The 52,797-nt window shown below is 36.4% G+C and overlaps 4 protein-coding genes across 4 annotated transcripts; all 4 read right to left on the bottom strand.

Annotated features, from left to right (window-relative positions):
• Window positions 1-9,366: 9,366 nt before the first annotated feature.
• On the bottom strand, window positions 9,367-15,059 carry LOC146147924 (uncharacterized). The gene is made up of 18 exons (XM_083387961.1): window positions 14,919-15,059; window positions 14,774-14,857; window positions 14,609-14,706; window positions 14,381-14,535; window positions 14,098-14,278; window positions 13,797-13,921; window positions 13,649-13,733; window positions 13,442-13,569; window positions 13,270-13,381; window positions 13,077-13,153; window positions 12,946-13,003; window positions 12,571-12,637; window positions 12,003-12,137; window positions 11,564-11,777; window positions 11,198-11,394; window positions 10,073-10,258; window positions 9,846-10,008; window positions 9,367-9,728 (listed from the first exon to the last, which is right to left on the bottom strand). Exons 1-18 carry the CDS (start codon window positions 15,057-15,059, stop codon window positions 9,367-9,369), a joined length of 2,568 nt encoding a protein of 855 aa, XP_083244087.1.
• An 834-nt stretch (window positions 15,060-15,893) lies between these two features.
• LOC146147923 (KICSTOR subunit 2-like) lies at window positions 15,894-20,185 on the bottom strand. The gene is made up of 8 exons (XM_083387825.1): window positions 20,018-20,185; window positions 19,483-19,647; window positions 19,206-19,403; window positions 18,292-18,404; window positions 17,993-18,158; window positions 16,986-17,219; window positions 16,601-16,764; window positions 15,894-16,063 (listed from the first exon to the last, which is right to left on the bottom strand). The coding sequence occupies exons 1-8, from the start codon at window positions 20,150-20,152 to the stop codon at window positions 15,931-15,933; spliced, it is 1,308 nt and encodes a 435-aa protein (XP_083243951.1). The 5' UTR covers window positions 20,153-20,185; the 3' UTR covers window positions 15,894-15,930.
• A 590-nt stretch (window positions 20,186-20,775) lies between these two features.
• On the bottom strand, window positions 20,776-25,020 carry LOC146147922 (H/ACA ribonucleoprotein complex subunit DKC1-like). The gene is made up of 15 exons (XM_083388662.1): window positions 24,982-25,020; window positions 24,851-24,900; window positions 24,515-24,696; window positions 23,952-24,136; window positions 23,643-23,707; window positions 23,181-23,307; window positions 22,827-22,957; window positions 22,609-22,752; window positions 22,410-22,530; window positions 22,202-22,320; window positions 21,998-22,101; window positions 21,577-21,655; window positions 21,407-21,473; window positions 21,201-21,337; window positions 20,776-21,093 (listed from the first exon to the last, which is right to left on the bottom strand). The coding sequence occupies exons 1-15, from the start codon at window positions 24,992-24,994 to the stop codon at window positions 21,019-21,021; spliced, it is 1,599 nt and encodes a 532-aa protein (XP_083244788.1). The 5' UTR covers window positions 24,995-25,020; the 3' UTR covers window positions 20,776-21,018.
• A 14,992-nt stretch (window positions 25,021-40,012) lies between these two features.
• On the bottom strand, window positions 40,013-52,519 carry LOC146147921 (calcium-binding protein 39-like). The gene is made up of 8 exons (XM_083386472.1): window positions 52,303-52,519; window positions 51,406-51,570; window positions 45,103-45,221; window positions 44,487-44,655; window positions 44,252-44,377; window positions 43,397-43,540; window positions 42,062-42,211; window positions 40,013-41,639 (listed from the first exon to the last, which is right to left on the bottom strand). The coding sequence occupies exons 1-8, from the start codon at window positions 52,411-52,413 to the stop codon at window positions 41,622-41,624; spliced, it is 1,002 nt and encodes a 333-aa protein (XP_083242598.1). The 5' UTR covers window positions 52,414-52,519; the 3' UTR covers window positions 40,013-41,621.
• Window positions 52,520-52,797: the final 278 nt, after the last annotated feature.

Genomic DNA, 52,797 nt, shown 5'->3' with positions numbered 1-52,797 from the left:
TTCACTGGGTTAATGCAGGGCATTCTACATCAGTGGTTCTCAACCGCCGGTCTGCGTCAACTTTCCCTGTCCGTCAAATATATTGCAATTTTATATCTTACTTGCAAACTGCAAGACGTTTAAGGCTGCTTCCTGCTTGTTCATTAAATTTAGAACTTCGCCAGCTCCGTAATTTACAGCATTGTGACGTAACATAGAGTCAACAAAAAGCGAAACTTATAGCTAACATTTGTAGGTATCGGCTGAAAAACATTGAAGTATATTCCAAATAAGATAAGTAAATTAGATGTCAGATCACAAAGCGGCAGAGTCGGACTCTGGACTTGAATCCAGCGTGTGCGCATGCGCACGACAAAATTTCGAAACTGATAAGGCAGAAACTGTAGCCTTGGTTGCCAGTGCAAAACTAAATATAGAAAAATGCTTGGCACGCGAGTTGTTGATATTTTGACAGTATTCATAAACTGGCACATTGAGTACAAAAGGTTGCCGATCCCTGGGCTATACTATACATATTAATAATATTACACAGTAATTCAATCAGAAGGTAATAAATATTCCACAATTCCACCTTAAAGATTTACAGTGTGCGGCCTCATCGGTTCCGAACTTGCTACTGCGCAAGCACACGTTAGACTTGTCCCGAGACCCGAGTCGGCATCCCTGGTTTGAAGCCTGCTAACACTACGCGTAATATATTGTTGCCCGTGATGCTGCGAACTTTGGACTACCCTGAACTATACCATATTGTTCTTGTTAATCATGGCCCAAATCGGCAGTTGAAAGTAGCAAATTATTCCCAAAACCAAAAACTATTAAAAATTAGTCGATAAAGCGCTCGCAAATGGTAAAATCACGAATCATTTCTTCTGTTAGGCTAAAAATGTGTAATTTTGATGTAAGGCATGAGACAGCATAAAAGCAAAATGAACAGCAGAAAAATATAATAAAGTGAAACCGATCCATAAACAATAGCAATCATAGAACAAAATTTAAGTAATAAATAAATAAATACAGCAAATTTTTAATCTTGCATTTATACTGTGATGACCAGAGACTCAGTCATTAGCCTGTCAATTTAAAGTTTTAAATTTAAACATTTTTTTGATATTTAGTTGCCGGAAGATTCTGAATTATGGCGTAAATCCTCCAATGAGGTTGCAGTTTTTTAGTTACTTAACGCGCAATACCAATGATGTTGTTCTTATTTTAATTTGATTATGTTGAACTATTATTTTACCATTGTGTTTCACATTAGTATTTTGCAAATTTCCAAAAAGTTAGGTAAATTCAGTCTGGTTATAAAACGTTTTTGTTACATCACAAGCGACCCGAAACAATGGATTTTGACAGAGCAAAGTTTTTTTACATTTTTAGTCATTTGTTTAATGTGATTTTTCGGAAACGGCAGATATCAACAGCAAAAACGAAAACATGTGTTCCATTCGTATCGACTCGAAAATGTTTTCTTCCTACAATGGGATTTTGTGGCATCAATTGTAAACCGAAGAAGCCTGGGGATTATTTCAAGGCGTTGCAGAATTGTGCTTATTTTCTGGCCACGTTCTTATTGGAAGAACTGCAGACCAATCTGGACCTTGAGCATCATTAGGTTGATGGTCACTGTAATGGTGCTTGTGGCACTGTTTGAAGGTGGATGCTTCATCGCAAAACAGTAAATGTGAGCATTTGTTAAATAACCTGTACTAAGTGTACTTAAATTGTACATTTTTAAATTTTATTTTTAGTTTTTTGTCGATTAGAATATTTCCAATTAGTTCGAAAAAATAATTTTTATTCATATTGCACACGAGATTGGTTGCATTCCTGATATTGGTGTGAAAAAACACTAACTCTGTGATCTGTAGACTGTGTATACGAGGTTACGCGTACACTTGTTGGCACAAAAAACGTTCTAGTACAGTGGTTTCCGAGCTGGGGGGCCGCGTGCTATTTGCTAAACGCATATTTGACAAATAACAAACAACATAAACAGAAAATTACCAGTACAAAGAGCAAGAACAACCGCTAGTTTAAAAACTAAATTGTAAATTTGTTTGAGTGAACCAGTTGCGTTTATGACGTCACGATTGCATCAATGACATAGCACACAAAAGTATAATAGTGTTGTCTAACATATAAGTATAGGAACGGTTATATACAATAATAGAGGACCCGATTTATTACAGTCTAAAACTTTATGTACCGTAACGATATTTATACAAAATGGATTTTTTTTCTGTAACAACATTTTTTCTTACTCGACCAATTCTGGGAAAGCGAGATAATACAAGTTGCTTTACAAACTTACCGGTCGTGGTGTCAATTTTCCAATATTACGTAACAAGCGCAAAATTAATTTTCTACTTTGGTAAAGCCGGACATTTTACCTAATTTTAAAACAATCTGTCAAAAGATGTGAACATTTTTCCGAATTGTATATGGTTATGTGTAATACAAGATTTAAAAAAATAAGGGGCATAGGTTTTCGAAACCTGAAAAGTTGGTCGCGAAAGCGAATATATTGGGAACCACTGTTTCTAGTGCATACTTCATGAATAAATTCGTTTAATTTTATTCACTACAAACACTCATGGAGTGCACATCTATATGGAGAAGGCGAGTACGACCGCAGAGAGTGCACTGAAAGGCCAAACTGTCTATAAGTTTTAAATCTGAAAATATGCTCAAACGAAACGAGGTATGGCAGTTATTGAAACAGGCCGATTTCCCTATCAAAAAAGTTTTGGAATTGCATAAATGAAAGTAGCCGGACGAATAGGCTACCCCACATTAAAATGTTCGACTTTATGAAATTGACCTTATCAACGTGGAAATCGGCTGGGTTCCAATATCTTTCAAAATGACGTAAAAGCAGAAACATTGAGTCAACATTATAAAAAAGTTAAAAAAAGGATACACAAAAAAGACAAGGTTGGATTGCTATCGGGAATGCGTATAGCCACTATGAACAAGACAGATTTGTCGGAAAACCCAATTCCGAGCTACATAAGAGTTAATAGCTTTAAATTTTACGTAACCTATCATGGAGAACAATTCACGTGCAAGTATTGCGGTGACGCTGGACACAAGCAAGCGGATTTTCCCAAAAGAAAAATTATTTTCCAGAATTAAAAAAAATAATGGCGGAAGCGTGGAAAATAGAACCAGGTCGAGCCTTATCAGAGCCTGTTCACCTGCAGCGCTCCAGGCTACGCCATGATCACTGCTAAGAATTTGCCAAATATTGAAAGAGAAACGGCCGGGAAAGGCGAGGCAAACAAGCTGGCTACCCCAAGCAACATTGAAATCACAGTAAACAACTCCGAAAACGAAAATGGTTTTCACCGGGCCCTCCTAACATTGAAAATTAGAGAAAAATTATCATATATATTTCGAATCTTAAAAAGAGAGGCCTATAGGTAGTTCCGAATCGCTACCAAACAGCAAAAATCACAAAGCTTGTGCGAAAAACCTATCTCGCTCATATGCCCAGAACGCCACACCGAAAGTTGTGCAAAGTCTTAGAAAAAAAGAGTTGTATATAATGCAGCTAGAGTGCTGTGCTAGAGGCAACCTAGCAATAAACTCAAAACAAAGCGCAAAAATTTGTCCCCCTGCCAACAATACGAAAAATAATATCAGACTTAAAAAAAAATCCAAATGGTCCATTCAACTAAAATGCTCAGCAGATCAATGTGGGTGTCAAAGTGCGTCGAGTTGGTTGCTACGCCTTCTGCTACTCAGACACCCCAAATCAACATATAGTCTGTGGTTATGTCCACCTGAACTCCGCGATGCCTGTTTTCGCGGACTACTATGCTCAAAACCGCACCTATCCACCCAGACTCCAAAAACGGATAAACAAAGTTTCATCACCTGGGGCAAACCTAGCAAAATAGGCAAGTGTGACAACCTGAACCATATTTGGGACGGCCTGGAAGTTGCGAGCGCTCAAACCTAGATCGAAGTACAATAAAGGCACGCAAATCATCAGACTTCCAGCAAGGGGTCACCAAAAGTACTTCAGACAAGGCAAGGTATACCAACAAATTTAAAAAAAAATTCAAATCAACCGCGCAAGGTCCTTGAAAAGTCTCCTATGATCATGTGGAGGAACGCTCGCACTTTAACACGTATATTGGCTTGCGTAGTTGTCTAGCAGTAGAAAATATCCTTTTGTTAAAATACCTAAATTTACTAATGAATACATTATAAAAGCCATTAACAACGAGGAAAGCGTCCGCCAAACTCCGACAGAGAAGATTGCCAACGGTATTACAAAGGGGAACTGGCCGAGCAGGCCAAACAAAATCTAAAAATGCAAGTTTCCATCGGTTTAAGTTTGCGACAAACGACTGCAAATGCAACAAATAAAGTTGATTCTCATTCCAACCTGTGGGACTTTGTGGGTACCAAGCAGCCTCGATAAACATGTGAAAGTTGGTCGCTTCAAAACATTAACAGCGCCCACTCTCAAACTTGTTGCTACCCGTTCTCACTGAGGCCACAAACTGACATTAAGTCGCCAAGAAAGTTTGGTGCCGCCTCAAAACTACGTGCACCCATCAGTGACAATAAGCCCGTTTATATGCACGTTTAAGCCTGATTCGAATCTGTTTCGTTAATTCATTCTCTCTCGTTTTGGTGCTGGAATGAATTAAGTTCTCTCGTTTCTTAATCGGTCAAAAGGAGTGGTTTTTCATCCGTTCGCCGCTTAATCTGTTCGTTTCGCGGACGGCCGAAATCGTTTAATGTAGAATGACCTGCTTTAACGCAATAAACATTACGCCACTTTTGGGGCATTATGGCGTAAGACGAACGGCTAGTAGTGAACAAAACAAGTTTAACGCATAAGGAAAGAATATTACATACACTTGTTAGATACCAATTTGTGACATAGGGGCTGGTCTAGAATCCACAAAGGATGCGGGTTTGGGTAGGTTTAAATAGTAATACTTGGCCCACCCTCACCCAAATATTGTTCATTGCTTTAATAATTGTCTCGACGCTGTGGTAGGATTTTAGGCCAGCTTCTGTATGCCAGGTAAACTAAAGCACTATACAGTCAAAAACATAATTCGGCAAACCAAACTCAAGTAATTCTTGTTTTTTTCAATTTTATGTTTATAAAAACGAACAAGCAGCAATAATTGTGCGTCAGAGGTTTACTGGAATATTACGTAATAATGCATATCAGTGCAGCTTGTTGCTTGTACACTCAAGTTGGCTTGACATTCCGTCTAAGTTTAATGTCGAAAACATTACTAAAAATTCTCACTATGTGCCTAATTCTCACTATGATGAAAATGAATAAAGAATTACTCGAAACGTTCAAAATGATACCTACTTCTATATGGGCTTTGATATTCTTATTAGGCCTACATTACTAAAACGGAAACTGCTGTGTTTGGTCAAACTTATTCCAACTGTCTGTTTTTTCAAATTTTATTTTGTTTACACTTTTATGGAATAACATGGTATATTTTAAGTTTAAGGCCACACCCAGTAAGTCCACCTTCCTTTATTTGGTGACACCCCATCTCCTTCTTAACATTGCTTGTTTAACGTTTTCACAACCTTAAATGCTATCTTTAAATCCTGTATACCCCCCTTTTTACAAATACTTTTAAATTACAATTTTGGTATTATACTGCCTATCTTGTGTTTTAAATTCAATTTTAAAAATCAATTTTGTGCTCAATAGAGATGATAATGCAAACCTTTCTCTCATGGCGGTTATTTGCTACGGGGGTAAGAGCAAGCTGAACATTCCGCCGTCAATCAACACTTTTAGCTTGAAGAAGGATCCGAGCAGATTTAGCTCTGTTTACTGCTGGCAACATTCTGGCGATCCAATGTGTGCGTTTTTAAGGGAATGATCATTAGGCCTGACTGTTTCTTAGCTTTAATAGAAACCTGGTAAGCTTACTCAGGAAATAAAAAAAATACCGTATATATATTGTAACCAGAGGTCTGGCCCAGATCACAATCCTACTAACTGTTAAGTTTGTAACATAACTAGAGCTACAATGAAGTTAGAGCCTGTCATTAACAAAATAGTCAGATTTATAGTTTCCGATAATATCGGTTAGGAGCCGATACCCGATGTCATGTCGTGGTATATGGACCTACAGGGAGTGGTATGGATTACACAACACTGTGTTCTACCCGTTCAGATAACTTAAATATGGCTGGATATCGAGAAGCCCGTTAATAGAGGTGTGATACTACTCATCCACCCAATAAATTAGTAACCACCCATGTTATTCCATTATTACGATTTACAATGTGCAGCTTTTCCGAACTTGCTACTGCCAACGCAAGTGTCCCAATTTCCATGTCCGACCACAAATTAACCGACTCCGGAGGCCTGCGTCTACAACTGAACCTTGGTTGTTCTATTTTTAGCACCATGTGACTTTCTCCCTAATAATATTGCAGTTGTATTTGTTGTATATTTCGTGTCTGTAATTTCGCGGTTGCTGCTTTCATATTTGATAGTTACAAAAATCACAAATTTAAGCTGTAACTTTTGGTTGTATGACGCTTTTGTAATTAAATCTTCAAGAAATAATGGCTGATCCAAAGTTATTTTGATTTTTTAAGTTTCTGGTGTCTATAGGACACTTCAACTTCGGAGCCAGATGCAGGGAAAAAAATTAGACGCGAGAGCGATGTATTCTTTTAAGCTTCCGGTTGACACTTATCGCTAATCTATAATACAAAATCTACTACGACATTTACTGTGCTATATCAAATTGATTTTGGCCGAGCAATCAGTAAATGGAATGATATACGTATTTTTTTTAACTAAATCGTGCGTTAAAATAAAAAATCTGTATAGCCGTGATCGTTGAATATAGGCGAGGACAAAAATTGATTATCAAAGTATATATAAAACCTATATTTCCTATTCTACAAACAAAGCGTAAAATAAAAACGTAACTTTATCTAAAATAGTGTTCTGCAATTAATAAATCTAGGTAAAATCAAAGTAAAATCTCCAGCCAAGTTAAAAAAATAAATAATCGAACACTACTATATTTATATGGTATTCTTACTGTTCCCAATATGTTTCAGAGAAACCATGAATTGATTAAAATTGTTGCATGGATTTTGGACTCACTTTAATTCGTAAACAATGTGTTAAGTTATAACGCCAAGAAAACCTACAATCGTCAATGCCACTGCTTCCATAATAAACGTATAGGAAGCTTAGAGCAGAGGTGTTCACATGATTTCTGCCATGATCCACCACAGTCAACCCTGACAACATGATGATCCACCAAATGCAAATAAGCAGGGCGCACGTGGCGAGCGAAGCGAGCGCGATATTTTACGTATACCGGTATTTCTTTCAAATTTGTTTGCAAGCTTTTATTACATTGCCGAAAATAAAAAATGTTAAAAAAGATATGTCCAATATTTTTTAATACGTTTTCCGTTAACGGCAACGAAGCGCTTATGTAGTTTAAAAGACAGCATTAAAAAAAACGTAAACAAGTTGGACGCAGTAAGATCATTCGCGCGAAGCACGAACATTTTTCGCACTTACGTTTTTTTTTAGTTAAAATAGTCAAAAAGTATTTGAAATGGACTCGTATCTAGTTTGTCAAAGAGGCGGCGGACCGAATGAATTACATTGGCGGGGCGCATCCGGCCCGCGGGCTGTGGGATAATTGCCGACCCCTGTTTTGGACTTCAGGTCTTGCAATAGCATCGAATTGGGGCTTTCTGTCGCTAACTGATATCCTCAAACGCTCACAAACATTAACATTTGGAAGTCTCGTTCTATGCTTGATATTTTACAAAATTCATCAACACTGACAATAGGTATTCACATAAGACGCTGTAGAAAGTTTTTTTTTTTTTTCAAGACTACATTAGAAGATCCGCACAAAAGGTTGAAAAGATCCGGAACCGGATCGCGATCCGCCATTTGACCGGTATATGTCATTTCTATTTTGGTTACGACAATATGGGTGAATACAAGGCTATAAAGTCGGAGCCGGACACTGACCTCTGCGGATTCAGACTCGGTAATGGAAAGTTCGACTCTGGTCACACATCCCTGCAACAAACAGTAGAATAGGATGAGTGCTATGGTTTAGTACGATGGCGCCACAAAGTTCAAATAAAACGTAATGCTTGGAAAAATATCAGCCTAGCAAACCTGCTGTTATCGTCAAACGCTTGCGCAAATGTGCAAATTGATAAAAAGTGTAAAGGGTGCACACGACCAGTGAAAAAGGCCCAATGAAACACATTTTTTTTTATTCTGCGCTTATTGCATTAAGCAAATCTTTTCAGTTCTAGTCAATGATAAATGTAAGCAGATTGTTTTTCACAGGAAGTCGAGTTTCAAAACTATATTTTCGTTGTTAGTTACATACTTTGCACAAGCCCGGGTTTTTTAAGTTGTTTTTTTTCTGGCGTAAACTTGTGACGTCATCTTTGAATTTTTTCATGCATTTAGGTATTGGCTGAGGTTTACCATTGCGTTAGAAGCCTTTTCATCTTCGATTTATATTACAAAATTTTAAAAGAATTTAACAAAATTTTCCGTAGAAAACTACCTTGAATCACAAAACAATCCTAAAGTGCATTAACTAATTCTACAGCGGATCAACACATTTTAGTATCTCTCACGAGTGGGCTGCCGATAATACTAATACCGACTTCAATCCTATAGATTTGTATGTTAAGCTATCCAGATTTACCAATGCGAAATTGAACTTAACACCTTTATTATTTAACATGGCAGAGAACGCACCAACAGAAAGTAAACTAACACGTGAAACCTATATCATTGCAAAACAGCACATAAACCGACATAGCTTTCCGTAAAACAAACCTTTCATATATTTTCAGGTACAAAATTAATCGTGCTATTTCAACTTTTTTGGAACTTGATTAACAAATTAGTAGGGAATACAAATGTTAATGTGGCAATGATTCCGGCAATATTTCATTAGATTTACAAACCACACTTGTGAACTTACATAGAAAGAAAAAAACGAACAACTAAAACGAGTAGGCTATAAAAAGAAATTTCATTAAAGGCACAAAAACGAGCCGATGTATAAAACGACGAAATCAATAGAAAAAGGTAGTATACTGAAACCCACGTAAGATCATAGAAAAGTAAGAAAATTGAAACAGGCTTCTCGCAATCTGACGCAGCCAGAACTACAGTTAGGTAAGAACTAAGAACTTCAAAACGAAATGAAACGTGTACAGTGGTAAAAATAATAGTGGGGGAAAAGAACAAAGGAAGTGAAAATGCTGAAAGTAGTTATAACTACATAGCGCATGTTGCAAACAAAAACTTAAACCCGATACGAAAACTTTCTTGTTGTCCTTCTAAGAAAAATTACTTCTCGAAGTATTGACGATTGGCTGGTTCTGCCCTGGGACTGGATAGCCGACAGCAGAAGCACCCGGGTCATACACCGTAACCCCTGGGTTATAGGGGACCGGGGGCTGGGGATAAGATGGGTGATATTGACCCACGTAGTTTGGATACAAAGGGGTGTTCATGGGGTAAGTGGGCAACACCAATCCAGAAGAGATTGGGTTAGGATGGGTAATGGGTATGGGCGAGTGGTGGGTGTTGACCTGATCTTGAACCTGGGGTTGCTGAACTTGTTGCTGGGAAAGCGAAATGGGCGGTTCAGCTGATTGATGTTCCCTATGCTCTGGACCGCTTAGGGGCCTGACATCATCTTTAAAAATAAAATGCAAATTACACAAGTGCGAAAACAAATTAAACCGCGTTTTCACACACAGTTTAGAAAGGTCACAAAATGCATTAAACCGCAATATGTCGATTTAAACGCTACCTGGAGCTTGTAGATTGCTGGGTACTTGGGACAAAGGATATGTGGCCGACTGGGGTGGCGGAACATGGACCAGAAAACGCCCGGACTGATACTGCCCACATGGAGGCAGCAATACAGGGTGAATATGTATGGGCCCAACACAAGCACCACCTTGCTGATGGTGCTAAAAAACGTGTAAAAGGTATTCGTAAAGATTGTTGACAGTACGAAGTAACTTAGTTGGTCACCTGTACGGGGTGTGGTGGCGGCGGGTACTGGACTCCTGTTTGGTTGGTGGGCATATAACCCATTGTTGGATTTTGCATGACGGGACCTTGCGGCACCATTGCTTGATAATGTTGCTGGTGAGGTATTCCCATTGCACCACTGCTGCCGCCAGCTCTTGGACTTGTGCCACTCAGGTGGCGATAATACTATTGATGAGCAATTCATAAAACAAAATTTCACCAGTTGAAGGAACGAAACGCTCCAGCAAGCCGAAAACGATCTAGCACAGTGGTCGGCAAACTTATTTTGTCGCGGCCCAAAGTACTCTTTTCAGAGCTATGGAAGGCCCACTACGTAAAACCAGTACGAAAACTGTGGTGGATTCAGAATATTTGATTTGAAGGTGAAATATTACACGGCGGGTTGATGCCCAAAACCCTGCCATGCCATAATGTAAAACATACTATAAAACGAAGAATATACGCGCGAAGCGCGAAAAGTTATAGTTTGACAGGCTCTCAGAACCACATTTGGCGCGTGGATCTGAACCACGCTGAGACATATAAATATTCTATGTCACACAAATTTTTAAAATAAAGTGCAATGAATGTACGCGGTCCACAGTTTGCCGACAACTGGTCTAGCAAGTTCACATTTTTTTCTTTTTTGAATAAGTAAAACGATTTTATAAGCTTACACAGCAGTATTAACAAATTTTACAAGCTTGTGACAGTTTGCATTTATTGACAAATGTAGTCTATATACCAGGAGCCTTTACAGTCAATTGAATATGGACGCAAGGCTAGGCTCAAAAACTACCTTGTGGTGAGGTTCGCACTCACGACCTCAACCACCAAGGGAGCGTCGCCCCACGAACTGGGCAACACAGGTTCAGAGGGGAGCAAGTCGAGGAACAACAATGACACATTTGCTATCTGCATCAGGTGCAGCCAGTACTTGATATTATTTGATGTGTTACATTTACAAGAAATATAACTGAACAAAGGTGTGTGTGCACGCGTGAGTATGTGTGTGTGAATGAGGATGCTACAGAGTGTTTTTGCCGATGTCCATGGTGTGGTGTGGTGTGGCATTTTGCTGTAAAGAAAGAATAATTTTGCTTGAAAAAAATACCCTAATCCTACCTCTAAGCCAAGGTTATAAAAGTATTGAAAAGGATTTTTGTTGTCTGCCGACACCATCAGCTCTTTTCCTTCTGTATCAAACATTGTGATGCTCCCACTGTAGGGAAAATACCCAGGAGATGGCTGATGAGCAGCAACAGGGTTTGATGAACCCGCAACATGGCAGTTTTGCATTTCAAATTGGGCTGTTTGTTGTGCTACACATACAAAAAAGTAATACAAGTACAACAATTACCTATTGACAAAAAAGTACAAAATAGATTTAGCCGAAAATTTGTCTATAAATTACATTATTTAAGTTACACTTTTAGGTGTTTCATTTAATTCAAGGGCATTTTCATATATCACTTTTTGGCATTTTTTTACCCTCATCCACTAAGCATTGCTCATCTTGGTATTCTCCTAGGTTCACATTCGACAATTCTTCCGTCATATTCTGAGCAATCTGATAATCTGTCGACATCAGGACTGCCGACTTGCTTGACATCTCATCTGTTGCATTTTGCTGCGGTGTCGATTGGGCATTGGGGTTAAGATAAACTGTATTATTACTTTCTGTGCTTCCATTAGAGTCTCCAATCTGTTGACACATGTTGCAAACTGGGTGAAAAATGGCTTCTAAATATACCAACAAGTTAGGAAATCACAAGCATTTTTCACAAGACTGAGCAGAAAAAGTAATAGGTGATTAAAAAGTAAAACCAATTAATAATTTGGAAAGCAGTGAAATTCGTCCATTGACATAGTTTAATTAAAATTCAATACAACTCAAAAATAAATTTAAATTTTGTGGTTCAGAGTATACCATGTTGTACTCTCCACTATCAAGCCATTTCTCCTCATTGTAATTTTCTTCAGCTTGATTGTCAAACAAGTTATCTGGTGTTTGAACAGGTGATACAGACGATGGTTGGTCAGGCCCTGACCAGCTTGTCTTGTACTTAATAAAAGAGTAAGACATTATACATAAACATTTAAATTTGGAGTAATTAATTAGTTATAAAAGAAAATAGGGATGTCCAAAACTATCTGATCGGAGCTGATACCTGATGAGGTGCTATGGTCGGCACTCATCCCATACCAAATTAAGTAATATTATAGTCATGATTTACGATCAAACACAGTGATTTTCTTCTACATCTAAAAATAATTTTATCTAAAAATAGAAGTTTAACAACTACTTAATTAAACTTCTCAACACAAAAAAAATCAACAATGTTTTTTGCTTGTTTGTGCATAATAATGATGCGATTTGGTGTCAGATTAGATCATGATACTTATTCTCTCACATATCAGGTATCAGTATTGCAATAAAATGTTGTTAAGAATCAGACATCCTTAAAACAAAACATGCAAAATTAGTTTAAACAAACCATGTTGTTGTAATCAGAGCATTCTGGCCACATTTCATCAATTTGGCTGTCAGCTTCAATGTTAGAACTGGGCAGATAACAGTCAACAGGGGGGGAATCAGAACAATGTGTTTTATAACCAGATCCACCAGCCCAGCGCGACTTGCCCTTAATAAAACTCAAAGTTGAAAAATACATTTCATAAAGTACATCAATGAAAAATGTTATATCAACCTAAAAAAACAGTACATCAACAGTGTTCAGAAAAATGTGCAAACCTTATAGCGATGGTGTTTTTGATGGCTGAAATCATCCCTGTAAATTAAGTACAGGAAAATCCAACATAATTTTCTTCAAAATATTTATACATAGTTATTATTTAAATGGTTAACCTACATAGGTCGTCTTGCCAGGTCTGTTTTAGAAGAATATTGCCCTCTCTCGCCATTTGAATCTTAAAACAAACATTTTTTTTAAAGTTCAAAATATATAAACAGAATTCAATAAAACAAAAATAGAAGCATTACCTGAAAAGCTGTTTTGTGATCTCTTGCGCTGTGCAGAATGGTAATCATATGACTTTGAATATCCACTATCATCATCCCTGGCGAAAAATTAAATAAAAACAAACAAAAAAATAAAAATACCTAAACTGAGGAAGATGTTTTTCAAGCCCTATATATTTCCAATATCAAACATTTCAGAAAGAACTTGGCAAACCTAGATTTAAATTTCTGTGGGTTGTTGTTGCTTCTAGATTGAGACCAGTTATTGTCTCCTAGTGGAGGGCGACGTCTCCAGCGGCCTGGCCAGACCTCTGACCGACAACCATCTGAATACATTACATTAGTTTAGTTTCAAACCAGCAACTAAATTGCAATTTTGGATTTACTGCCAAAAGAGTCCAGTGATTTTGCGTTCTTAACAGCGATAGTGTGCATTCCACCAAGAGCTTCAATAAAGACAGTGATTGGACCATTGCCTGGAGAAACCTCCTGCACATGACTTACAAGAGGTTTACTGCAAATAAAAGCAACAATGTACATCTCTTTAACAAACCATTAAATTCCAATAAAATGATTGCCTAATATCACAGCACCTATAAATGCTCAAGATAACCAAGCATCTATCACCAATCAAATATTGCATGCCCTCAGCTACAGCAAAGTCGATATACTGCTGCTCTGCAAAAAATCACTTTTTATGTAATTATTACATGGTTTATGATATTCGTAACAGGCATTTACTTCGCTTAATTGTTATCCAAAAGTCATAGTCAATGTTCCGAAAGACACATGGATCTAGGCCTCTAACAAAATCAAGCGATATGGGAAGTTTGTAGGCCAAGCCCATCTGGTCTTCTGGAGGGATGCTAGCAAGACAGCAAAACATGTTTTTATGTTTTAATAGGAAATTTGAACAAAGGTAATAAAATTTACCTCTCAAAACACATTTAAATCTAACAGGCGAGGTGCAATTATAAATGTTTAACTTAATAAAACCATACAAAAACATTTCAATAAAATGAGTTTTAAAATCTGGACCCACTCCATGGCCAGTATTCCGATTGAAGGTTCGTATATGGAAGATACAGTGAAGGGGGCTGCAGCAGTATCCCCTTCTCTGGGTTCTTTAGGGGGGCCTAGCATCCGAAAGGTGGTGACACTCTTTTTTTCCTCTGCAGAACTCATTCCAAACACATTCCGAAAGAGCAAAGAGAATAATATTGCTGAGAAAAATATTGATCTATTATTTGTATTACTTTTAACCCAACTAAGTTTATTGAATTATGCACAACATAGTAAACTCAAACTCAAAATATTGAACTTACATTGACACACCCCAAATGATTCAAAGTACTCCACGGAATACACACTGTCATAATGCTTCTGGCCAGAATGACATAGATAGACAGATTTGCAGAAATCGTTTTCTGTAACATTCTTTGCACTTTGACCAGGCTGCTCATAAATATGGAAGTCACACCTAAGGCGAAAATAAGATGGGGTTTTATTTCCGTATCATTTAACAGTTAATGTTTTAAAAAAATTGTGCCTACCGATACATTTTTGACAATGCACTAATCTCAATTTGATCAGCAGATTCTTTAGGATTGACCATTTTCTGCAAATACTCATCAAACGGATCATCAATGAACTAAAATTTATAAAAAGAATTAAAACAACTCTATATTGCTTAAATATTTACGCCTATCTAAACCTACATTTTCAAACATATCCTGATTCAATTTCATGTATCTAACACAGGCTTCACGAATGTAAAGATGGTGTGCTTGGGTCAAAAAAATCTACAAAAAAAACAAGTATATATTACATTCAGTCAAAACAAATTCAAAATATTTGATTCACCTGTTCAGAAAATGCCCGAAAGAGACATGAACCATCTTTAGGAATCGCTTTTCGCTTACACCCGATGCTTGCCAAATAATCATCCATAATATCCATGTGGTGCCTTTTACAAGATCGGGCATGATCATTGTACAGCGCCATTGATGAATCACCGTCACCGAATAACAATTATAAACTGGATTTTTTGACAATTTCGTTTAACAGACCAGTCTGGAAAGTATGGCAGATATTAAAGATGTACAACCAAAAATATCAGGATGAACAAGTGCGCCAAGGTTAAATTGACCCCAGCTGTTAAGTGCAAGAAAAACTTTGGTAGATTTTTTAATAACCATAGGTGCAAGTATATGGCATGTTATAAAAACTCATTGAGAAACTTTCCATGTTTTCCACAGTGACACACTGGTTTATTTAAATTACCTCACAACAAGAAACTAAACTATATTTAAGACCCTCAGTTTCCAACATGCACTTACAATATACTTTCAACAAAACTGTTACCTCACAACAAGAAACTAAACTATATTTAAGACCCTCAGTTTCCAACATGCACTTACAATATACTTTCAACAAAAGAGTTAGTTATATTTTAGGTAAGGTATAATAACGGTTTAAGACGTTTTCGATTTAAAAAGTTTTGGTTTACAAATCACTAAAATTGTCGTGATTTCACGATAAACCAACTGACCGACCAGAATACGTTCTAAAAAAGGTTACACGCAACGTTTTAATGTTCATTTCAATGAAACCTAGATTTTCGCGATATTGCTAATTATCCATAAATCATCTTGTAAATTTAACCTATGAAAATATAAATCCTTACCGATTAGAAATTCCGACGATGGCGATTCCCGCGATACTACTCGATTGTGACGTAGGGTTTTAAAGGCTATAAAAACTAAATCTAGCGGTTTTTAATTTTTTTACAACAGGGTTTGCAAATCATATATTTATTAAACGCAAAAAGGCAATGTAACACAATAGAAACCAAATTAACACGTGGAAGCATTTGTCATTTGCTGCTGGGTTTACTTAATAAAGCCACTTTCTTTAACTTTAAATTTTGAATACAATCATTGAAAAAGTTTGTTAGGTGGGTGTCCTTTTCACTTTTCAATTGATTGAAGGTAACCGCCAAATATACCCTAAATAAAATAAAGCAAAAATTAGATTACATAGGCAAAATAAAAGTATGACTATGCCTCTAAAATGTAAACAAATCTTCCCAATCAAGTCATACTGGAAAACAACTGAAGTCTATTCAGGTAGTGTTTTAAACAAGTCATTTAAAATGACTAGAGTCTCAGTCGAGTCATTTGTCATATAACCTCAAACTGGTAAACTCGTTCTATTAGGAGCAATAAGTGACTTAAGTCCAAGTGAAGTCTTTAAACCATGACTTAAGTCATTCATTACAAACCTGCATTCAGGTCCCAGTCAAAGTCATTTTAAAAACAGCTTGCTGACAATGTTGTAAATGTCCGTTTTAAGTTAATATAATTGAACCTAGTAAAACCTAAACAAATTAGCTTATTTTAATCTTAACAAAAACAAGTTTATTAGCATACACCTCACCTCTTTTCCAAAAATATGTAGGTCAAGTTATATTTATTAATATTTCCTAAACAGGACACTGCAATAGTTTATGACAACAGCCTAAATAAATAAATATATATATTTACATTGAATCTACTTTTGAGCAGAAGCAAATTCCCTTCTTTTCACTACTTTGGCAAGGCACAAGTCGTTCCTGTTGAAACTCATCAGGTTTGTCACAAATAAGAGAGGCAATAGGTTGAAGGTCAACAAAAGATGACTCCGGCAAAGATAGGATCACCATGAAGTTCTTATGGGATATATTTTACAACATGTAGGGTCATAACAATACAGTTATTTAAAGCAATATTTGAAAAAGCTTGTTTTGAATATAAAAAATGGAAGTGGCGTTGAATATTAATATCCAATACTTTATTATATATGATCTAAAAGGGATACTATTTATTTAAAGAAAAACGAACCTTTTTTATATAGCCCAACTACACAAGCCACATTACCAATCAAAATTACCTCATTTAGGTTTGTTTCAGTAGCCACTGGTGAATTGTGAGATTTGGGAAACTGATAGCCATGCTGTGGCGGTGAGGAATAGTTTCGTACATCCAAAATCAAACTTATGTTTTGAACATCTTGTTTGCGTGCAAAATATAATGATTTTGATACAAAGTCGTAACTGAGCTTTGATAAGCTGTTTTTTAATTCCGATTTTAATTCCTCACTGCCTGCTGCAGATTGTAACATATTCTAAAAAACAATGTTAAAAACATTCAAGTATGGCTTCGGGGAAACATTCTTTTAACACAGAAAATATTGTTTTAACAATAAAGATTGGACCACGAAAAAATAAGAGTAATAAAAATAGAAAAAATGTAGAAAAAAATAACGAAGTAAAACAATCAAAATATAAGAATATGTTGATAACAACAACAAAATATATAAAAAAGGAGAACAAGTTCATAAGGCATTAAACTAACGGTGTGCACGTTAGTTATCTTATCCAAGGTAAATAGGACCTTTCGTAGAATATGCATTCTATCAGTAACAGAAACAACACTTTTTTTAGATTTATACAAAACTGACACATTTAAGGACATAACGTTAATATCTTATATCCAACATTCAGATGTAGATTGTATAGTAACTTGTATATTGTTGTTCTGGCTTCATATATCTTTATGCAGATTACCAAAGCTAGAGTTCAGTTACTTTTGCTTTATGAACTTGAACAGATTTCATATTATAACTATAGGTAAAGGTTTTTAGCTGTAAAGGACAAGCATATCAAGAAAAATTTTAACTTTTTTGCGGCAACTTAAAAGCTATTTTTAATCAGTATCTAGCTCACAGCATTCCACTATAAAACTACTAGTTAAACTTAAAATTATATCATGCTATATTATTTTAATTGCTCTGAACAATACCGAACCGTTTGCAAAGACAACAGTCACTTTTAACTTTCATGTGTTAACTAATTAAAATGTTTTTTTTTATGATAAATAGTTGTGTTGTCTCTTTACCTCATAGAAATAAAATGTAAACTTTGAGACAAGTGCTCGGAAGAACTTTTCCATCCATGAGTATAAAGCAGATGTAGGTGTAGATGATCTATCAACAAACCCAAAGAAACCAGACCGAAAGGAACCACTTTGTTGTTTGCCCAATATGGGTTTCCATTTTTCCAACCTAATTACATTACAGTTATGAGGTCACAGTTTAATTACTGTTAATTTGTACCTAGCACCCCTCGAAAGCATAGACATAAAGCAGACCTTGTTATTAAACTTGTTATTGCATAATATATATATATTAAACTTACACAATGTACACTTCTTGCAGATTATGAACAGAATCTACAAAGTTCCATTCTGAAATATTTTGACTTGAATGAAATAACGACAGCAAGGCAGTAGTTTCATCATTGAAGACATCCTAAAAAAGCAAATATGCATTCTTTTAAAAAAAAATTTTCATCTGTACTATCAAAATGGTGAATGAAAATGGCTTAATTCATTTTAGTTTTTATTATATATATGAAACTACTATATGCTTGCCCAAATGGAAAGTTCTACCAGCTTTACACTATACGTTAAAGTCTATATCACAATTGGGCTATAATTTAATTTGTTTACTGAACTAAATTTATTATGCTTCTTTAAATCTTTCATGGTCATCACAATCTTCATTATTATTATTGTAATTTTCTACCTAGTATCATAAACCTAAACGTAATGTATCCACTGCAACATAGCCCTTATGATAACAAAATCTATGAGTTTACTAATCTATGTTGTGCTCAGTTTACTCCAGTGTTGTAAATCAAATCCCAGTCAAGCCCTTGCAAAACGGCTGGAGTCCAAGTCAAGTCAAGTCAATTTAAACAAATAACAAGTGGAGCCCCAGTTCAAGTCATTGCTATAGTCAGTTTCAGATTAAGTCATTAGCACCAAAATTAAATGTTATAATACTAACAACAGTGCACCAACATACAATACAAATAGAAAACAAAGTGTTTTATGCAGAACATTGTAAATACCCCAAATTCCTGAAAATTATATTCAATAAAAACATTGCAGTTTTAGTCATTACGTCTTTACAACTAACACTGCTTTATTCTATCCTTAACCAAATACAATGTAAACAAGGTGTCAAATTTCTTGCTTAAAACAGTTAATTACAAAAAAATAGCTACAGGTGAAGAATCACAAAGATAATCCAGTTCATATATATTACCTGAATACTCTTTAGCATTGGGCAGGAGAGTTTGCCAGCATAAGCTTCGTGAAGGATTTTGAATTCCTCTGCCAAGTGTCCAAGTGTGTCCAACAAAGAAGACTTCGGTATTTGCATATAGAGATTAATACATTCAAGTCTTGCTGTACAAAAGTCTGCTAGTTGCAGACATACCGAGGACAAGTCATCTTTATCACCCTTTTACATGTATATACAGAATATGAGTAAAACTAAAATTGGTATTATAAAGACCACTTGTACTTCCGGGTAAACTTACCGGGGAGTTCGAAGCATTTTCATGCTTTTCCACACTTAATAAATTGGTTTGAAGGTTAGAATATGCATTCTTCAGTGGATCTTTACGACCAAACCATGACCTTTGTTCTAGAAACTCCATTGAAAAGTAAGTTTTTTCATTTTGAGCCAAATTAGAAAGCGAAACCTGCAAAAACAATACAACAAAATGACAGTAAGTATAACCGATCATGAAAAGATCAAACTAGTGCACAACTAAAAGCATCAGGGTAATCAAAAGCAGAGGGGGTAAAAATATTAAACCCATTCGTATACAAGATGGGAATGGTGGAGCACATTTGATTTCTTTTTTAGTTTGTTGATACAAAAGTTGCGAGTGAATATGTCATATTTTTACAGTGGAAAAGGTGTTCAGGAATCTAGCCACAAAACTGTAAGCACTCAATTGTTTAAATAATTGTTTCCTTTTGTAATAAACAAGGAATGCCATGGAATCCTCGTATATCTTTTTAGTTGAATTATCACTATTAAACAATATATAAATAAAAATTACCAACCTGCAAGGCAATTGGAATGATTTTTTGTTTCTTTTCCGCAAATTCTTTCGCCTTATCCCAAGAGAATGTGCCAAGGTGGTGAAAGTAATTTGTAAAGTAAATTTCTCGCGAAACTATTTCTTCACCTTCTGCCATATTTTTATGCAATAAGTTAACTTACTCCATTGCGTCCTACATTTTTTTTTTTTAATTAAAATAGGGAATTTCCCTGTTTAGATTTTTATTTGGGGTACATTTAAAATTAAGCAAATTTACTTTGATAGCAATTTTCAAATTACTTATTCTACTTGTGGAGCCCCTAAAAAATTAGCAGCTTCTCTAATAATAAAAAGTATGGAGGTGTGACAACACCTGTATTAGCTCTGATTCTATAAACTAAAGAGATTTGCCATAATCTGATAGACACAACTAAATTTTACCTCTTACCAATCAGGTCTGCAAGGCTATGGGAGTGCAAGGAACTCAACCAAGACATTTGTCGACGCAAAAATGGCTTTAACATGTTCTCACCTACAATTTAGCCGGTTTCAAGTACTGGAGATATCCTAAATTAATCACTGGCCGCAATAATAATAAAAAGTTGATGCAAAATTAGTCACAACGTGTTCGCACTAATCGGCACTGAAATATGTGTGGAATGTAAACCAAATTAGATTGAAATGCAGTTGCTTATGTAAAGGCTGCACTCACTTTATAGCCAAGTTAGATAATGATATAACCTGTAACGTTACTTGCTCAAACAAAAAAGGCAGACATAGTAAGGTTACCAGCAGTAAAGTTTAATGACGTTAAAAAGTAGAAATCACCAACTATCACATAATCGTAAAAAGACAAATAATAAAAAGGTCACAAAAAATAAAAAAAAAATACACGAGAAATGAAAAAAATTGGCAGTGGGATCAACATTGCGATTGTGAAGCCACATTTAGCCCCAGGACTTCACTCATGAGGGCAGTCATTGGACATTGTTGGAACATTACATTTGGCATAATTCAAGATTATCATTCGCCTGCTTCACTTTTCTTTTTCTTTTTTTCTTTTTTCTCTTTCTTCACCTTCTTTTTCTTATCTGGTGACTGTCAAAACATTTTTTTTTTTTTTTTAACTCAAAAACACAAATTTGTAAACAAAACACGTGGATACTTGATCAAGTTAAAAAAGTTGTTAGAAATAACATAGTTACCTTTAGGGTACTGTCATCAGTAACTGCAGTTGTGTCCATGACACTGGAGTCCAATGTGGTCTCCATTTTCTCTTTTTTGTCCTTCTTTTTCTTTTTTTCCTTCTTTTCCTTCTTAACTTTTGATTTCTCCACAGCAGCTATATCAAACAGTTGACAATTGTTATTAGTTACTACCAAGAGGCGAATACGCAATTACAGAAACACACCTGTCAAGGGAATTTCCTCTGCAATTTCAGATTTCACAGGTAAATTCTCTGAGTCTTCTCTCTTTCTCTGAATAGAATAAAAAATCAGCAACGGCAGTACATTGCTAGGGTATTTTAAAACATATTGCTGCAACATTCACCAAAAAATAGATAACCATAAATTGACAAACCTTCTTCGCCTGAGGTGACTTTGAATCAAGGTCTTGTTCTACCTCAGCAGTCTTTACAATGTTTCCAACATCTGGCAGACTTTAAAAATGAACGTTATAGTTGAAACAGCATGCTTAAATATAGCACAGGAGGCAATGAAACATAACTCTTATGCGGCTGTTTTTTGATCATCGATTACGGCTTACATATAATTAGTACGCCGAGAGCCATAGCAGACAGATTTGGTGAGTCTGTGATGGCTTTGTGCGTATATATAACTTTAAATGTTGTAAAGCGCAGTTTGCCACACATCACATAGAGACATGTGGCCATCTGTAGGCTTTCTATTTTTTAGCAGGACTCAACCCTCACCACTCGACAAGTTGCAAGTGGTAAGTTCTCAATGTCTTGCATTGCTAGGAGCCAGTTACTGTTACATACCTGAAGTCGGGATTTCCCTCAACATAGGCTTTAGGCGTCTTTTCATTTGGCTTTCCATATTTACCCAGAAGTCCTTGCTTGATCATATTCTTTTTTAATGTAGCCTAAAATAAAAATTGTCTGTCAGATAAGGAAAACAAAACAACATAAAACTTTTTTTAAAACATTACAACATAATGCAACTGTGTCATCTAATTTTCACACCTTGGGTCCCAAACCCCACTTTCTAGGGTATGTGTCCCTTTCCATGATGACTCTTTTGATTTTGGCAACAATTCCATGATCACACGTTGAAATGACTGCAGTTGTCATCAGCGCAATAGCTGAGGCACAACAACAGTGCTTAGGATGCGGGTTTATGCGACATTTTAAATTAATCAAAATAATAAAAAACGATGTTTAAATATATTACCTAAACAAATAGCTTCTCCCTTCGTTGTGATGACAACTATTTCTTGGTTTAATTCTATTCCATCTTCGTACCGCAATATACCAGGAAGAAGGATTTTTGCTCCGTAGCAAATTGCATTAACCTAAAATAGGTGGAAGTTTGTCATAAAGAGCAATAGAAAAACAAAGGAGATGCAGTAGAAATCAATGACAAAACTTACAGCACTATCTTTTAGTATAATGCGCTTGTGAGATACAAGTAGTTTCTCTAGTGGACTGATCGCTCTTCGTAAATACGATTCATCTCTGTGATGATCAAACTGGTACTGTGCATCCAGGATGTCATGCATAGTTACCAGGTTATCCTAATGACAAAAAAAAAGATGTAAAAAAATCACTGCATAATAATTAATCAAAAGATAAACATTAAACGACATACATCTTCAGAGACAATTCCAGACCGAACTCGACGCAGTTCTTGCATTTGGCCACCCACCCCCAGAAGTAGACCGATGTGAACACAAAGTGTACGAATGTATGTTCCTGCTTCACATTTGACCCAGAATACACCTGCAAAATACTACCTGTAGGCACCAACGATTGGACAAATAGCTTACTAAATAATCTAAATTTAGGCAGGTTTACAGTTGTTGGTAGTCTCAGAAACGAGGAATTAGGTCTTACAACTATCACCATTTTTTATTGTAAGCATGGGAAAATCATCACCGACAATTCAACATCGAACCTGCCAAAAGGTTTAAAGATTTTCTAAAAAAAAAATTAGGAAAATTACCTAGTTGTCTTTCCGAATCAAATTCTAGGAGCTTGCTTTCATAAATGGTTCTTATTCGCAGCTGTCGTTTAACAGCAGATATTAAGGGTGGTCGTTGAAACAGTGCACCAGTTAACGTTTCAATAGCCTGAAAATAAATTAAAATAAATACATTATTATATAAACAACATTATTTTAATGAACATTTAAAGCAAGTTGGAATTTAGGTGTACATTCAGAGAAGTAATTTTATTCACAGGATGATTCTGACAGCTGACCAATTCAAGTCACAGTGTTCGCATTGGCAAGAAAACCTTGCCAGTGTGGCAAAAGTCACTTGAAACTAATTCGCCCAATCACATTCGCAAATGTCATTCGACAAGGCCGAGCTGTCAGAAATCTTATCTCAGAGAATGGATAAACTATTTTCATCACATTGTACACATGTCCGGGAAAAATAAAGACATTTAACAATAAACTTACCCTTGCCAGTTTGAGTTCACTTTCAATCGCGCTGTGAAGTCTTACAATACAAACATATTCTTTTCCTAAAAGTATACAAGCACAACTTAATTATATAAATAAGTTTTTTATAGTTGTGTGACATCAAATACTGGTATTGGTCTTATTTGCCAACCACAAGTTTTAAAAAAATGCTTACTTTGTAAAACTAAGTGAAATTTAGTTGCAGTGCAATAACAGGTGGTATGCAATAATTTTACCACAATTGTATGACAAGCACAACCCATTCTAACATGAAAAAAAAACAGTTTTATCAGAAGTCACTTTCACCTGCAGATTGTTGTGACTTCACAAGTCTTGTTGCACGAGCAATACAAACAATAAGGCACCCAGTGACTTTAGGATCCAATGTTCCACTGTGACCAGTTTTATCAACTTTCAAAATTCTCTTTAACCAGGCAACGACCTCATGTGATGAAGGATTTGCAGGTTTGTCAAGGTTAATAAAACCAGTTCTAAAGAGTAGACTTGCAAGTTCAATAAAATAGTAAGTATTTGATCACAATTTTTTTTGCACAGGCGAGGTGTAAAACAACCCAATTTAAACCTTGTGTTGGTCTAGAATCCTACAAATTTCTATCCAGGCTGTTTAGATTGCTAACATTATTTGTGTTAGGTAAAGTGAGTATTTCGGATTAGGGTATTTCTTTGTTCCGAATTTAATTTTAACATCTGGTTTCATTAACTGTTAAAAAAAGTGGTAGGATTCTATTTGTACATCACAGCCCAAACCTTTTTTTTCGAAATTGAAGAGTGACATTATTTTTAAAAGTCTAGGCAACAGTATTTCAAAGAACTTCTACCAGAAGTTAAACACAAAATTATGCACATACCGAACATAGTCACTGATGTTGCGCTTCAATGGAGAACAACCAAAGGGTAGGGGTGTATAATGGTTTGTTCGAATATTCAACTGGTTGTGATTTTTCAAAAGCAATGGCCATTCTGATGTTTTAAGCTTTGGTGGCGGTTTGTCTTCAGGCTCAATAAAGAATTCACCATTTTGTTGTGCTTTCTACATTTTACAATATAAAAACATTAAAAACATTGCAAGTATTAATTTGATTCCCAGTTAAGTTTATTGCAACAAAAATGGTAATATTCAAAACGATTAACCGATTGCAAAGCAGCATGCAACAAACAATAAACAAACATGGCAATTTACTTACGCTGACATCGTTTAACTTTTTAGCTTTTTTAATCTTTTTCGAAGGAGTATCTGTTAATTATAAAATATAACATATTAAAGTTGCAGTAAATTGCCACCGTGAATTACATTGAAAAAAGACAGCAGACTTACCAACACATTCCATCTTGCTTGGAAATGAAAAAACGTGGAAGGATCAACACGTGTTTTGAAAAACGGACCCAGGTAGAAATTATCCGCGACTGTACGATTGCCTTTTTCTTTTCGTTGATTTAGGTTTATAATCTCACCACGATTTTTAGGGCATTTGTAACGCCCACTTTGGCGGCGGTTCCCAACCTTTTAAGGTGGTCGACCCTTTTGATTGTTTGTGGACCTTTTAAACTAAAAAAACAGTTTTTACCTACAACCTTCAGGAATCCTTTTTTTATAAGTTCAAGATAGTCAAATTATTCGCATGAGTAACTTAGGTTGTCAATTTGAATTGAATAAATGTACTCCATCATGCCGAACGATTTGTTGATCTGTATTCTAGTTTCTAGAATTGCACTAAAAATGACGTCTTGTATGCGATCTAGAGTTTGGAGCATGAGTGGCCAATTAGTTAGCGATCATAAGCTACATTCTGGTATGTTAACCACAAATTGCCACATTTTACAAATGGGCAGAAATGACTATAATAAAACGCCGTTCGTACTAACATGAACCGAACTGTATCTTTGCTAACTAGATTTATTTTATAATGTCAAACACCGACATGAAAATAGAATAATTAAACGGCGTTCAGTGTCAGGAAATTTACAGATCTTAGTTACGGGAATTTAAGTTACATTTTTTGTCTTAAGCCAGGGATGTCCAACCTGCGGCCCGCCTGATATTTACGTGCGGCCCAGCACTTATTCTAACTTTCAGTAGCCTTCATTGAAAATAATTGTTTCGACCATCAAAACGTGTAGAACGCGGAGTATTTGATGTAGGTATAATCGGCGCTCTTTTACTTATGTACGTGAAAATTAATAAAAAAGATCTTTCTTCAAATGCCGCATACCAACGCATATTGTTTGGGATAGGGTGCGGGTTAGCGGTGGGTCAAGTTATTATTAATAATAAACATAATATTACTTGACCCACCCTCACCCAAACGCTAACCCGCACCCTAACCCAAACAATATGCGGTGTATGCAGACGCGGATTTAGGATTTCAATTTGGGGAGGGCCATGAATTTTTTTCAGATATGACGTCACAATTTATTCAGATATGACGTCACAAAAGTATACCATTGCGTGACGTCATAATTCAGGTAAAAATAACATCGGCTGGCCGAATAAACTAACTCCTGCAAAATAACGCGAAAAATAGACCTTTTGAAAGCACGAAAAAGTAATAAGGCTAGCCTCTACAGTGGGCCGGTTTCCTAGTTTGACCCGGTATGAAGAATATCGCTTAAAGACGCTACCTTGTCTATTGTCTACACATCTTGCTTTTTCCCGAAAAGGCGAGAGCAACCTCACATGCCACCAAAAAAGCGCCGAGACCATGTCGCAATAAAACCATAGCGTTGTCTGCTGCGGTCAGCTGTGGTTCTTCCATGACACTTCTCTCAATTTTTAAGTTACTGCAGTTGGTTTTTGCCAAATAAGGTTGCTGAAATGAGCAAAACTCTATGCAGAGTAAATCCTAACATTGGATAAGTTATTCAAATCCGTACACAAGGGTCGGCAACCTTTGTGTAGTAGTCGCGGGCCAAAACCAAACTCAGAAAGGTCTCTGTTATTACAACTTTATAACAATTGTGAATCAGGTCGGCCTCGGATTTTTTTGTACTTTAAAACCGTGTTTATAATTACTTTTAAGGAGGCAGTAAAGTCTTGGCGCAAATTCGCTAAAAAAAGCGTATACTTGGTTTAAAATTCGAGTCCACACGTCATCATCCCCCTACTACTATTAAAAAAGTGTAATAAAACTACTTTGAGAAAACGCGATAAATTTGATATGGACTCGTGTCCAATTTGTCAAAGAGGCGGCGGGCCGGATGAAGTATATTGGCAGGCTGGTTCTGATACAGATGTGCATTAACAACAAAAAAGCTGTTAATTGTACTTGGATTTAAGTTAGTTATTATATAGTCGAGGTCAGCGTACGGTCACTGAAGCCGTCTCTGCAAATCTGCGCGAAACGTATTTTATCATTTTTTTTAAATATTCATCATATGGCGCTATAAGCTCGTACACCACTACAAAGCTTAAAAATATGTCTTATTTTGGCGAAAATAGGCCATACTACCTAGGGAACCGCAAAAAGCTGCCTATTAAGTCAAAAAAATGTACATATTTTTTAGTTTGGGGGGGGGGATAGTAAATAACTTTTCACGTACATAAGTAAAAGCTAAGCAAGATGTGTGTTTTTCTAAACGTGTGTTTTTCGGACCGTTTTAAGGAAATATATCAGCCCAAACATGTAAAAACTCAAATATTCGCGCTTCGCTATAATTAAAAAAAATAAATTAGGTCGAGATTAACTTGCATATTTGCGCACGAGTTCACTCTCGAAGAGCGGTTGTTCATAGGTTAAGTTGTTTTATGACGTCACGATATGACGTAACTTATGACGTCACTCCTTTAATTTGAGAGGTTTTGCGGCCCATCGAAATTTTTAAAGTGGCAATGCGGCCCATTCTGCTAAAAGGTTAAACATCCCTGTCTTAAGCAGTTCTCTTTAAATCTGGCTGGTATTCCGTTGTCAGCCATGAGCAAAATCATTAAGTTTGTGTACTCTTGAAAATGACTAAATTAGATGTTACCTATTTAAAACATACTGGTATAGTGATTGAAAGTCTAAAACGCATCTCATTAAACTAAAGCAAACGGAATTTCGAGATAAAATTAGACGTAATCACAATGGGAAAAAATGCAATGCAGTTACGCTGTTAAAGCTTCTTATATTCAAATAAGTGCTTTCGCTGGCCCAAAGACTTAAACCATGTTAGTTATTTAGGTGAAAATCTTTGAAATCGTTGTTCAGTGCTGTGTCAAACCTGTCTGGGTTTTTTGTTTTTACAAGTATAGGCCTACCTTTTCACCCTTGCGAAACACAAAAACAGCACTTTGACACAAAAGCTAAATGACAAAATAAAACGCAATATAAGTAGAGAAGTCATACGAAAAATATTATGAAACACTGGTGGATGTATAATTACTAATAATGCTGCACCTTTTCTTTCAAATAACTGCTAATTTATTGGTTATATCAGTGGTTCCCAAAATGTGGTACGCGAGAGTCTTTCAGGTGGTACGCGTCTAACTTCAGCATACTTATAAATTTGCGAAAACTCCCAACTTTCAAAATTGTGTAATTTGCCATGTTGCGTTTTAGTTACCTGTAATTTGAGGTTTCGCACGTTTATGACGTAACACTTATCTCGATCAACATTATAAAACGCCAATTGTTAGCTGGTTTAATATATAAGCAGTAAATCGTTCACAAATTTCACAAACCCAGGCCTCTCTGATATGGACAAACGGCTTGAACAGTATTTGCTGTCTTTCTCTGCTTATTGTTTGCAATTAATCCATTTCCTATTTCAATAACTAGGTCTTTGTTAATTTTCTGCAATTACTTTTACGTTGCATTTCAACCGCTTACATCACATTTTTTTGTAAGATAACCATCGTCTTGTTTTCTTTGACATTTTTTAGTTGTTGTAAGTATGTTTTTGAGTTTTGCTTAAACCCGAAAAAATGACTGATTTGTGTTGGAAATCATGTGGTTGAAGACGCCAAGACACTAATGCAGTACGGTACTTTAAACAACAATAAGCTATTTAAATCAATGTATTTCTAACCTGGTCTTAGGTGGTACATGAACACTGTGCAAAAGCTGAAAATAGCTGAGGGGCCATGGCCCCCCAAAAATTTTACTCTTAATAATTTGTTTTTTAGCATTTATGAGCAGTACCACATCAGTCGATCACAGGCATTCAACACATTTAATTGTCATGCATTGTTACGTCACAAACGATGTAGTTAATATTACGTTTACTATACATTATGGTAGTTTTACAACTTTTAGACAGTTTTTGCTCTTTATATGGTTTTTAGTATTGCGTTTAACACTCAGTCAGTTGATGCTCTAAACGTTTTGCTAGCATTGTTTTTGTGTTCGTTACGGCAGTTAATACAATGACAAAAGCTAAACAAAAAAGTCCAAATTTTTTGGTCACTGCACATAAGAATATTGCAAAATTCCAAAAAATCCGGTTTACATACTCTTTGTTACATCACAAGCGAAGTGAAACAATGACTTTTTAACAGGGCAATTTTTTTTTACATTTTTACTCATTCGTTCAATGTTTTTGTCAGAAACGGCAAATATTAATTGCAGAAGCGATGAAAACCATGTTTTTCATTCGTATAGACTTAAAGCTTTTATCTTCCTTGAATGGAATTTTCGGCATCACTTTCAAAACGAAGCAGCTTGCGAATTATTTCCAGCCAAGAAAGGCGCATCTTTAGGCTTGAAGGTAAGAAAAAATAATGTGCTCTGTACGCTTTGTTCGACGGTGACTATGGTAGGTACAAACTGTCATGGGAATAATGTATGTCGCATGCGAGCGCCGCAGTTTGGCTATTGTTACAATACAACGAACGTTGTTACAAGACAACGGTAGTAAAACGTTTCGCCAAGGGGCTTAATTTGTATTATATATATGCCAAATTCTGTTTTCTAGGTGTTTTACAACCATTTTAGCCACTCCAGTTGGTTGATATACGAATTTGATTTCTTGCTGACATTTTTTTACTAAAAGCTTGTTTCATGCAGTATTAAAATTAATATTTCCATTAGTAAAAATTTGAAAAATTAAACCTAGTAAAAAAGTAAAGGAAAAAGCCGACAATAACAATGGGATGGTTTCCACCACTAGAGGCGTTGCGTGAGTCAGATGAACAGTTGCGAGCGCCTATCTTTTACAATGGTTATCCGTGGTTTTCAATTACGTGTTTTCGCGCTTTGTTTTTGTAGAATCTATTGTGAAGCTAATTATTCGTTTTAAGTTAACTTTAATTAATATCTATAATCAATTTTTATTCGCAATTTTTTCAAATACTGGTAGCGAGAAGTTGTTAAACATGTACTGTTACAACTTTAATTTTGTACATAAAATAGGGTTTCGGTTAATACCAGAAAGCATTTGCGTCAACTTTAAATTATAAATAAAATGTAATTAGAATACTTTAGGTCAGCTAGTTCCAAACAAAGCTGAAATAAGCAGTTTTATGATTGAATATTGTAGTTTTTTGTGGTACTTCTGTTTTTTAACCTACAAGTTGTTTCATTCACACTTTTTAACAGACATTTTTAATTCAAAAATATATCTTCTGCATAGTATTCTAAAGGACATTGTATTGCTTGTGCATTAACTTATTAATATTCAATATTAATATTCGCCATAAAAAATAAATTAAAAATTTCATCCCAGGTTGAAACTCATTTTTTTGAGTAGCGCAGGAGTAAACCTTTCCAATGATGCCTCGCTTGCTATAAATTTGTTGGGGAGTAAGGGTTTAATTCGGCAAAAACCGATATTAATATTCATGACATATCGCGATAATTTTTGAAAGTCTCTAGTACCCTCATTAAAAATCACAATCAAACGAAACTTTCACACGTTCATTTTCAAAGGCGTAGTTTGCCAAAGAACAAAAAAAATTAAAAATTTTGAAGTTTTAAAAATTTCATATTAATCTATTAATAATCCCGATATCGCGATTTTTCACCCCAAAAACATCCGACCACAATAGGCACAAATAACTTTCATCCCACCATAAAACCAAACACATTGCATATACATTGATCTCACCTTTCCAATGATGCTTCGCTTGCTATAAATTTGTTGAGGAGTAAGGGTTTAATTCGGCAAGAACCGATATTAATATTCATGACATAACGCGATAATCTTTGAAAGTCTCTAGTACCCTTATTAAAAATCACAATCGAACGAAACTTCCACACGTTCATTTTTAAAGGCGTAGTTTGCCAAAGGACAAAAAAAAATTAAAAAATTTAAAGTTTTAAAAATTTCATATTAATCTATTAATAGTTCCGATATCGCGATTTTTAACCCTAAAAACAGCCGACCACAATAGGCACAAATAACTTTCATCCCACCATAAAACCAAACACATTGCATAGACATTGATCTCACCTTTCCAATGATGCCTCGCTTGCTATAAATTTGTTGGGGAGTAAGGGTTTAATTCGGCAAAAACCGATATTAATATTCATGACATATCCCAATAATTTTCCAAAGTTTCTATGACATATAAGCAAGTCCGCGTTACCAGGGACCATTCGATTTCATTCAAGCATTCCAAGTAGCCTTATGCTTTGGTCGTTGGATAATTTACGCATTTTTCACGAAAGAACTAAAACGGATATTATGTACATTGACGCAACAGGGGGAGTCATTAAAGCTTTGGGAAAAAAAGCGCCCTATTACGCGTATGAAATATCTGTGCGCCACCCAAACAAGGGAAAAGCCCCTTTGGCTGTTGCGACATACATGACCAACAGTCACAATATCGTTTCCATTTCGAATTTTTTAAAAATGTTTTATTCGGACGAAAATAAGTTAGTTGGAAAAACCGTTGTGCGTCAAATCATTTGCGATGGAAGCATGGCAATTATTCGATCGCTTTTGTCAGTTTATATGAATGAGGATTTGGAAGCCTATTTAGACCGTTGTTTTAATGTAGTGTCAGGAAAAGCAACTGATAGGACTTTTAGCAAGCCCTTTCTTCATTTGTGTGGCAGTCACACGATGAAGAATATGAAAAGCCTTTGTGGCCTTAATTCTTCCTAAAAGAAGGCAAGAGGCAATGTATGTGATGGGTTTGTTGATGTGCGCGGAATCTCTTGATGCGATAAACAATATTTTGTTTCACATGGTAATTTTATTTACATCTAAAAATGACATGCAGGTAAAAATAAGTTGAAATTGGTTAAAATCCAAAATTGAACGCAAATATGATATTTCTCAACAATTTGTTCTTGCCGAAAGGGATGCGGGGGAGAGCGCACTTGAAAATGACCAAACCCCAATTTCAACAAACCCTTTTGTCAGCTATTTTAGTAAAACCCTCAGCAGAGCAGGAAAGGCAGTCAAGGATACAAAGGCAAATTATCATAACGAATTTTATTGTCCAGAATTTATTGAAAAATTTGCTGTCAATTGTTTGCCAAAAATTGCACTTTTGGACAGGTTTGCGACTTGGGCCGGCATGGAACGGACGATTCGTATAAACGCGCATCCGAGTTTTTCAATAAGTTGTCTAGGAGTGCAGATCAGAACTTATCTAAAGATAACAGGACACAAGGGGTCATGGAAAAGAGTCAGCAGGAGTTAAAAAGAACGCGATGCTTTGGTAAGAAATTTTGTAAAGTTGCCGAATTTGCACAAGTGTACAACGATCAGAGCGTCGCTTTAGTTCGAGAGTTCAGAGACAATATAAGGCTGGCGCAAAAGTCCAAACGTAAAAGAGCAGTCGTCCAACCACAGGAAGAGGAAAGCTGGGTTAAGAAGCCAAGAACCACAGAGCCAGATAGGACTATTGGGAAGTATCTTCAAGCTCCTTCAAAGGGTTTGAGAAGCTCTAGTCCGAACAAACGCGGAAAATCGACAATCAAAAATACGAATAAGGGCCACGATTGTAATTCCAATTTGCCTGTTAGTTCCTGGGGACGCCGTTGTTGTGGTGTAAAATATCAAACCAGTTTTACCATGAATCAAAATGATCACCTTGAATTATTGTCAAAAGACACATGGCTAAGCGATAAGCATATTGATTCGGTAATGCATATAATGGCAACACGATTTCCTCAAATTGGAGGGTTACAAAGCATTCATGCTTATGAAACACCGTTTCATTTTCCTTCAGTAAATTGTCCTGTCGGAAAATTTGTTCAAATTATAAATGTTCATTCAAACCATTGGGTAACGGCGTCCAACATTTTTTCAACGGAGAGTAATTCCATACAATTATACGACAGTTATTATAGCGAATATAACTCGGACGATCTATTCAAGTTGTCCAAACTTGTCTACTTAAAAAATTTTAAAAACATTAAATTCGAATTTCCCAAGGTATGCCAACAGAAGGGAAGCTCCAATTGTGGTCCTTTTGAAATAGCTTTTGCAGTTGCAATACTATCCGGCATCAAACCAGAGCAGGTAATATTTAAAGAGGCAACATTGCAGTGACATTCAGAAAATAGTTTTAAATCGTTCTGTTGCTCCATTTTTTAGGCGTAGGAATAGACCAGGTTTATCAAGAAAACCTTTAGCTATACACACTAGCATTTACTGTAATTGTAGATTAGCCGATAACAAAGCGCTTTTCTTAATAGAATGCAGCAGTTGTAAGGAATGGTTCCACAGGGAATGTGTTCAAACACACGTTCCTCAAGGGGCAGTTGATAACAACGACGAACCCTGGTTTTGCAAACAATGTTAAAAAACAACAACACATGATGAACAAATATTTGGTAAGAATATTTTTTGTAAACTTTTAAATTGGTAAAAAATGAACAACAAAAAATAACCCAAATTTAAAAGTATGTTTGCTTATTTCTGTTGTTGCGTGGAAATAAGTGTAATATATCTTTTATATTTGTGGAAACTATCTTCAATAAGTAGCATTTGTTCTTTGACAAACTACCCCTTTTGGGGTAAAAAATCGCGATATCGCGACTATTACCGGTAATAGATTAATATGAAATTTTTAAAACTTTAAAATTTTTTAATTTTTTTTTGTTCTTTGGCAAACTACGCCTTTGAAAATGAACGTGTGAAAGTTTCGTTCGATTGTGATTTTTAATGAGGGTACTAGAGACTTTCAAAGATTATCGCGATATGTCATGAATATTAATCGGTTTTTGCCGAATTAAACCCTTACTCCCCATCAAATTTATAGCAAGCGAGGCATCATTGGAAAGGTGAGATCAATGTCTATGCAATGTGTTTGGTTTTATGGTGGGATGAAAGTTATTTGTGCCTATTGTGGTCGGATGTTTTTGGGGTGAAAAATCGCGATATCGGGATTATTAATAGATTAATATGAAATTTTTAAAACTTCAAAATTTTTTAATTTTTTTGTTCTTTGGCAAACCACGCCTTTAAAAATGAACGTGTGGAAGTTTCGTTCGATTGTGATTTTTAATGAGGGTACTAGAGACTTTCAAAGATTATCGCGATATGTCATGAATATTAATATCGGTTTTTGCCGAATTAAACCCTTACTCCTCAACAAATTTATAGCAAGCGAGGCATCATTGGAAAGGTTTACTCCTGCGCTACTCAAAAAAATGAAATTTAACCTGGGATGAAATTTTTAATTTATTTTTTATGGCGAATATTAATATTGAATATTAATATTTTTTCGAATATTAATTTTTTTTTCAAAATCTAAGAAATATAGTCCATTCTCAAGACGGTGGTAAAATTTTTTTTCGAAAAAAATATACGTAATTACGTTTATTTTGATGTTGAAATAATCTGCCAGAAATTATTTGCTGACTAGCTTTTGGTAAAAAAACGCGACTTCTTCTGAGTCGGTCCGCGCGACCCCTAGTGGTGGAAACCATCCCATTGTAGCGTGGATTGTAAGCACACCAGACACCCCAAAGCCATTGACCGTTGTAAATCCGGTAAAAACGAATGTCAAACAAATGTTAAATATTTCACCTAGATACTCATTTCCTTTCGTGGCCGTTCTGGCAAAACTAGCCGACATTCGACTCAGCTAATCTCCATCGCAGTCGCTCTTGTGCTATATAGTGTCACGCTGCTGTTGGATTAAACACTACAGTCAACTGATGCATGCCTTACTTGCGAGACCCGTTTTTACTGTGCTATAAGCTCTTTTATTGAAAGCGAGCTATGCTGAATTATGTGAATGTACAATAAATCTATAAGCGACCTGACAGTATGCTCTTTAAATTACAATGGCAGTTTGTTTCAGTTTCGATTTAGTGGAGTCAGATAGCACGGTGGTCATGTCTAACCTGTAGAAATATACACGCTGTTCATTAAGTCCTATGCAATGTAATCCGCACTTAAATAATTTTAGTCTATTGCCAAACCTGCCCTGAAACTACCTGGCAAACCGTTCCTGTTGTCAGCTCGTATGGTAGTTTTTCTTCAAACAGGCTCCACGATCGAAGGACCACACATGCATTTGATTATTACGTCAAGAATGTTTCGAAAAATACCTATGTTCTTCTTAATAATATAAGACAAATGGTGCAGGACCTTGATATGTACTTCTGCTGGATCGCAGGTTGCTCCCTGACAGTCAACACTCAGCAGTGCATTTCTTAAGGCTGATTCTAACGACAGCAAATTGTCTACATTAACAGTGCAAACCACAACCGCTAAATTTTGCGTAAAACGTATACCTACCCTATCCCCCTTCAGCCAGACAGCTGGTTTAAAGCACCGGTCTTTACCCAGACCAATAAGTCTGAAGGTAGGTTCGTTTACCTTCAAACTAAACCTTCAGTCACATCTGTATCCATTCAAACCCTCAATCAGGTTGCTACAATTTCAACCCAGACTATCAGGCGAAGTTACTTTGCCTGCACCCAAACCATAGACCCGGTTCTTAATTCAGTTCCAACCCAGACACCAGTTTCTGTCCCTAGATTCGTCGCTACACAAACTTTAGCTTCAGCCACCACTCCAGCATCCACTCAAACTACTGAGTAGAGGTACGAATGCCCAAAGTTGTTTGCTAATCCTGTTGTTACCAGAGACCTCGAATCAGCATATTATACTCTGTGCCTAAGTCTACTAAGATTTATACGAAGTCCGCCATGCCTGTTTCCATCCACGCAGACTACTATGCTCAACACCGCGCCTACATCCACTCAAACTCACCAAACGGATGATCAAGTTTCAAACCTAGGAAAATTGGCTATTATGACAACTTTCACCCAAACCATATTTGGGATGAACTGAATGTTGCCAGCGCTGAAACCTACATCTAAGTACAATAAAGGCACGCCACCCACCACACTTCCAGTAAGGGTTCGTCGAAATACTTCAGACAAGACAAAGAAAACCTCCAATAATTGCAATTAAACCGCGCAAGGTCCTTGAACATCCCCATATCGTCATTACTAGTTTCCCAGAATCGGACGAACTTGGAGGAACGCTGGCGTCTGCACACGAATATTGTCTTGCGAAGTGGTCCAGGAGAAAACTTCCCTTTGAAAAAATCCCTAAATTTACCGATGAAGACGTTCTAAAAGCCACAAACAAACTACCGAAGAAGGAAAGTCCGACAAATTCCGACAGAAGAATATTGGCAGCAGTATTGTAAAGAGGAACTGGCGGAACAGACCAAATAGACGCACAGCGAAAAGCGCAGCAGACAAATCTAAAAATTCAAAACATGACAAACTTTCTATTCTTTCTAAAATTACCAAACCTCTCTAAAATTACCAAAGAAAGGAAGATAGCGTTCGTCAATCCCTTGCGGAAGAGAATTGGCAGGGCTATTACTCGAAGGAGCTGGCGGAGCAGGCCAAAGCGGATGTACAGGGAAAGTCGCAGCAGACAGAACAAAAAAACTACAAAACAGGACACTGTTTTCATCAGTTCAAATCTGCGACGAACGACGGTAAATGCACCCATCAGTGGCAGGTTGTCTGAAGACAAACAGTCCGCACTACATCAGCCAGGTCAATCGCAACGACCAGTATAGTGCCTAATATTTCAAAGCCGAATCACATCTCAGAAAAAGATTTGGCGGACGCGCGTAAAATGTTGCCCATGAAAAATACGGATCGGATTCCAACAGCATCTCTAAGTTTTCGCGAAGAGCAGCACAAGGATAGAGAGAAACACGAAGACGGAATTGCTAAGATGAAAAGCCCTAACGACGGTGAAACTTGAGGATCTGGAACGACCGTGAGCACTGCTGCTCCTCGTCTTCGGTCGTCGACAAGATAAGGAAGCCCACCAGGATGCGGAGAAGCATCTTAAAAATGGTTTACTTTCTGGATGAAAGCAAAGAGCTGGCTGAACCTCATTACCTTGTCCCATGCGTGTAACTGGCGCAGCAGGCCAGTTAGGAAATAAACAGGTAACAATAATTTTCTATCCATATTATTGAAACGCACGAATAATTATAACAATTGACCTATAAAATTAAATGTTCGGCAAAGTTTCCTGCGCTTTAACCAGGTTCAATCATTACACCGCGTCTGAAAAACAAATTAAAAAAATGTTAAATTCCCGGTTTTTATGTTTACCCCTTTTTTCATTTTCGAATATTTTTTTTCTTGTGTTTCACAGTTGTATTAAAGTAACGCCCTGTGTGGTTGATTACATTTAAGGAACTTCCTTAACCTAACTTTGCAAATATACATGGCAAAATAGCCTATTAAGGTGGCACGAAATAATAATTACGATGTGTATTGTTCGCGGAGCCCAGTTGCAAAACTGCCCTGAAGGTTGCCGCTTATCTTTTAGCAGGGTATTGTATGTTATACTTTATTTAATATTTTTTGACTTACAAAAAAGTAAATTGACCTATAATACTTTTGGCAAATTTTAACCTAAATTTTTTTAGACAAATTTTAACCTATTTAAAACAAATTGCTTTAAACAACAGATTGTTGTATGATGCATTAGTGTTTAACGCCGCCAGTCACTTGTTTTTATTGTTTTACTGGCAACCAGTAAAACACAAACATTTTTTTAATTTGAGGGGGGAAATGCCTTGTCGAAGTCGGGACTTGGGACTCGCTAGTCCGTTTGTTTTGTTGAAATCGTACTCTTCAAACTGAAAAATATAAGCAGTTCGACGAATTATATGCCTTTTGCGCTCAGAGTAAGCTAATATTATGTTTTTTGTGAAAGGTATTGGCCATATGGCTCACAACTAGTTGGCATAAAAACAAAAAAACATCTACATCCCGGCTTCTCGGTCGCATCCCCTTGACACAATTTATCTCGCGCCTTTCTGTCTGAATATTATGTTTCTTATCAACAAAGCGCGTGCTTTCACTATGCTTTATTGTTGAAAGATCTGCATTTTAGGGGCACTTGGTTTTCTTAAATTTATAGAAACATCGCACAGACGGTGCAAAGAAAGCACTTAAAAGCAATACTGGCAAAAATGTGAGAACTGTTTGATATCTTTGTTTTTTTTAGGACAGTCATTTTGTAAATCAGCGTGTTTATAGCGCATTACATTTTATACAATTCATTAAAAAAAATAGTAGAAAGGAACAAAGATATTCGTGTTGAAAAAACTTGCTATCAAACAAATTAAAAGAGTTTTTGTTTTCTCATTGAGGACTTCGCTGGGTCACGTCTCCTAATTGAAAAACGGCTGATCTAGATATAGACACGACATGAACGTTTTCTCTAAATAAAACGTTTGGGAATTTAAACCCGCAAAATTGCTTATATGCAAAATGAACATCTCAGAAGGACTAAAAGGTTTAGAACACACTAACGATTTTTATTAGAAATAAATAGCAAAAGGTGCACAAATAGGTACCGTATATAAAACAGATATGCCGTGATCCGGCCTAAACATAACTGGCCTAGATTCAAACAGCAATAGCCTACACGCTTACGTCTAAACCAATTGAAAGACAGTGGGTATATTGGAGCACAAGGTTACTTAAACAAAATTCACTGTTCAAGAAAACAGCGGCGCTTAACTTCTGATTGCGTTTCGCGTTTTTGCAATTCACGCGGGCCGACATGAAGGAAAAAGGTAAAGCTAAATAACGTAGGCGGAAGTGACTCACCGAGCTTGCCGCAAATGTTTGGTTGGGTGGGGCTCTTTAAAACCGCACTGTGATAAAGCCTACTTGTCATACGAAATAGATCTACACATTACCAATATAGGCTACCCTTAGCTGTGGAATACCTCCAATAGTAAGTTTAAAGCCTGGCCAATTAGTTAAAAAATAGAAAAGTTGAAAACAAAACTCTGAATTTAAAATACTTTATCATTATGAAGGCAACGATTTGCTAAAGCTAAACCAATAATAAGCATATATTAGTTTATGTGGGCCTACATTTGCATAATCATAAGTAAAAAGTTCTGATGAATTATGTGGCCAATGGCGCTTTGGTCTTTGTCCCCTGGACTGGTGTAATCAAGCGCGCTCTTAACTCCACGATGTTGCACAATGTCAGAGTCAAACACCCCTCTAGGCCTACATTTAGATTTGTAATAAATGTGTTTCTGCTTATTTTTGCTACCAAATCGATCCATATTGAGTCATGCTATGCCGCCTCGCTTTAAAACGGCACTATTTAATGACCTATTTTCTTCTCAAACAAGCTTGCAACTCCCAAAGCATGTCCTCCTAAAAAGTGCAATTTTAAAAAGATAAAAAACACCAGAGGGCCAAATATCATGAAATATGTTGCTTCTAGAAAAAAGGTGCTTAACGCAGACAAAATCGGCTGCTAATGTTCATCTTGCAAAAACACGTTTAGATTGTTTGCGAAAATGATAGAATATTTTTTTTGTTTTGAACAGCACAAACGTATTTATCCCATATAGGGATGTTCAAACTAGAATATCGAATCCAAATTGGATTTGCATAGGCCTACAATTCTGCTTTTTATATCGGATTATTAAAACCTATATAATTTATTTGTTTTACCTCGGATTGTTCCTCCTAATTTACACGCTTTGGTGACACATTTATAGTGTTTGCTTTAAATCTAGCCATGTGGTACGGCTTTAAGAGTTTTTTCGGGCTACCAATTATTTTGCGTCACTTCTTCGAATGGCAATTGTTAGAATGTTAAACATCTGTAAGATTATTTCTATTACAATAAAAATACGTTGGGGAAATTGTTCTGCGATTAATCGCTGTCACGTTACAGGCAACAGAGGTATGACCTGTGCGCATTGTTTTTTAAACGAACAAGCATTTAATTAGGGAAGAATGAAAATGTCACTTGCTTAAGCTTTAACAAAATGATTTTAAGAAAATGTTTTTTAATCATCCAAAACTTGAAACTAAAAAAATTATATAGTCTTGACTTCGTTGGCATATAAACGTCATATTAATGAGGTCAATAATACAGTTTTGACACATTTTGACACATTTTAACACTGGAGTCAGTACAACAAAACAGACCGACGCTGTGGAAGGTAGGGAATAATTTGTATTTAAACATATTTTCTTGTCCATAAAACAACGAATAGAAACAAAGCAACGGCCGCCGCAGAACATAAAAGAAAGTCGTCGGGGGAACATGACTTCAGCTGATTGATGACGTCATTACATAGTAATTGCATACGGGCACGTGAACGGAACTGTGTCAGACCCGCAACGACAGAGGAACTGCGCGAAACCGTTTCGCTTAGCCGCGGTTGCTCGGGTTGTTAGTAAACGACAAAAACACTCACTCGAATAATAAGAAGAATAGAAACTAAAAGCGCTGTGTGTTTGAATGTTGAAACGCTTGCGGCGGCAAACGGTTAACCGGCACTAAACACGAGAAAAACAACGAAAACGGCCGATGCGTTTTGCACTAAATCACCTTCTATTAGAGAAAGGTTTCTCAAGAAAACGCAGAAGAGCATGTCCAATGCGTTATAACGTACAGGCTTATCGATTAGCCTTTTTAATAAGAAAATAGGACGAACGAACAAAGCTCAGTTTATATAATGAAATGCCTACCCCTAAATAGGCTGTACACAGCATCCCTATTTTGATCGCTTTGGATTAGTGAATACAAATCTCCAAATTTAAGTTTTTTTTAAGTTTTTTTTTAAAGGATTGTACAAGCAGTTGTGGTGCTAAATTTAATTATGAAAAATGAGAAAAACAAAAACGTGTTTGTAATTATTTTCGTTATTTTGCGTCAGCGCAACTACGACATATGATGACTTCCATGTTCTTTAGATGCTGAATTACATTTTTAGAGAACTGTGTGGTGACTCCTAATCGAATTTGCGGGACAGCGAATACATGGCTGTGGCTATTTTTTTTAACCTTTAACCCCAAAAAATATTGCGACTACTGCTACTGCACACGTTTCACGAAAGGGTACGATTTACTTCGTAGAAGTGAAAGGACAGAGCAGCCAAATGCGAGTGAACGAACACGTCTAGCAGCAGACTTGAACGACAGGCAGATTTTCGACCCGCCATACATTTTTGCACTTGAACGCCTTTATAATCCCGCTGTGGACGTTTTGGTTGTTTGTTTGTTTTTATATTAAAATTAATATAATTCCACGCACTACGGCACTAGAACGCAACAACGTAAATGGCGACGAGCGGATAAAGGTTTGCTGTAGAGGTCGCGCGAAGAAAGCGTTGTTGCACTACAAAAATCTGGACCGGGATGAGAATATAGGAATCGCTGTGATAAGTGAGAACAATCATTTTCTACTTTTGCCATGTGCAATATTAATCTAAATACACAGAACTCAACGTACATAGTGTCAATGTTCTAATTTTTCGCATTATTAATTATTAAAATAGAATATATTATATAGATTGTTTTACGCGGAAAAAACGCACTTAGAAACAGGTTGCGAAGCACAACATCGGTCCCAGTCGTGGTCGGCAAGCCTCAGTGCTGGGTGACGGGGAAGCACCGGTTCGACTGCGCCGTGACGTAGGTGGATGTGAGAGCGCGCGTGTGTATATGCGTTGCCATGGAAACGTGCTGGGGTGCTCCTTCGTGTAAATGCGGCGGGAAAACGGCATGGGCGGATTACGCTGGAATTCGATGAAGTCGGCTACTTGAGTTCCTTAATCTGCACGAATGAAGGCCTTAAATGTTAAATGTGGAATACCGGATTTTTATACATCGTAACATATGTAAGCGTGACGGCTTTGGCGCCCTTAATAAAAAAGTTGGGCGTGTCTTTAAAGTGACAAGACAACAAATGTCGTGTTAAGATTTTCTTTTTTTGTTTTTCCCCTTAACAGGGCTTACAAAAGTGAAACGATAAGCGACGCACATATTTGTCAAATATTTCAAGAACAAAGTAAAATATAAATATCGGGCCGACGATGCTTAGTCGCCAAGTTTGAACAAGGAATCGGCCAGGTGGCATTTTGCGCTGTCAAACTGTCGATTAAGACGAATTGGGTGAACAAAAAAAAAACAGACGCGACCTTAACCGAAACCCAATTTTAACCACGCATTTGTACAAGAAGAGCACGATACACTTGCCTGTTTTATCAGGTACGCCTTTTCTTCGTTAAACTGCTCGTCATCAGACCGATCGTTGTGGAAGTTTTCAAGGAACTGGACCAGCTTTTGTTGATTCTTCATCAAAATGTCGAGGATCGGTTTCGTCTTATTCGGGTTTGCGACGAAAACCTTTCAAAGAACACCATTTGTCAAGTTTAAAACACACCTTCCGTCGAATTTATCGAAACCAACTAAACTTCACAGTGATTTAAATCAACACGAGTTCAGCAGTTCGCTGTCTGAAAACACTTACATTTTTCGCATAAATATGAACGACTTAAGTGCTGATGATAGAAACGCTTCAGGTTAGTGAAACGCAAAATGTAATATAACAACATAAAATACAAAATCAACATATTAGATTAGAGCGTTAGTAATAGCAACCAGCTGGTAATGGAATCGGTGCATAATAAGACGTAAATTCAATAACGTGCTTTCAAAGTTCAAACATTTTAAACAAAGTACATTTAACCAAATTGATATAATGGTGTTTTTATCCTTACTTTACTTCACATTGTAACACCTTATCGCCATATTCACACACAACGCACGTATTTTATGTAATGGACGACCAATCACGATTGTCAATTAAACAAAGTGCTGTGTAGCAGTGAAGCTTTGAATAGCTTTACTGGGTTTAGGCCCGTCGCTTATATAGGATCGTTAGTTACGCATCTGGTGTATAATTGACCCAATGTGTGCCATTCATTGGCTTTGCTAACATTTAATGTTGTGACGTAGTGGCACGTAGTATTTTCTAGTATACCAGTTAGGCAAGTTACACAAACTAAACTGATTAAGCCCAACACAACACCATTTGTATGCTTTGTATGAAACCGATTCAATAGTTAACAAACTACAACATTTAGCTCGACTTTTATTTTTTATTGGCTCTCTACAAGAAACTAAATTCAACATATTTTTGTCAGTATTTCCAATGATGTTGAATGCATTGTGCAATGTTAAATGAATTGTTCATCAATAAATTTCTACACAAATGATTTGTTAAGTAAAGATGGATTAAGGCTTTCTGGCAATTTAACAAAGACATGTTAAACAAAACAATACTAGTAATGGGCTATTGCTACAGTTCGATAGGGCTACACGTAAATCTAGTAGCACTTGCAAAATTTATTCGGAAAGCTGGGCTACACAACCCCCCCCCTCCCCCCAAACCTAAAATCACCCAGATTTGTAGTTTTTAATATGACACAAACAGCTTATATACTAAATACCGCAGTTAAGTTTATTTTCAAGTGCTAGTTTTTAAGAAACTTTCCACTGCAAACTTTTACAAATATGAACAAAACCAACCTTAAAAACATGGAACGCTTCAAATTGTATATTTCGACTCTGATCTCTCAGGTTGTTCATCATTATCTTGAGGTTGTCTGGCTTACTGATATATCTCGTCATTATTGTGTAGTTGTGGCGGTCAAGAAGCAGTTCGCCCAAAAGCTGTCAGTGGCAAAGATGGTTATTAGTCCAGGACTTTAACTTGACACATTATCATAAACACAACATAAATTTTTTTAGAGGTTGCATGTGCATTCTGATTAGAAAAAAACAATACTTGTTATAGTTTTATGTTACAACTAAAAATAGCAGCTCCCCATGATTTCAGTACTCTAAACCTTCTGCAGTTCTACTAACCAAACATATCAGAACTCCTATCAATAGTATAGTGTCTTTTGGAAGGCTTACTACAACCGGTTGGCCTTAAGAGTGAGTCATTTCGAGTAAGACTTACTAAAGGACAACTAGCCACAGATTGTTTTTATAACATAGTTACTGTAAGTTACTAATCAAAATCAACAAAACTGATATGAATGAAACACACACACAGACAACAAGTGTCCAAATCTAAATCATTACTAAGGGCTTAAACTTCCTTAAAGAATGCATTATTATGAGACATGAAGAACATTTTGTGACTCATAATTCAACAATTATGTCATTAGCTGGATGTAAAGAGAATTTAATGACTTATCACTGCCAATGAAAAGTTGGCTTTCCTGTGAATCTGCTGCGAACAATCTAGCCTCTTTATAAACTAACTAGATTAAGCATACAAGTGGTATATATATATTAGTTACAGTCCTGAAAACCCATTGTCTCTACAAATTTAAGGAGAACTACTGAGACTATCTAATCTGATCTTAAGTTTACCTTTAATGACTGTCTTCTTGTTACATAGTTTTCAGAGTTCAATAACTGTGTGTAACATTGAAACACCCGGTCATAGTGTTTGTCAAGAAATTCGGAACAGTGAACCTTGTGTCTTGTCAAGAGGTCCTGCACAAGAATAAAGTGTTTTAGGATGCCACCAGTCCTCATAAAAATACACTGATAAAAAGAATTAGGGTAGAGTTTCACTATGCAAAATAAAATATGTTACTGTTACTTTGAATGTTGCGAAGGCATCGGATGCAATGTCGAAGGTTGAAAATTCAACGTATTCAAAAAATTTGAAGAACCCGTCATAGTTTAGAACAATGTTGGCAAGTGCCTCATATCGGATACATTCACGCAGCATAATTCCACAGCTCAGTGCAATTTCTGGGTCTTCATAACTATATAAAGTAACAAACCATAAGTTTAAAGAAACTGTAAAATATATAGATATGTACTCCAATATATTTTTGTAAAGACTTGTATTTGGTTGTTACGATGAGGTGGTAATGCAGCTATTTTTTTGGCAGAAAAATACAACAATGTTGTTTATATTGAACAAAAAATACAGTTTTCTACTAATTGGGGTATGAGAAGTTATTACACCTCATATCAACTGCTGGTATCGCTATTCATTCAATACTTTGCACCATATATGACGGTTTAAAGATTAATTTAAGACAGGTGGTGAGTAACTAAAAAAGCTTTTTTTAAGGTTTACCATGGATCAATTATTTCTGTAATGGTATTTGCTTTGTCATCGAATATATTCAAGCAAATTTTTTACATAAATAAAAAAATGGAGCATACAAAGTTTTCTAGTTTTTTCCTTTTATTTCAGTAATTACCCTTTTATTAAAATGTGCAGGACTGAATCTTGTGTGCATAGATATTCCACAGTCGGTGATCTTGTCCCAATCTGGCGCCTCATAAGATTGTTAAATATTTGTGTGAAATCTTTCTTACCCTGTAAAACAAAACAGCCACTTTAATAGCACTGTCACCAGCATATTGTGCATTTTACCTTAAAAAACGCACACAAAGAAAGACATTTAAGTTGAAATTGGTAAACACTAAGTAAATGCTGATGTTGGGTAGTATCGTACAAGGTTTGTAATCTATGTACTAAAAATGTAGGGGTAGACTGATAAAGTAGTATTAATAAAAAAAGATTGATATACCATCTCTACCAAAAAGACTGTACATATATGTATTGATTTAAAATACAAATAATGAATTTAGGTCAGGGATGTCCAACATGTGGCCCGCGGGCCGCATTGCGGCCCACTTGATATTTACATGCGGCCCAGCACTTATTCTAACTTTCAGTAGCCTTCATTGAAAACTGTTAACCTTAGTGTTTTATTTTATTTAAACACTGCTCCTAGTGGCGCGCTTTGCCTAGAGCATGTACGTGTCTCGTTTAAACGTGTCTTGTTTGCCCTTCATTTGAGACGCGCCTGTGTTAGTGGTAACATCTACTCTGTTGCGGTGTAAATTAAGTTTTATATTTATTCTGTGTTTATTGCTATTAGTGTTGATAACTTTGTGTGATTCATTCGAATTAAGGAACTAAGGTTTTGTAACCATCGTTGTGTTTATTGTTTGTAAACTGATAAAGACTTCAGTGGACATCAACTTTCAATGGTAGCAGAGGATGGTTGATATCTTTTAAATGATGGCAACAAATCGTTCAATAAAGTCTCCCCCTAAGTTTAGGGAAGATACGCCATATTCATCTTGGAAAAACAAAGTTAAAATGTGGCAACTTGTAACGCCTGTTGTAAAAAAAGAACAGGCAATTGTTGTCCTTTTGGAAAGCCTAGAGGGCTATGTAAAGGCTGAAAAGGCTGTGGCACAACTCACTCATGGAGATCTGCACTCTGAAACCGGAATGGAACAACTAATACATTACCTTGACATCGCATTTCAAACGGAGACAGTTGATGAAGCCTACTCGACATACGCAAATTTTACGAGGTTTGCTAAAACTAAAGATATGAGTATGGCAGACTATATTATAGAATTTGAACATTTGTCGTACAAAATGTCCTTTCATAAGATGCAACTTCCAGACGCTATCTTAACCTTCAAAATATTAGATGGCGCAGATTTAAGTCCTAAAGAACGGCAGTTAGCTCTAACTATGGCAAGTGATCTTAAGTTTGCCACTATGAAATCTGCACTCAAACGAATATTTACAAATCCACTTGATGCTTGTACCTCGCAATCCCACCTAAAAGATATCAAAGAAGAATCCTATGTGACAAGTAATCAGCATAAATTTAACAAATCTAACCGTTTCACAAAAAGTAAAAAATTGAACCCCCAAGACAAATTTGGTAAAATATCCAGATGTGTTATATGCGACTCCAAGATGCATTGGGCAAATCAATGTCCACATAGGAGTGATACTGCTTCGGTAAATTTTACACAAAACACACAGGAAGAGCAAATTAATTTGGTGCTGTTTTCGAGTTATAAAGAAATTTTTTTAGCAGAAACATTTCAATCTGCAATTATTGACACAGCGTGCTCAAAAACAGTTTGTGGCCAACATTGGCTTCAAAATTATGTAGATAACCTAGATGTTGATTTTAGGAAGAGAGTAAAGTTTACCCCATCTCACACTGTTTTTCGTTTTGGTGATGGGAGAAAAGTAGTCTCTGAAAAGAAAGTATTAATTCCAGCATTAATCGCAGGAAAATCTTGCCATATTGATGCTGCGGTTATAAAAGATGATTTACCTTTATTGTTGAGTAAATCCTCATTAAAACGGGCAAGCACTACGCTTGACCTTGCACATGATTGTGCAACAATGTTTAACAAAGATGTTGAACTATTTCTTTCAAGCAGTGGTCACTACTGTGTCAACATTTCACCCAGCAGAGAAGGGGAATCTTCTGAGAATGTTCTGCTTCTACAGAACATGACCGATGCAGATAAACGTAAGAGTATTGTTAAACTACATTTACAGTTTGGGCATGCTTCAATCGAAAATCTGCAGAGGCTGCTGAAAAATGCCAACTGTCAAAGTTCCAAACTTTCCTGTCTGATCAAGGAGGTTGTTCAATCGTGCGATATCTGCAGGCGATATAAGAAGCCTGCTGCGAGACCAATAGTCGGACTTTCGTGGGCTGAGGACGTCAATGATGTGGTAGCCATGGACCTTCACGAACTGCAACCTAATTTATGGTATTTTCATATGATAGATATGTTTTCGAGATTTAGCGTTGCAGTAATTATAAAAAGTAAAACGTCGACTACTATAGTAAAACACTTTCTCAAGTATTGGATTAGTATCTTTGGTGCTCCTAAACGCGTTTTCAGTGACAATGGGCGCGAATTTAATAATAATGAGTTTCATGAGATGTGCAGTCGTTTTAATATTAAGATAACAACTACAGCCGCCTACTCACCTTGGAGCAATGGTCTATGTGAACGCCACAACCTAATTCTGACTGAAACCCTACACAAAGTAAGAGCAGATGGTGTTTGTGATTGGGACACGGCCTTGGCTTGGGCGCTAAGTGCGAAGAACGCACTTATTAACCAAAATGGGTTTAGCCCGTCTCAAATTGTGTTTGGCCGTAACGCAAATTTACCTTCTGTGTTTACAGATAACTTTCCAGCACTCAGTATGTCAGACCCACACAGTCCAACAGTGGGAGACCACATTTCAGCACTTCAAACAGCTCGAAAGGCTTTGATTGCCGCGGAGTGCTCTGAAAAGATTCGCAGAGCTTTGAGAAAACAGACACGACAAACCCGTGACACGTATATTCAAGGTGATCGTGTTTATTATAAACGTCAGGATCAAAAAGAATGGAAGGGGCCCGCAACAGTGCTCGGTCAAGATGGGCCTGTTGTTTTTATACGTCACGGTGGTCAGTTTATCAAAGCACATAATTGTAGAGTACAATTAGTTGAACCTGCGTCTGTCAATAGTCAACCGTTAACCAGTAATTCCGCAGATAGCATTCCTGCAAAGCAAACCTGTACATCGTCGTCATCAGGGCAGGAAACTGATAGCTCTTCTGATTCCGACGACTCTTCTATTGATGAACCTGTTAATAATTTTACTGTAGAGAATAGAGCCTCTTTTTTAGATGATCGCGTTTCTGTTGACACTTCTGCTGATGCCGGCATCCCTGTTGTATCGGGTGATACTTCGGTTGCACACGAAACGGGTCCTGTGGCTGAACCTCGTATGACTATCCAGCCAGTTCTTGGTGGAAAGTCGCTTGTAAATAAGTGTGTAAAGTTTAATAACAGAGATGGCGTTTTATGTTCAGCTACAGTTTTAAGTCGAGCTGGAAAGGCAACCGGTAAGCACAGAAACGCCTACAATATCAAGTACAACCATCCAAAGGAGCTCGATGGCATTAAAGGTTGGATAAATTTTGACGACGTTTCAGATTTATCATACGTAACGCAACAGGAGAATGTGAGTACTGATGAGGTGTTTATTAACAGCCCGGTTTGTTATGATACTGCTAAGCTTGCAGAGTTAAAAAGCTGGAAAGATAATGCTGTGTATGAGGTTGTGCCTCAGCATAATCAGAAAGCTGTTTCGGTTCGCTGGGTTTGTTCCATGAAACAAACAGATAAGGGTTTGTTACCAAAGGCACGTTTGGTTGCTAGAGGTTTTGAAGAGCGCAACCTCACTAGTTTGGAAAAGGAATCCCCGACGGGTTCTAAAGATTCTTTAAGAGTAATGTCTACTATTATACAATGTCAACACTGGGCATTAAATAGTATCGATATAAAGACAGCGTTTCTCCAGGGTAACCTTGTACAGCGGAACATTTTTCTTAAACCACCTTTAGAAGCTAAACAACCTCCAGGTGTACTATGGAAGCTCAAGAAGTGCGTGTACGGCCTTGTTGATGCATCCCGATTGTGGTATGAACGGGTTAAAGGTTTTATGTTATCAGTTGGTTGTAAATTATCTCGTCTTGACCATGCTTTATTTTACAAGCACGATGGAAAAGAATTGCAAGGAATACTGCTGGTGTACGTTGATGACTTTTTATGGGCTGGATCACAATGTTTTGAAGACAGCGTCATCCAACCACTTCGAAGTACCTTTCAAGTAGGAAAGGAAAGTTCAGAAAGTTTCCGCTATATCGGGTTGGATGTTATGCATGATCAAAAAGGTATTGCTTTTAATCAAGATAAGTACATTGACAGCTTACAGCCTCTAAATATCGATGCAAAGCAACGACAAAACCCAAATCAAAAACTAACTTGTGAGGAAGCGGAGGCTTTACGTTCAAAGATTGGTCAGCTCCTGTGGGTTAGTGGCCAGACAAGACCTGATGTTAGCTTTAATGTTTGTATTATTGCAACAAACTTCAAGAGGGCTACTGTGAGGGATTTATTGGACTGCAACAAAATTATTAGAAGACTGAAGACGGAAAAGGTAACACTGTCCTACCAAAGTCTCGGTTGTCCCACCAATTGCAAATTGGTGGTGTACTCTGATGCAGCGTTTGGTAACCTTATGGACGGAGGAAGCCAAGGTGCTTACTTGGTATTTTTGGTTGGGCCTAACAAGCAATGTAACTTGTTAAGTTGGCAATCAAAACGAATTAAGCGTGTTGTTCGCAGCACACTAGCTGCAGAAACTCTTGCCATGTCCGATGGGGTTGAAACGGCGGTATTTTTAAAATCGCTTTTAAATGAATTGTATTTCGATGATTTAAATTTAACAAATATTCCTATCGAAGTTATTACCGACAATCGCTCTTTATGTGATGCTATTTATTCTTCCAAATGTGTTACTGATAAACGATTACGTATCGACATTGCCGTACTTCAAGAATTGGTTGACATTGGCCAAATATCTAATATTTCATGGTCACCTAAAGATAAGCAACTGGCCGATATCTTAACCAAAGATGGTGTTTCGCCTGTGTCCCTCTATTTGGTTTTAGCTAACGGGCATCTTTAAAAAAAAAAAAAAATTATAATGAGTTTGTTAACCTTAGTGTTTTATTTTATTTAAACACTGCTCCTAGTGGCGCGCTTTGCCTAGAGCATGTACGTGTCTCGTTTAAACGTGTCTTGTTTGCCCTTCATTTGAGACGCGCCTGTGTTAGTGGTAACATCTACTCTGTTGCGGTGTAAATTAAGTTTTATATTTATTCTGTGTTTATTGCTATTAGTGTTGATAACTTTGTGTGATTCATTCGAATTAAGGAACTAAGGTTTTGTAACCATCGTTGTGTTTATTGTTTGTAAACTGATAAAGACTTCAGTGGACATCAACTTTCATTGTTTCGACTATCATCAAAACGTGTAGAACGCGCAGTATTTGATGTAGGTATAATCGGCGCTCTTTACCTTATGTACGTGAAAATTAATAAAAAAAATCTTTCTTCAAATGCCGCATACCAACGCATATTGTTTGGGTTAGGGTGCGGGTTAGCGTTTGGTCGAGGGTGGGTCAAGTTATTATTAATAATAAACATAATATTACTTGAACCACCCTCACCCAAACGCTAACCCGCACCCTAACCCAAACAATATGCGTTGTATGCGGTATTATTTTGTTTTGTTTTTTTGCATAACTTTTCATGTACATAAGTAAAAGAGCACCGTATAATCTTATGTTTTTTCTGGGACTATAATCGAGTCTAATGTTGCATTTCAACATCATCAAATGCTTTGTGCACCCATCATTGCTAAGCAAGATGTGTATTTTTCTAAACCTGTGTTTTTGCGAAACGTTTTAAGGAAATATATCAGCCCAAACATGTAAAAACTCAAATATTCATCACCCCTTTAATTTGAGAGGTTTTGCGGCCCAACGAATTTTTTAAAGTGGCAATGCGGCCCATTCTGCTAAAAGGTTCGACATCCCTGATTTAGGTTCTATAATTTGCAAGACAGTGTGTGCTACACATTTGGTACCCAGTTTTGCAAGTCAGGTGAACTGCCACGAGAAAACAATGCTGCTCTAATTGGAGTAATAGGGCATAACATTTATTTGTTTAAGTTCCGGTACATTTAGATAAGTACTGAATTGCAAAATATTTTATCTTAATTGTTCATGAAAACAAACATTTGAGTAACAAGAATGTAAATCTATATAAAAAAGCCAGCAAATGTACACATTTAAATACAAATTTATAAGAATAACTAACCTCAAAGTCAATGTAAGAAAGGTTATGCAAAACAGTTTCAATGATGTGACTTTTGTAAATTTCCTGAGCAAGTTGAGCCACCAATTCTGACTGGGGTTCATGTTGATCGGTGCCGCACATAATTCCTTTCATTGACACAAGGTTTTTGGTGACATCGTCACTTGCCTATAATATGATCAAACTGTCAAATAGGTGTTTACCACTTTGTGACATTGCAAATTTTGATCTACTGTACTACTTAACTGGTTAAAATTGATCACCTAAAATAGGTTTTAATCAAGAGTGAATCTTTTTTAAAAACTTAAATTTCTTTTCCATTTCTATCTTGGGTAAACCTTTAAGAATTCAATAGAGCTCCCAAGAGGCAATGTCATTTCTGCCTTATCAGCCTTATGAAATATGAATCACATGAGATACCAGGCAACCACAGGAGTCAAAATCAATACTCCCTTCGAGGAAAGCCCTAATTGCCACTTAACGTACTAACAAACAGAAGTCTTATGTATGCAGTACCCTGGTACGATTTAAATAGCTTTGTGTATGAGGAAGTTAATCATTTTAAAGTGTTACTTTTTAAACAAAACACGTTTGCTCAAACTAAAACAAAGATTAATTACATAATTATACACATTGTGCATGTGAATTGTTGTGAAATAAAAAAACATATATATTCAAAATACTAACATCAAGTAATAAACAAGGGAGGTTTTTCAATAAGGGAACGCATTAAAAATGAATAAAAACGAAGTCAAATCTAAATCAATGTACATTGTATTTTGAAGTAACTCTGTTCAAAATAAAAAAAAATACTTTTAAATATAATGTTGCCCTATTATAATTTTAACAAAGTGTTATATATTTACTATTTAGACCTAATAAAAGCTGGCTTATCATTACCTTTTCCAAGCGCTTTGGGGCACATTGTTGTTGATGCAAGATAGTGATTGCAGCCCCCAAACTTTTAACTATTTCATTTGGACTTTTGTGTCCTTTCTTGAAAATGGACATCCTTTAAAGCTGGACAGTTGCAGATAATGCTGAAGTGGTTAATTAATCACAGTCTTATCCAAATAGTTATAATAAAAAAATTTGCCGAATGAACAACTGTTAAATCAAATCTAAATAAGAATTAACAAGTTTTTATTAGCACATTTTAATTAAATTATTATTACCCATTTGAAATATGGTCAAACATTATGTCGCTGGTCTAGAATCCTACCACAATGCAAGTTACTTGGGTTAGGGTGCAGGTTAGCGTTTGGGTTAGGATGGATCAAGTACTAATTATAAAATGGTGAAAGTAGTAACACTTGACCCACCCACACCCAAATGCTAACTCACACCCTAACCCAAATATTGTACAGTGATTTAATAATTGTGGTAGAATTCTAG

This window comes from Ascidiella aspersa, chromosome 4 (genome assembly GCF_963924565.1).
Source record: "Ascidiella aspersa chromosome 4, kaAscAspe10.2, whole genome shotgun sequence".
NCBI classification, from domain to species: domain Eukaryota; kingdom Metazoa; phylum Chordata; class Ascidiacea; order Phlebobranchia; family Ascidiidae; genus Ascidiella; species Ascidiella aspersa.
This window is presented reverse-complemented; position numbering and strand designations above follow the sequence as displayed.

What these genes read in the sequence shown, in the direction of transcription:
- LOC146147924 (XM_083387961.1), bottom strand. Translation starts at nt 15,059, where the DNA reads ATGGCGCTGTACAATGATCATGCCCGATCTTGTAAAAGGCACCACATG. An exon ending in GCATTGTCAAAAATGTATCG is followed by an intron (nt 14,536 to 14,608) that starts GTAGGCACAATT and finishes TTTTCGCCTTAG; the next exon opens with GTGTGACTTCCATATTTATG. An exon ending in CCACAGAAATTTAAATCTAG is followed by an intron (nt 13,154 to 13,269) that starts GTTTGCCAAGTT and finishes ATTTTTCGCCAG; the next exon opens with GGATGATGATAGTGGATATT.
- LOC146147923 (XM_083387825.1), bottom strand. Translation starts at nt 20,152, where the DNA reads ATGGCAGAAGGTGAAGAAATAGTTTCGCGAGAAATTTACTTTACAAAT. An exon ending in CAATGCTAAAGAGTATTCAG is followed by an intron (nt 18,405 to 19,205) that starts GTAATATATATG and finishes TTGCTTTTTTAG; the next exon opens with GATGTCTTCAATGATGAAAC. An exon ending in CTGCAAGAAGTGTACATTGT is followed by an intron (nt 18,159 to 18,291) that starts GTAAGTTTAATA and finishes TAATGTAATTAG; the next exon opens with GTTGGAAAAATGGAAACCCA.
- LOC146147922 (XM_083388662.1), bottom strand. An exon ending in GTGAACTCAAACTGGCAAGG is followed by an intron (nt 23,308 to 23,642) that starts GTAAGTTTATTG and finishes ATTTATTTTCAG; the next exon opens with GCTATTGAAACGTTAACTGG. An exon ending in AGTCACCTCAGGCGAAGAAG is followed by an intron (nt 21,474 to 21,576) that starts GTTTGTCAATTT and finishes TATTCTATTCAG; the next exon opens with AGAAAGAGAGAAGACTCAGA.
- LOC146147921 (XM_083386472.1), bottom strand. Translation starts at nt 52,413, where the DNA reads ATGTCCATTTTCAAGAAAGGACACAAAAGTCCAAATGAAATAGTTAAA. An exon ending in ATGCCTTCGCAACATTCAAA is followed by an intron (nt 44,378 to 44,486) that starts GTAACAGTAACA and finishes ATTCTTGTGCAG; the next exon opens with GACCTCTTGACAAGACACAA. An exon ending in CAAGAAGACAGTCATTAAAG is followed by an intron (nt 43,541 to 44,251) that starts GTAAACTTAAGA and finishes TGCCACTGACAG; the next exon opens with CTTTTGGGCGAACTGCTTCT.